Source organism: Cibotium barometz, chromosome 19 (assembly GCF_041138505.1).
Source record: "Cibotium barometz isolate CiBa-2024 chromosome 19, ASM4113850v1, whole genome shotgun sequence".
Classification (NCBI taxonomy): Eukaryota; Viridiplantae; Streptophyta; class Polypodiopsida; order Cyatheales; family Cibotiaceae; genus Cibotium; species Cibotium barometz.
The window spans coordinates 39,531,221-39,603,309 of NC_141064.1; the positions used below are offsets into that span (position 1 = coordinate 39,531,221).

The 72,089-nt window shown below is 38.1% G+C and overlaps 1 protein-coding gene across 2 annotated transcripts; it reads left to right on the forward strand.

Annotated features, from left to right (window-relative positions):
* Positions 1-34,320: 34,320 nt before the first annotated feature.
* Positions 34,321-37,444, forward strand: LOC147628573 (uncharacterized). 2 transcript variants are annotated; one of them, XM_086813771.1, is made up of 7 exons: positions 34,321-34,762; positions 34,901-35,047; positions 35,170-35,265; positions 35,401-35,695; positions 35,903-36,135; positions 36,262-36,405; positions 36,531-37,444. In XM_086813771.1, the coding sequence occupies exons 1-7, from the start codon at positions 34,526-34,528 to the stop codon at positions 36,675-36,677; spliced, it is 1,299 nt and encodes a 432-aa protein (XP_086669897.1). In that variant the 5' UTR covers positions 34,321-34,525; the 3' UTR covers positions 36,678-37,444. The 2 variants fall into 2 exon arrangements, with proteins under 2 accessions (XP_086669897.1, XP_086669898.1); XM_086813772.1 differs by lacking the exon at positions 35,170-35,265.
* The last annotated feature ends 34,645 nt before the right edge of the window (positions 37,445-72,089 follow it).

Sequence of the window (72,089 nt, forward strand, 5' to 3'; positions counted from 1 at the left end):
TTTTGAATAAAAGAATTCATGGGATTTGTAGAAATCAATTCTATCCATATTTTCACTTTTGGTAAATAATCATAAATTCAATTATACTAAAATTTTCTCTTCTTCCCATTTAATTTCTTGGATCTCAAATACCATGGGAATTCCTCTTTTTGCATTTGATTATTTGCATTTCAATGTCATGGGAATTTCTCTTTTTTCGTCAATTATTTCTCATAAAATATCCATTATTTCAATATGCTAAGAATTTCTCTTTTCCCATCTAAATGATGGAATTCCAAATGTGATAGGAATTCCTCTTTTAACATTTAAATATTTCTCATAGATAAAATAAATTTATCTAAATTTCATCTTTGAATTTAATTAAAATACTTATTAATTCCAATATGCTAGGAATTTCTCTTTTCCCATCTCAATGAGATGGAATTTCTAAATGTCATAGGAATTTCTCTTTTAACATTTAAATATTTCTTATAGATAAAATAAATTTATATAAATTTTATCCTTGAATTTAATTAAAATACTCATTAATTTCAATATACTAGGAATTTCTCCTTTCCCATCTCAATGATGGAATTTCCAAATGTCATAGGAATTCCTCTTTTAACATTTAAATATTTCTTATAGATAAAATAAATTTATCTAAATTTTATATTTAAATTTAATTAAAATAATTATTAATTCCAATATGCTAGGAATTTCTCTTTTCCCATCTCAATGATGGAATTTCCAAATGTCATAAGAATTCCTCTTTTAATATTTAAATATGAATTACTAGAAATTCATCTTTTGCTACTTACTATTTATGCATAAACATAAAAATCAAAATTTTCTATGATTATAATGAGAATCATTCAATTAATCTAGGATAATTAATCTTGGAATATGGTAGAAAGTCCTCTTTTCATAATATAAATGAAAATGATTTATGTGTTTATTTTTCAAAAATTTTACCATAGCTCCGCTACTATTACTAATAATTCTCAATAAATTTGAAAGAATAAAGTTTAGTATTATTCATGTGACTAGAATAACCACTAATTGGATCATTATCCAATTATGGATTGATTCTTAATTTTACCATAAATTAAATAGCATAAAAGTCATTATTTTGGCCTCCAATTAGACAAGCATAGAAATTACTTTTAGATTAGAGAAATGCTTCATGAGAAGCTTCATTTGAATTGAGAATAGGTCATAGGAATGACCATTCTTTGGGGGGGGGAGAGAGAGAGAGAGAGAGAGAGAGAGAGAGAGAGAGAGAGAGAGAGAATGCTTAAAAACCATTATAAATTAAGCATAAATAGAAATTTATGTATTTCTTCATTACTATACATTAAAGAACTTCAATAGTATTCAAAAGCCATTCAAATTAATGCTTCTCAAGCTTGAGAGGGGTTGAGGAGAGAAACATTTGGAGATTTAAGAAAAAGAAGACAATAATCCACAATTTACCTCCTAAATTACTTGATTCTTTGATCACAGTAGAGGCCCCCAACCAATCAATTGGTTTGGTATGTTGTTGGAGTCACCAAGGCAGATTGAAGAGAGAGAGAAGCTCCAATCTCTTCAATTTGTAGAGGATTTTTAGAGGATAATAGAAAATATCATTATTTCAGTATAATACTAGCAAGGTATAGTTCTCATATTTTTTTACAAAGGGCTAAGGATCTATTTATAGGTGAGGGAGGCCTCTAACCAAGTCCAACTAGTTTCTAGAATTTTCTAGAAAATATCAAGTGCTAAGGATCTATTTATAGGTGAGGGAGGCCTCTAACCAAGTCCAACTAGGATCTATTTATAGGTGAGGGAGGCCTCTAACCAAGTCCAACTAGGATCTATTTATAGGTGAGGGAGGCCTCTAACCAAGTCCAACTAGGATCTACTTATAGGTGAGGGAGGCCTCTAACCAAGTCCAACTAGGATCTATTTATAGGTGAGGGAGGCCTCTTACCAAGTCCAACTAGAAAATATCATTATTTCAGTATAATACTAGCATGGTATAGTTCTCATATTTTTTTACAAAGGGCTAAGGATCTATTTATAGGTGAGGGAGGCCTCTAACCAAGTCCAACTAGTTTTTAGAATTTTCTAAGTTCAGTTTGGCTGAATTTGGACAAGATTTAGACCTAGTTTGGCTCCCTTTTGATTTGGTTTGATCTAGGAGAGAGGAGAGAGAAAAATATCACAATATTTTTGAGTTTAAAACTCCACCACACAAGTGAAATAGGCGCCTCCTTGAAGAGATCCCTTCTCCTTACCAGGGTGTCAAAATTGAATCATTATACCCAAAATATCTCTTTTTTTTAGTAATACTCATAGTTTTTTACTAATAAACCTTGTCCTTAGTTAACTCTTCATCTTATGTGAGCATTTACTCATTTTTGGGAGTTTTTCTTTTATAAATTGGATTTATCTCCTCCCCACACTTGGATTGATCCTATTGGTCCATTAGGAATCTTAATAATTGGACCATAATCCAAAAATTTCTAAAAATCTAGATCCTTAGGCTAAGGTCCTTTATACTTCTTTTCAATTAATTCCAAAGTTCTTTTTGAATTTCTGTTTCAGGGGAAACCATTTTAGACACTAGGAGGATTTTATATCCAAAAATATCTCAATTTTGGATTATCTCTCTCTAGATATTTTCTCTCTCTAGTCCAAAACAAGGTAAAACAGAATCTTTCTTTTATTTCAAAGAGGAAAATAATTACAAGATCAGAAGGGGAGGTTCTTACACCTGTACACCTCAAAAGCTGGAGGGAGGAATCTTACATACTAAAAACTAAGATATCATCAAAAAAGACAACCACAAAGTTTTGATGGCTAAGAAAGATCCTATTCATCATATGACTAAAAGTCGCCATGAGCATTAGTAAGACCGAATGGCATTATTAAAAACTCAAAGTGACTATTCTGAGTTCAAAAAGTAGTTTTATAGATATCTTGATTGGCCATTCTTGCTTGATGATATCCGGATTTTAAATTAATTTTGCTAAAAGCACTGGCTCCCCTTAATTTGTCGAGTAGATCATCAACTCTATGAATTGGAAAGCTATTCTTGATAGTGTTCTTATTGAGAGCCTTGTAGTCAACACACACATATGATAAGTACCATTTTTCTTCTTTACAAGAAGGATTGGTGCTCCATATGGTGAACTACTTAGTCTAATAAGTTCTCAAGAAAGAAAACCCTCGATTTGAGTGTGAATTTCTCTTTGCTCAAGAGGGATAACTCTATAAGGTGCTCTACAAGGCGGTGCACTTCCAGGAATAATATCTATTTGATGATCCTCTTGACATGCACTAGGTAGTCCAAGTGGTAACTCATTGAGTAAACAATAAAAAAAAATAGAAAGAAAAGAGTCATGTGAAGTATCCCCAAGAGATGGTTCTTCAGCACTACCAAAATTAAGAAAGTTTTCTCCCTCTTCCTCAAGGCCCTCTTGGCCTGAGTATGGCTCAAAAGAGGTTTATTCCTTGCCTTCAAAATTTCCTTGTAAACAAACATTCTTACCACAATGTATAAAATACATTGAGTGCTTTGCATAATCAATATGTGGTGTGTACTGATGTCTAAAAGACATTCCCAAAATCATGTCAATACCATGCAAAGGTGCTACTAAGAAAGTAAGTTCATCAAAAAATTGTACAATAGAAAAATCAAGATTCTTCACTTTCTTAGTGCAATTATACTTTTGATTTTGAAAAGCAACCTTTACTTTAAAATGAGAAGGAATCATATCAAGATGAAGAGCATATGCAAGACGTTCAGAAATAAAATCATGTGTACTACCATCGTCATGCAAGATTGTGACTTCTTTATCTTGAATTTTTCCTTTCATTTTAAGTAAAGTATGTAGTGAAAAAGAATGAGGATCAAGGTGAATTTGTTACCATCTAACTCTAGCATCTGACTCTAGCTTGTAGTCGTCATCATCATAAACATCATCCTCATCTCTAGTGCTAGTGTCTTCATCACCATCCACCATGTTAAGCCAAGCAATTGGCTTCTTGTTGTTGTTGCTTGGACACCTATCTACATAGTGCCCCTTTGATGGCAAATGTAACATCAGATATTCTTTGCCCTTTTATCTCGATTCGTCAAATCTAGAACATATGTCTTCTTTGGTTCTCCATTTGCTCAATTATTATTGTTGCCAATCTTTGCTATATTGTTGTTGAATTGCTGGCTTCTTTGATCTTGACCCTTGTGAAAAGGTCGTTTGAACAAAAAACACCTATCTAAACCACTAGAAGATGTCAAAACTTTGGAGAATTTAGAGGTACGATTCTCTTGTTGGAACTTGGGCACGCCATTTTTCTTTTCACAATACAAAGCAAGAGATTTAGCAGAGGCAAGAGTATGAGGATGAAACATGTTAACCTCCGCTCTAATCTTTGGATTCAACCCTAAAATAAACTTCCTTTTAAGCTTCCTTTCATGCACTTTTTCAGTGGATCGCATTTGAATGAGGGCATTCCAAATATTTTTAATGTAAGTTTAGACATCCTCCCCTTTTATGTTTTCGGGCTTTGGCTTTGTACTGAGGAGGTAGAAAGTGTCACTTAATTTCATGTTGAAAATCCTCCCAAGAACGAGGTTTATGTCGCCCATTCTTGGTAGCATTCCACCATAAAGTGGCATTCTGAATGATTTGCAACGCACTTGAACTTGTCTTTCTTGAAAAACTTCTCTCCCGAAAAATAGTCATCAAACCGGCTAAGCCAAGCTAAAATAGTGTGTACATCCTTCTTTCCATTAAAAAAATAAAAGAGAAAGCCTTTGAAAGATCCCTGTCCCCACCATGCAACGAATTCAGGGGTGCTGGCAGTAGAAGTAGCACTTCTTGCACGAGGCAGGGTCCCTCACTCGTGGCCTTGCCCACGAATATCTAGACAAGAGACTAATTCATCGGTTCTTCCAAAACCGAACCTAAAAAAACTTCCCTTGCCCAGAAAGCACGGGCGATTCCTCCAGGAGGCTTCTATTTATAGGAAAAAGTGAGCCTCTAACCAAGCAAAGTGATTGTAGAATTTTCCAGATCAATTTGGTCAATTTTTTTACAATTTTTAGGTTAGTTTAGCTTACTTTTTGGATCTAGTTGAAACAAGAGAGAGGAGAGATGAAAATATCTCATTATTTTTTAGTTTAAAACTCCTCCACACATGTAAAATAGGCACCTCCTTCATGAGGGGAGATCCCCACACTGAGGTGTCAAAAATACATCATTTCCTCTAAATATCTCTTAATTTTTATCTAATAAACCTTGTACTCAGTCAACTCTTCATCTTATGTGAGCATTTACTCATTTTTGGGGGTTTTTCTTTTATTCTTCAATTTATCTCCTCCCTACATTTAGATTAATCTTATTGGTCCATAGGAACCTTAATTGGACCATAATCTAAAAAATTTCTGAAAATTTGGACCCTTAGGCTAAGGTCCTTTTTACCTATTTTGAATTAATTCCAATTGTACATTGGAAAGTTCTTTTTGAATTTCTGTTTCAGGGGAAACCATTTTAGACACTAGGAGGATTTTTATATCCAAAAATATCTCAATTTTGAATTACCTCCCTCTAGACATTTTCTCTCTCCTCCAGGCCAAAACAGGGTAAAACAGGATCTTTATTTTATTTCAGAGAGGGGAATAATTATAAGATCAGAAGGGGAGGTTCTTATACCTGCACACCTCAAAAGTTGGAGGGAGGAATCTTACATCCTACCCCACTTAAAAAACACTCTTCTCGCAACTGGAAGACAACTCTTTCCCTTAAGATCCAACTGGAAGACAACTCTTTCCCTTAAGATCCAACTGATTCTGGGATTCCTCTTATAGTCTGGCGAACCCAATAGAATCCTGGGATAAAGATCCCTTATATAGAACTCACATCAAATAACAGTTCACTCAGATCATATCATTCAAATCCTTATCACAATAATGGTCCATTAGACCGAAATTTTCATATGAACAGTCTTTCACGGGAATTTTCAATTATACAGATTTTTAATTTGATATCACTTAACTTGATCCACTGGGTCAAGTGTTAACAACAGCAATCTATCAGCATAATCCGCTAATGTCATAGTGATTTGTTGAAGTCATTATCGTCATTCCAGTTATGAACATCATCACAGGAACTCGCCCCATTCATTCTCATTGTGGTTTTGCTCAACTTATTACATTTCAACCAAAATGCAAGAATCATCATTTTTCAATTAGAATCCAAATCAACTCATCAGTTCTCAACCAGAATTTAAAAATCATATCAACCACATTCGAATTCATCATCTAGATAGCATTTATGCTTATAATTTCAAGGTCTTAGATTTACTCGTATATATACTACCAGTAAAGAGCTGCAGTTATACCCTCGGTATATACGGGTAGTCACGGTCCTTGGAATTTTAAGGTAAATATCATCATGTCTAGGCCTCAAGCAAGTCAAGGATTCCATGCAATTGCGGTACTTCCATCTGAAGACCCAATTACTAATTTATGAATTTCAGTCTGAATATCAAGTTGTATGAATTTCATCACAAAATTACAACCTTTTACTTGAATTTTTTTTGACATTTTTGGCTTCACGGTTGATCCACATTAGCCAAATTCCCTCTGATACCAGCTGAAAGATGCATGTCCCCACCGCACAATGAATTTAGGGGTGCTAGCTACAGAAGTAGCACTTCTTGCACGGAGCAGAGGGTCCCTCACTCAGGGCCTCGCCCAACGGATATCCGGAAAAGAGACTAATCCATCGGTTCTTCCAAAACCGAACCCGGAAAAACTTCCCTATCATTTAATGAAATCATAGTGTCATTGATCATAATCCTCAAAATCTCCAGTTGAATCCTTATTTCCAATCATTCCTTCATCGATGTACCTATGGCATCATTAGTAACCAGAACGCTCACCACACCTATCCACTCAAGGGCCTTTTCAATGGTTCCTAGCTCATAGTACTCGGCAATATTTTCACATATCAAAATGGAATCTCTGTTGAAGATTAGCAAGATCAACCAACGGATCCATATAAAAGAGCCATGGACTCATCCGTTGAGGACCAACAAGGTCAATCAACCAGATCCATGCCCGAATTCAGAAAACAACTCTTACTACTCCTTGTTCCAATATCTTCCACGACGCACGTGTGGGTATCTTCGGCGACCTAGAACCCGAGCACCGTATGGTCAGCACCCTCTAGGATCCTTCGTAGGTGACCTAGTGCTTCACTCATAGGCCGCTTCCTTGGTCCCTCATCATCCACTGTACCGAAAGCTCACCATTTTAATCGAACCGAGGCTGGTCAAGACCTCGGTCGACCTTACTATGCGAGATGTCCTCCATTGACTCCCCGTCAACTGTTGCAACTTTATCAGATTAGGTCTCCACGACCTCATTCACAAGACAGTCAAAATGCTTCCCCAGCATTCTTGACATAAAACAGTATTTAAAAATAGGTCATAAATACAGTTTCTATAACGAACTCTCGTCTTTCCACATTGTTCCACATCAATTCACATTATTTAAATCACATCCATTTCATATGTATTCCCATTCTTATCCAATCACATCATTTTCATTTCATCACATCTTTCCTCATTTATCCTCATCAGATCTCATCCACTTGCATCTACCCATCTCCACATCTCATCACATCACATTCATTCACATCTCAATTCACATGACATCACATCTCATTTATTCACATCCCGATTCACATCGCATTCATTCATATCCATCACATTCATTCGTTCATATCCACCACATACATTCTCATAACCATCCCATCGCATACATTCTATCCACCACATACATTCTCATAACCATCCCATCGCATACATTCTATCCACATTATATCACATCACTTCTTTCCACATCATATCTCATTCATACACATCCATATCTCATTCATACACATCTCATCTCATTCATCCACATCCATCCAATCGTTCACATATACGACTTCTCACATCTATCCATACATTCATATCTATCTCTTCACATCCACATATATTCATGTCACATCACATCACATTCTTTCACATACATATCTATATCCATTCTTTCACATACATTCATATCCATTCTTTCACATACTCATTCACATCCATTCTTCACATACACATTCACATCCATTTTCATCACATACAGTCACATCCATTCTTTCACATACTCATTCACATCCATTCTTCATATATACATTCACATCCATTCTTCATATATACATTCACATCCATTCTTTTACATACATCCACTCACATCCCATATCATTCATTTACATCCTGATTCACATCACATCTCATCCATTCATTCACATCTATCTGATTCACATATCACATCTCATCCATCCATTCACATATCACATCTCATCCATTCATTCACATCTATCTGATTCACATCACATCTCATCACCTCTATTCACATCACATCTCATCACCTCTATTCACATCACATCCATCCATCCATTCATTCACATCCATCTGATTCACATCACATCTATTCACCTCACATCTCATCACCTCTATTCACATCACATCCATCCATCCATTCATTCACATCTACCTGATTCACATCACATCTATTCACCTCACATCTCATCATCTCTATTCACATCACATCTATTCACCTCACATCTCATCATCTCTATTCACATCACATCCATCCATCCATCCATCCATCCATCCATCCATCTCATCACCTCTATTCACATCACATCCATCCATCTATCCATCCATCCATCTCATCACCTCTATTCACATCACATCCATCCATCCATCCATCCATCCATTCATTCACATCTATCTAATTCATATCACATCTATTCACCTCACATCTCATCACCTCTATTCACATCACATCCATCCATCCATTCACACCTATCTGATTCTCATCACATCTCATTACATCTATTCATAGAATTTAAGAGAATTCTAATTTTGATATAAAGATTCTTTATGCATCTATTTATGCATAAAAATCAACTTCAGTGGGAATAATACTTTTAAAAAAATCCTTTTATGCATATATTTATGCATAAAAAATAACTTTAATGAGAATAACACTTTTGAAATAAAAATAAATCCTTTATGCATCTTCCTATGCATAAAATCAATTTTAATGGGAATAACACTTTTGAAATAAAAATAAATCCTTTATGCATCTTCCTATGCATAAAATCAATTTTTATGGGAATAACACTTTTGAAATAAAAATAAATCCTTTACGCATCTTCTTATGCATAAAATCAATTTTAAGGAGAATAACACTTTTGAAATAAAAATAAATCCTTTATGCAAGAAAATCAAGAAAAACCATAGATTTAAATTTAAAAAGTAAGAGAATTTAGCTTACATGGAGTTGTAAGCTTTCCTTTGGCTTGAGGGATTGAGGGTTCTACTCTTGTTTGAAGCAAGAGTGGCCACCAATTACTTTGGAGAGGATTAAGCCAAAAATAATTGAATTATCAAGAAAATTCAATGTAAATGGCTCTGGGTAGGAGTAGAGTAACAGTGCATAAACACCATTAAGCTTTTACAAAAGAGGGAGGCTTCTATTTATAGGAAAAAGTGAGCCTCTAACCAAGCAAACTGATTCTAGAATTTTTCAGATCAGTTTGGTCAATTTTTTTTACACTTTTTAGGTCAGTTTAGCTTACTTTTTGGATCTAGTTGAAACAAGAGAGAGGAGAGATGAAAATATCTCATTATTTTTTAGTTTAAAACTCCTCCATACATGTAAAATAGGTGCCTCCTTCATGAGGGGAGATCCCCACATTGAGGTGTCAAAAATGCATCATTTCCTCTAAATATCTCTTAATTTTTAACTAATAAACCTTGTACTCAGTCAACTCTTCATCATATGTGAGCATTTACTCATTTTTGGGGGTTTTTTTTATTCTTTAATTTATCTCCTCCCTACATTTGGATTAATCTTATTGGTCCATAGGAACCTTAATTGGACCATAATCTAAAAAATTTCTGAAAATCTGGACCCTTAGGCTAAGGTCCTTTTTACCTATTTTTAATTAATTCCAATTGTACATTGGAAAGTTCTTTTTAAATTTTTGTTTCAGGGGAAACCATTTTAGACACTAGGAGGATTTTTATATCTAAAAATATCTCAATTTTGAATTACCTCCCTCTTGACATTTTCTCTCTCCATGCTAAAACAGGGTAAAATAGGATCTTTATTTTATTTCAGAGAGGGAAATAATTATAAGATTAGAAGGGGAGGTTCTTATACCTGCACACCTCAAAAGTTGGAGGGAGGAATCGTACAGCCTTGCAAGTAATGCAAGATTCTTTTCGAGCCATTTAAGCATCTAAAGTTAATGGCTCGACGAATAGAATCCTTGTCACTATCACTTTCAATATCATACCTATGCCATTTTCAATGTTTCAATTGGTCTTTTAATGCAATTCTATGAGTGCGTTCATTGACCAATTGTACTTGCAAAGTAGTGAGTTGCTCTTGAATAGATGGGGATGAAGGAAAACTAGCCATAAATGATGAGAAGTAAAGAAAATAGTAAAAGTTCAAATACTTATAGTAGTTTCCCACTCTTGATAATAATTGTGAGGTTCGTGTAACCTGTGGAAAAATAGAAGAGTGATACAGTCATCCAATGCAATCTCCAAAATATCCGAAAGTAATGGTGAAGCATTGAAAGGTCGATTAATGGAAAAATATTGAGTATCGGAAGAGATTTGAGCTTCGAGAAAGAGTGAATGGTGACCAATTTTGAAAATCCTAAAAACTTTAATTTGCTATAATTTTACGTTTAGAACAAGCATGGAATGCTGAAAATTTCTTCAGTTTGAAGCTGGGCACTTGGGCAATTTTTTAAGGGTTTTTACTTAAAAGAGCTCCACACATGAATCTCTTCTTATCTTTAAAGTTTTTTATGAGTAAAAGAAGATGGAAATTTTGGAGACATGGATTTCTATAGGTTTACAATAACTATTGCAAATTCAACTTGCTTGATCCTTGATGAAAGCTTACAAGCAGGGTACATGTTTTGTGCAAGAGACCATTCCGAATGCATCCAACTGATCAAATCTTCATTCCAATGTAATTTTTGGATTTGCGGAGCTTATGAGCACCTAGCCTGCATGTTTTTTCGTTTTTCTCCTTTGCATGCTTTTTTGAGCTTGTAGAGGCTAGCTGGAAGAGCCTAGACTAGGCTTATAACTAAGCCTTTTGTTTAGGCTTTAGTTGGAGCCTTTGTGAAGGCTTTAGTTAGGCATTTAAGCCTTGTTTTGACACCTTTTGAAGGCCCATAAAACAAGTACTCCAATTAGTTGTAGAAAAAATATAAAAGCTCCAACTTTTGAAGAAGTATTTTTTGATGCTTTATGTACCCTTTGTTTTCCAGCTTTCTTTTGGTCACGATATAAAGAATTTGAAGCCTCTTTAAAGCCTTGAATTTTTCTAAAAAATTCTTTCTTCTTGTACTAAATATTTTTCACCTTCTCTCCCCCCAAAGCTCTAATTTAGATCTTGGGAACACAAATCACTTACTATTCATATACGGATTAAAATAAACACATGAGAGAGTATTGGGTGCAATCTATCCCTCCTTAAGAAGTGTCGACATCCTCCCACTTCTTGAGTATTTATGTTTTATTAATTAAAAAATAGCCCACATGCCAAAAATGGTTGCACGCTTATGCATGGGCTTGCCCTTTACAAAAATAGGAGTTGATTTTAACATAAGCTTAGATAAAGTCTTCCAATCTAAACCACTAAAGGAAAATTACATAAAAAACGCCAAGGGCTAATTCACGTGCAACAAAAATCAATAAGTCAATGCCGCCCAAGTATAACAAAAGTAGGCGGCTCAATAGGTCCATTCCCAAGTACATCAAAAGTGGGCGGCCAACAATGATACAAAATCTCGTAGTAGATACTACGGCCAAAATACCAAAAATGAGAACCTTCTTGGTAATAGCTCATGCCATATCACCGCCATCATATCCCAGCCATACCACCTTACAAGCATAAAGCTTGTCAATCTCACCAACCTACAAATTACAAATTAGCAACACATGCTAAAAGTACACTACAACACATAAGCATTAAATCTAACACTTAGTTCCAGCCATCCCTAATTTCATATGTCCTACACATGGAATATTTGGAATCACCCAAGTGCCATGCTACAAACATGGTGGTAATTAGGCGTCCCCAATTAACCACAGAAGGACAGAAGAACAAATCGTAACATGATTTTTTTCCACACCTAAAAAGAGTCATAGGGTGTGTATGTATGTGTGTCCTTGCGGTGGGGATCCTAATAAAAGCTCATAGATTTTGTTGAATTCCCTAAAAAGCTCACAGTATAAAGCTAATAAAAAGATTATCCCTCTCGTGGACAATGCATTTATTATCAAATTTAACATTAAGGCCCTCCCTTGCTAGAGTTGGCATAGAAAGCAGATTCTTTTGAATTCCTGGAACAAAAAGCACATTTTAAAGTTAAAGATTCTCATTATTAACAATAGTGAGAACTATCTCACTAGTACCTTTGACTGGGTAAGAGGCATTGTTAGCATATGTAATAGTGTGACCACACCTTGTGTAGTCTTTGTTTGTTTGACCAAACTTCTTTGAGAAGTTATGTGCTTAGAAGCACCACTGTCAGAGTTAATTGCACTGAGACATGCATCTTGTTCAAGATTGTAATTGAAAATAGTTGTTATTAGTAAGAAGTCTTGATGGACAATGATATCAACATAGTCCTCTTTCTTTGAGCTCTGATTGTCAGAGGCAAGACTGTTGGAATCCTTATTGGATTCCTTTTTCTTATTTTCCTTATTTTAAAGTTTGAAGCAACTATTAATTGCATGACCGGGCTTCTTGTTATATTCGCAAGTCCCTCGTTTGAATTGGTCTTTCACTGAAATTTCTTGCCCGCTAGAGCTTGATCACTGTTAGAACTCTCAGAGGCATTCTTTTTCTAGATTGTTCCTCTTGCAGTAAATAAGCTAACAAGCTTGATAAAAGCTCCTAATAGGTAAGAGGGATTGCATTACCTCTCAAAGAAAGCCAAAGGGAAGTATTGAAACCTAAATAAGATTTTGTTAACAGTCATCTCATGTCTGTATAGTGAGGGCCTTTGTTGTGGATTTGCCCGCCCAGAGCTTTTCTCATTTTCCCCATTTTTTCCATGTTTTTCCTATATTTTTTATGGTCGTAGGGGGCTGTCAATCCTAGCTGACTCACACTGTGCTGGCCGACTGAGTTCTTGTGCTGCCCGACTATACATGTGCTGGTCAACTAGCTTTTACCCAGTCGTGAACATGTGGGCAACCTGTCTCGGTTGTATTTGGGCTAGCCGACTAGTACCATAGGGTGGTATAAATACAACCCTTGCCTCCACCGCCTCATTTGATCGGATTCACGTGTATATAGCAAAGTTTATACAGCCTCTCTCTCTCTCTCTCTCTCTCTCTCTCTCTCTCTCTCTCTCTCTCTCTCTCTCTCTCTCTCTCTCTCTCTCTCTCTCTCTCTCTCTCTCTCTCTCTCTCTCTCTCTCTACACTTATGCGTTTTGTTCTCCACAACATTTGTCTCATTTTTTCGTTGTGCATTCTGACATGGTATCAGAGCCCCAGGTGGCTTGAAGCTTGGAGACAGTGGAAGATTGAGGGTTTGCTGATTTTTGGTGCTAATTGGAGATTTCTTGGGCTATTAAGGACTTGGAGATTGGGTAGAAGGCGGCCATCACCATTGGACTATTACATGTATATATTTTATCATATTTTTGATGAATTAACAATCGTAGAAAAATATGCTTACTTTTATTTGTGCAAGATTCAGCTTAATGGAATGTGCAAATGAGCATAAGATTATTATATGTGCAAATGTGCACAAAGTTATTTTATGTAACAAGGTCCACTAGGCAATTATATTTAGGCAAAGGTTTTTGATACGTACAAACCTTAGGAGACTTCATATGGTTAAAAATATGTAAAGCAATATCCCAAAAGTGGGACAAGCAAGCCCAATTTGTACGCACATCTATTATTAGTTTCTTGGGATATTTTTATGAATAAAAATTCTCTAAATACTCATGTCATGGGAGTGGAGCTACACAGCATGGGAGGGGAGATTGCACCTATCTTTTTTCTCTTACCTTATGTTATGCTATGTTATTTGATTTCAATTTAATTCAAGTCATTGTTTTAATTTTTGATATATTTTATGAGTTTTTAATTATTTCTTCAAGAAGTACAAAAGGGTCTCGTGACAGTGGTATCATAGCTTTGGTTTAATTTAATCTTCTTAAAGCCAGTCAAAGACTTGTGGACAAAGAGGTGAAAGAGACAAAGGCACATGTGATTTTGGTAAATTTTTAATTTAATTCATTCCTGAAGTTTTTATATAGCATAGTTGTAAGTTATTCTCTTGAATTGATGCATCTTTTCAACCCTCATCTTAGACTTGAAAGCTTTTACAAGTTTCAAATACCTACCCTCACTTTCACTCCTTGTTGCAAAAAGGTTATAACTCTAAAATAAAAATAAAAATAAAGCATTGGTCCAAGGAAAAAGGAAAAGAAAGCTTTGTTGAAAACCTCGAAAAGCTTTTAACCTTTGGGAGTAAGACCTTAGATCATAGAGACCAAAATCTTGCTCCAAGACTTTCCTTCAAGGCTTAGAAGAGACCCTAAATTCTTTACTCCAGTCTAATTATTTTTGTGATGCAGAGATTACAATATTTTCAGGATATCTACAACAATGTGCGAAACTTCAAGAGTTTTCATATTTTTATGATATTTGAACACCACTTTTATTGTTTTATTCTCAACTCATCATACCTTGAGATAAACTTTCTTATCCGCCGTGAATAATAGTTGCATCAGACATATTTACATTTGTTTATCTAACACTTTACCATGTAGATGTGCTTCCCCAGCATCATATGAGTACGTAAGTATTCAACCCATTCATTGATTGCATTGTGTGTTTAAAATTGACACTAATTAATTCAAGATATACGAATCCTGTTAACTACTTTTAAATTGTTTGGTACCATATAGCATGAGCAATAATATTTTTTTTTCATAATGATTCCAGCACTCCCAAGTAAGTTCCTCTATTTTCTATAATTGAAACATCACATATACTTACAATATTTGTGACCTTTTAATGATGTATTTTGTAGCAAAGCTATCTGACACTTGCAAGTAAGTTGCTATCCTCCATAACTTAGCGAATAATTCTTCTAATATTTCTATGTAAGTTTTATTTTTCAGACAATTATTCGAACACCTTCCAAGTAAGTTTCTCATTTCTATCTTTACAAAAATAGTTATGCTTAAATAATTATGCATAGAATTTCAATTCATACTACTCTAAGTTCTATTTCTTATAAAGTCGCAATTTAATATACTCCTAGTTACGTTTGGAAGAATAATTAAATTTCAATCCATTCGCATTGTTTCTCATTTTTCTCAATGTAGAACATCATTGCAATTGGATATATAAAAAGGTACGACTCTCTTACGGTTGAGTTTCATGTTTATTATTTAAGTTTATTTCAACTTAAAATGTAAATTAATCTTTCATCATCTAGACTTGTTTACATAATCAAGATTGTTAGAATTGTTACTAGTCATTCGTGTTTTATCAGATTTATCCATTTTTCATTTATAATCTTAGATAATCTCAAACAACTTTTCAACTCAAGGTTAGTATTCCCTATCCTTATATCCATAACCAATTTAACTTTCATTCTTATGATGTTAAGATTTTCATGAGATTTTGTTTAATAACTTAATACACCCTATCCATAAAAGTAATAACAACTCACATCTTTTGGAGTGTCAAAATTCTTTTGACATATTATTTCAATTACACCACAACAATGGAGGTATGTATATGTATATATTCACTTCATTTTATACAACTTTTCATAAGTATTTCTATAATATCTTTCCAACTTAAGAACCTAATTAATAAACCATAGATTCAACATTAAGATTAGTTCAAGTTCAATAACTTAAATAAAATTTCTAGATAGAGAAAATTTGTGTCAGAATTTAAGTTTCAGAGGGAACTGGCCACTTCACCTCAAAATTCTATTATAAAGGAAGTGATGTATGTAATTAATCTGGTGGTATGGGACATCAGATTGGTTTCATATACTTACTCCATACACATTTATGTCTTCTATCTTTTACCATCCTATGTGTGTATGTGCAACGTGCCTATGTGGTACAGGACACTTAGACTCGTCTTACATACATTCATTTTGATTGGTTCATTGCATATACATTATGTGTAGATCTAGTCTTCCACACCAATCATGAAGCCATCCTCTCATGTGTTTATGCAACTGTATATCGAGGATGCCCGTATATGGCATGCTTGTGGGCCTCCCCACTCTTGAGATTTTGGGAGACCCAAGCTCTCCATGGCAATGATGCTAATCCCACACTAATCACCTACTAATTACACGTGATTAAAATGACCTAAGGTGGATAGTGTCTAATTATACACATGATGATGTGTATGTGCAATAGACTCAAATCAATTAGGTTCCAAGATAGATTAGCTTGGACTCATAGAGAGACTTGAGATGTGCAAAGTGCATGAGATGATTCATTGCTTGAAAAATGACCCCTTTTATAGGGTGGAGGTACAAATCTCATGTGACTTTCCTTGCATATGGGATAAATGTCTACTTGCCATATGGCATTTCTCACTCCATACCTCTTGTCTAGTGCACTTTGGCACCACAATTCTCAACACCCCCCCTTGGTGCCAAATCTTTGGGCTACTTCAAGGCGAGTCATACAAATAAGCTTTCACTCTTCCTAACTCCCTCTATGTGCTAGGGTTGCTTTGACCCAAGATACAAATGTGCGACTTTGGCACTAACCCCCCCTTGATGCCGACATGGCAAATCCAGGCAGGGGTGACAGGCTACTTTGGTAATTTCTCAACATGAGTACATCATCGGTCTCAGAGGCTAGTTTACAAAATCTTAAGCACTTTTTGTAGAGAGAATGGGTAAAGCATACATGTTTTCCTTTTTCTTTAAAAGAGTGTTTCTGAAGCATCTATGGCTTGAGTGAAGTTGGCTTGATTCTTTTTCCCATAGCAGTTTTCTTCTAGGTGGCCAATTTTACTACAATGATCACATACAAGTTTAGGCTTGTCCCTATTATGACACTCATTGATAACATGACCAAGTTTTCCACAATGAAAACACCTTGGTAACTTTGTGCCTGAGGTAGTTGCTTTGTTGTTCTTGAATCTTCCTCCTTTGGTGAAGAGTGCAGTCTCTCATGAGTGTGAAGTGGGTGGCTTGTGTTTTGCTTCATACTCTAACAAAGAAGACTCTACTTCTGATAGAGTTTTATCCACATTTTGAAGTGTTGAAACAATGGTGTCATATGGCTTTTTATCCACACTATTAAGCAATATAGCAATAGCTTCATCTTCATCAATTTTCTTCTTAATTGCATGGAGTTGTTGTTTTATCGCCTTGAATTTGTCGATGTGTGAGGCCATGCTTTCATTGTTTGCTTTGTCGAGCTTGTAAAATTACATGAACAAGTTGATTTTGGGGTGCTTTGATTCGGTGCCAAAGATCTTGTTCAGCTCCTCCCATGCCGCCTTTGCTTTTTGATGCCTGCAATGTGATGAATCACTTAATCGCCAAGATTTTGAACGATTATATCCAAGGCCTTGTGATTGTTTTGAGGATTCGTTGATGTAGAGGTTGCTTCTTCTTCACTGTCAATGAGCTCCCAAAGACCCTTCCGCATAAGCATGTACGTGGTCTTCATTTGCCATGTATAAAACCCATCACCATTGTTTTTATTAATCTCTTGTTCCATGTTTGAGGGGTCTTGCTTAGTGCTACTCAGCAGTGTCTACCTCTTGATTACAAGTTGGGCATGTACAGCAATACAAGCAAGATTAATGCAAAGAGTTGGTGTAATACAAATAAGAAATTTTCACTTCCCACTTTTGATTTTTGATTCTGAAGCTCTCGAGAGAAGCCCTGATGGAATATGAGTGCTTTTGGTGTCAATTCAAGGTTAATGCAAGCTTTGCAAAAACTTGAAAATGTTGAAAACCTCAACAGAAAAAATGGGCAGTTTTGATATACCTACATTTCAGAGAATATCTAAGAAGATCCAACCGTTGGATCGACTTTATGTAAAAATGAAAGTTGTTTGTTACCTCATGATCTACACTTTCACCATTGGGATTTCCAAAACCACCTCGCAGATGCTACTGGGGTGCACTTTACTAAAGTCCAAATTTCAGGAAGTTTGTAGCAACTGCAGCCTCCTTGTTGGCATTTGGTTTTTTTTTTTTGCTTGCTCCAACTCCCCTAATGGACCAAATGGCATGAGATTTGGGTGTGGGTAACTCATAACATTGCTAAACTTAACCTAAGAGGAATTAGCCCAATTGTGAGTAGAGAGAAAGAATGAATCAAAAAACATGGATAACAGCCCCTCGATTTGCAACACAAAAATCGGGAGGTAGAGGATAAAATTGGCCAAACCCTTACATGTGTAGCTTAGCAATAGGTTGAAGAATGTGAGGCTAAGAGGGTTTAGGCAATGGTGCAAAGGATTGAGAGAATAGAGCACGTCAAATTTGGGCCATAAGCGGGAGAAATGGATAAGATGTGATTAGTGATATGATTAGTGCTAATTGAGTTGTGGGAAGACTAATGAGAAGAGGGAAGATAGGTAGGAGAGCTATGGGGAGGCTTTGATACCATGTTGAGTTTTTGGGAGAGCCAAGCTCTCCATGGCAATGATGCTAATCCCTCACTAATCACCTACTAATTACACATGATTAAAATGACCTAAGGTGGATGGTGTCTAATTATACACATGATGATGTGTGTGCAATAGACTCAAATCAATTAGGTTCCAAGATAGATTAGCTTGGACTCATAGACTTGAGATGTACAATTTGAGATGTACAAAGTGCATGAGATGATTCATTGCTTGAAAAATGACCCCTTTTATAGGGTGTAGGAATAAATATCATGGGACTTTCCTTGCATATGGGATAAATGTCTACTTTCCATATGGCATTTCTCACTCCATACCTCTTGTCTAGTGCACTTTGACAGTGTGCACTTTGACACCACAATTCTCAACATCCACTGTTTGTTTCAGTTGGATCATATGGAGGGGTGATTCCCGAGGTACTTACACCTAGCAAACATGTGTGGCTATTATTTGAATACTTATGGTTTGTCTATATCTCAAGACGATGTTGGGATTAATTGATGTGTTCAATTAATTGTTTAACTAACGTGGACAGTGTCTGAGTATAGCAACGAGAAGTGTGAGGGTACCGATTAAGGTGTTGCACTGCATGAAATGTGTGAGGGTACCGATTGAGGTGTCGCACTATACGAGGGTCCCGATTAAGGTGTCGTATGGCTGGTGGATTGAGCGGTGGTGTGAAGATGATGATCATTTTTCTTTTGTGAATCATGTATTAGACTTTTTATGCATATTATTTTTTATTTAATAATCAGTGTAACGATCACCAATTTTGGTGTCGCACAAGTTTTCTTGTTGGTATTCCATGTCCATAAGAACCTCTGAGCCATGCCTTTGTGCCTCTGAGCCATGTTTGGACCTCTAAGTTTACCTTGTAGGTTATGACGTCAATAATCTTGTTCTCTCGACATTTTTCTTACACAACTAAGGACAGTTGCTTCCTCAAATGGGAGAACTGTTACAAGTATATATTTTATCATATTTTTGATGAATTAATAATCGCTTAATTTTATTTGTGTAGGATTCAGCTTAATGGAATGTGCAAATGAACACAAGATTATTATATGTGCAAATGTGCATAAAGTTGTTTTATGTAACAAGGTCCATTAGCAATTATATTTGGGCAAAGTTTTTTGATATGTACAAACCTTAGGAGACTCATATGGTTAAAAATATATAAAACAATACCCCAAAAGTGGGACAAGTAAGCCTAATTTGTATGCACGTCTATTATTAGCTCCTTGGGCTATTTTTATGAATAAAAATTCTCTAAACACTCATGTCATGGGAGTGGAGCTACACGGAATGGGGGGGAGATCGCACCCAGTCTTGTCTTGTTATTCTATTTCTCTTGCCTTGTGTTATGATATGTTATTTAATTTATCTTTGTTTTAATTTTTGATACATTTTATGAGTTTTTAATTATTTCTCCAAGAAGTACAAAAGGGTCTCGTGACATGGACAGCCACCTTGCATATTATTTGTAGCCTCAACACCATCACATGGGAGGAGCTTGTGCCTATGGTCTTGGATAGGAAGAGTGTTTTACGAACCCTCCATAGGGCGGAGGTTTTGAGGCCTTAATTGACCAGCCGGTCGAAAGGCCATAACAACAACAACAATAAGGGCAAAGGGGAGTCTTCATCAGAGAAGTCTTATGAGAAAAAGCCTGATTCAAAGCATGATGCTTTGAAGGCCGAGCGGACCTGTAATAATTGTGGCGAGAAAGGCCACTACTGGAGGAAATGTCCTAAGTAGAGTATTGAGAAGAGTGCTGATTCTTCAGCTGCAACCAATACTCCAGCTTTTGTGCACTTGGAGATTATGGACATAGATGCTTCATCTTCTTCGAGAGCAGGGAGGCAGTTGGTTTCACCGCCAAGGATACTCGGAGTGGATTCTATATAGTGGTGCTTCCAGGCATATGACTCCTTCCCGAGAGTTACTATAGGATCTTAAATGGCAGTCAAGTCGCATTTTCATTGGTGACAATTCCATTATCCTGATTCACAGTGAGGGCAGGATGGAGATTATTCCCGATAGCAAAGGGGAGAAGTATTCCTCGTGTTCTTTACATCCCAACACTTGGTTTTCATCTTTTGTCAATGAATGAGGTTGCAAGACTGGCTTCCGGGTGGAGTTTGATGAGCATTTTGTTGCTCTATGGGACAAAGCAACAATGGTATCTACAAACTCTTAGCATTCTCTTCTGATTTGTGGCATTTTCGTTTTGGCCACTTGAATGTGGATGCGCTCTGGGTAGGCTTTCCAGGACCAGATGGTGGATGGCTTCCCAGATATTGGCAGCAGGCAGGGACACTATACTTCCTGCATTCGTGGGTAAGTAGCACAGGGAATCTTTTCCAAATCAGGCTACTAGGCGGGCTTCAAAACCTTTAGAGTTGGTACACACTGACTTGTGTGGACCAATGTAGAGCCCATCCTTAGGATGTTATTTGTACTTTATGTTGCTTGTTGATGATTGAAGCAGATTTACATGGGTTTATTTCCTTTCCCAGAAGGACCAAGCCTTTTCTCAGTTCAAGGAGTGGCATGTTATGGTGGAGAAGGAGTATGGATTGCAGGTGAGAAGACCCTTCGTGGGGCTCACAAAGGAGGAGAGTTCTCTTCTAAAGTTTTTGTGTGGAACATGGCATCAAGAGGGAGCTAGCCAATACAGGTTTGCCTATAAAGAATGGAGTAGTTGAGCGTAAGAATAGGATTGTGGTGGAGATGGCGAGGACAATGCTGGAGCACCGTGATCTTCCTTGTCCACTTTGGGGAGAGGCTCTGGCTATAACTATTCATATCCTCAACCGATCTTCGACGACTTCAGTACCAAAGATGACTCCATTTGAGGCTTATTTTGGCAGAAAACCAGATGTGTCCCATTTTCGTGTGTTTGGGAGTGATGCCTATGTTCACATTCCAAAGAAGCAGAGGGGGGAGCTTGACTCAAAGTCCCAGAAGCTTGTATTTGTGGGATATAACTCTCTTTCCAAAGGCTATAGGTTATATGACCCATAGTGGAACGAGGTGGTTGTGTAGAGATGTCTTTGATGAGCATGTTCCAGCTTTCACTGTTGATGAGCTGCCACTTCTTGGAGAACCAGATGAGTGTTAGGATGATTCCTAGTCTATTGTTCTAGCTAGAGAGCCTCGGTTAGTTATAGAGGTTGAGCCCAAGGCTAGAGATGAGCCCTAGTAAGCAGGAGGCTCCGCGTTTTGTTTGAGTACCAAAGTGGTTATTAGACACCATTCGGACGTCAGGTGTTATGGAGATTCCCTTCGAGTGGACCATAGAGGATGGACCTCGTAGATCGCACAGAGTTTGTGACAAAAGTCATTCAGAGGAGCTGTTATTTTATAGGTAAACTATGCTTTGATGTCTGTATCATTTGAGACAAAGAGCCCACTTCCGTTAAGGAAGCTCTTTCTCAGGAGACTTGGAGGAAAGCCATGCAAGTGGAACTAGATGCCATAGAGAATAATAAAACTTGGGAGTTAGTTCCGAGGCCGTCATAACAATTAGTCATTGGTGTCAAGTGGGTCTTTAAGACCAAGTATACGTCAGACGGGTCGGTGGACAAGCATAAGGCTAGACTTGTGGCTAAGGGCTATGTTTAGCAGCCTGGCATCGACTATGAGGATACATTTTCACCGACAGCGAGGATGACCACGATTTGGAAAGTTCTTGCCCTTGCTTCTTCTCAATGGTGGCCCGTATATCAGATGGATGTAAAATCTACTTTCCTTAATGGTGAGTTGTAGGAGGAGGTGTATGTTGAGCAGCCTGCAGGCTTTGAGGTTCCGGGATCAAAGGGGATGGTTTACAGGTTGTGGAAGGCCTTGTATGGTCTCAAGTAAGCTCCCAGGGCTTGGAATCAGAATATTGATTCCTTCTTTCTATGAACAGGATTTTAGAGATCAATTGCAGATCCTAACTTGTATCTCTTTCGGGAACGTGGTTTGGTCACGTTGATTATCCTTTATGTGGATGATCTGATTCTCACTCTGGCGGTCATGTGGAGCACATAGCAGTGAGACGAAGGCTACCTTATCATCATAGGAGTTGGAGATGATTGACTTAGGCTTACTTCATTTCTTCTTGGGATTGGAGATTTGGCAAACCCAAAGCAGCGATATATTTATGAGTTGCTGGAGACCTTTGGGATGAACTACAAGCCTATTACTTCACCGATGGACCCGAACACCAAACTTACAGTGAATGATCCTTGTGAGCAGGTTGATGCCTCTCTATATTGGAAGCTTGTTGGTTCATTTATTTGGTTGTTGAACACCAGATTGGACTTGAGCTTTCCCGTGGGGCTATTGAGCTCATACATGCAGATGGCTTTGAAGACTCATTGGGATGCAGGATCTTGTGGTATCTGAAGGGTACGAAGGATCTTGGACTCTTCTATGACACTAGAGGGGGAACAACGAATGGAGTCAGACTCCAAGGTTGGAGTAACTCGGATTGGGGAGGAGATCTAGACATGAGGAGGTCTCCATCAGGCTATGGATTTACCCTTGGCTTAGGAGCTATTTCATGGAGCAGCCAGAGCCAGCCAACCATTGCCTTGTCTTCTATAGAGGTAGAGTACCGGGTTGCTTATGGTGCTGCTTGCGATCAGGCTACGGATTTACCCTTGGCTTAGGAGCTATTTCATGGAGCAGCAAGAGCCAGCCAACCATTGCCTTGTCTTCTATAGAGGCAGAGTACCGGGTTGCTTATGGTGCTACTTGCGGTTGTGTGGCTGTGGAGGTTGCTTGGTGAGATTGGGTTTCCATAGAATGAACCCACAATCATCTAGTACAATAACCACAGTTGTATAGCTTTTGCTCGGAACATGGTGCTCCATGCTCGGACCAAGCACATAGAGATACAATATCACTTTGTTCATGAGAAGATTTTGGCTGACATCTTGCTCATTTATTGTTCGATGGAGGACAATGTGGCGGACCTCTTCACAAAGTCTCTACCTTAGGCTATGCTCCGGCAGCACTCCAGTAGCTCACTAGGGTTGGTTCCACATCCAAGAGTTGAGAGGGGGTGTTAGCAATCATCTCCTATTTGTGCAGCGAGGGCCTTTGTTGTGGGTGTGCCCACCTGGAGCTTTTCTCATTTTTCCCCATTTTTTCCATGTTTTCCCTATATTTTTTCTAGTCGTTGGGGGCTGTTTGTCCTGGCCGACTCACACTATGCTGAGTTCTTGTACTGCCCGACTATACATGTGCTAGCCAACTGACTTTTAACCAGCCATGGACATGTGGGTAGCCTGTCGGCTGTATTTGGGCTGTCCGACTGGTACCATAGGGTGGTATAAATACCACCCTTGCCCCCACCTCCTCATTTGTATTAGATTCACATGTATATAGCAGAGTTTATACACCTTCTCTCTCTCCACAACATTTGTCTCATTTTTTCGTTGTGCATTCCGATAGATTCATGCAAAGAGTTAAGGGTGATGTAAACTATCTCCTTGTCAGGAATGATCACTTGGTTAAGTGTGCATTCATGGAACCCTTCTCTTATAGTTCTTCATTATCAAGTTACCTTTTGAGAAAAGCAACTCGTACACCTTTTTTAGCCTAATATATAGTTTCGAGAGTGTTCCAAGGAAGCATACATGTTTATAAGAGCGAATGTACAAGATAACAGACCTTTTAACTAACAAGGTAATCAATGCCAAAGCTTGAGCATCATCATGTGAATCCCATTTTCTTTGGTCAGTAATAGTTTGAGGGACTTGAGGCTAGGTCTATTGGCCTTGAATCCTTTGAGGAGTAACAAGAACAATTGTGATAGGGCGAGGCTTGTCACCACCACCACTGACAAGACCCCATAATCCCTTTGCAAACAAGAACATTTATGACCATAAAACTCCCTAGGGAGTAATTATGCCTCTCTAATTTATTCTCTTTAGAAAGAATACCAAATAAATCATTTGCAAAGTTGTTGGCCATACTTGACTACTACTGGGGGTGAAGAGAAGGTAAGATGTGAAAAGAAAGCTTGAACATAAATTAGCAGGTGTTATTACAAACTGTTGAACATTGCCAATTAGAGAAAATGGAATCAGTGGATTAAAAAAAGTGGAATCGGTCATGAGACGATCAAAAAAGTGGAAGCAATAGATCACAAAAAGTGGAATTGATCAATCACAAAAAGTGGAATCGCCAAAGTAGGATCAGTGAAGTCATATTAAGCGATTGATCAATTGGATCATCGATCGAAGAAACCCATGATTTGCCAATTGAATCGGTCAATTGTAAACCTGAGAGCAATTTCACTTGAAAACGATTGTAGAATCAATCGAATGCACATTAAATGATTGCACATTAAAAATTTATTATAGATTCGAGCAATTGTAGAATCAAGTGATCTTATCCTGCCATGTGTCAAATGCTGGTGAAGTGGTGGAGAATTAAGTCGAATTGAATCGACTGCACTGTTGGATCGCTTAAAGAATTGGCTGTAGCATTGTTAGTTATTGTGAGCCAAAGTTGGAAACCGCCTCCCCTCTACTATTCGGAGGGAAGCTACTATATGAAGCTTTGAAAGCTTCAATGGAAAATTGAACTAGAAAGCTTTAAGCACCAAGAAGAGAACACAGCTAGGAGAAACCACCACCACATAGACGAAAACCTCCAAAGCTTAATGCCTGCTATGAGGAGCTACAAACTGATGGAAACTAAAAAGCCAAGCTATGGAAGTTTGGATGCTTGAACACAATAAATTTTGAACCAGGAAGTTAAGCTATAGAAAGCTTAGCTCTAATACCACTGTTAGCTCATATAATGGGGCTAGACTCACACACACACACAGACAATAAAACATAGGTGTAAAGTGTGAGAGAGATTGGAAAGCTCAAAGAAGAGAGATGAATCTCTCTACAAGTACAAAGAAGAAAGTACAAATGAGCAGCATCCCTAAACTATGGATGAGGTTGCTTATATATTAGCTAACCCTAAGGTGCTCATTCACACATGAATGGCCATGGGAAAAAACCCAATGGGACAAAAGTGCCCATGGCATAAGTACATGGCCTCATAGTAAAACACTACCATATATCTAATATAAATAACCATAAGTGAGAAGTCTTCAAGGATAACATTCGCATAGTCCTCTTTCTTGGCACTCTCGTTGTTTGGGGTAGAACTGATAGAACCTTTGTTAGATTTATTTTTCTTCTTTTCTTTAGCCTACAATTTATAGCACTGCTTAAGTGCATGGTTAGGCTTCTTGTAATACCAATAAGTAACCTTCTTTGCCTTATTGGAATCATCCTCAGCTTGAGAAGATTAATTGTTCTTCCCATAGAACTTCTTGCCTTTATCCTTAGTGACAAGAGCCTGATCACTACTAGAACTGATAGATGCATTCATTATGGACTGTTTCTCCTACAACAATAAGCTAACAAGATCTTGGTAGGTAAGAGAGGCAACATTGCCTCTCAGAGAAAGCTGGAGGGAAGTATTGAAAGCCATATAAGATTCATGCATTCATTCTAGACTACTTCTCCTATAACAATAAGCTAACAAGCTCTTGGTAGGTAAGAGGGGTTGCATTGCCTCTCAAAGGGAAGCATTAAAACCTATATAAGATTCATACAAAGAGTTAAGGGTGATGCTAACCATTTCCATCACGAATAATCTCATCAATATTGAGAAGTTATTCTCGTAAGTCCTACAACTCAATTAGGTGTTCATTCATGGACCCCTTTTTCTACATTTTCTCATTATCAAGTTGCCCTTTGAGAAAATCAACTCATGCATCATTTTTTTGCCTTATACAGTCTCTAAAGTGTCCCAAGTAAGTTTAAAAGTTTTGTAAGAATGGATATACATAATAATAGACCTTTAAACACACAAAGCAATTAATGCTAAGGCTTGTGTATCATTAGAATCCCCTCTTCTTTGATCAACAATAACCAGAGGTGCATGTGTCTAGGTATGTTGGTCGTGGTCTCTATGAGGAGTGGGAGGAGCAATTGCGCTAGTAGGGTAAGGCTCATCACCATTCACAAGACCCCATAAACCCTTAGTAATAAGAATGTTTCTGACCACAAAACTTTAGAAGGAGTAATTTGACCCATCTAACTTGCCTTCTTTTAAAAGAATACCAAATAAATCATTGGATGAGTTGATGCCCATACCTAACTGTTGTTGAATTTGAGAAAGGGAGATGCTAAAAATAGTTTGAAATGAAGTCACTAGATGTTGATGATTGATCTATCAGCCTGTAATATTCTACAATTGAATCGGTCAATTGAAGTCTACACTTGAATCAGATAATTGAAGTCCTAGATTGAACGATTGAAGTCTATAGTTGAATCGAATGATTGAAGTCCACATCAACAATTGAATCAGACGATTGAAATAGTCAAATCGCTTGATTGAAGAAGTTAAATTGAAGTCTGTAGTTGAATCAGATGATTGAAATAGTCAAATTACTTGATTGAAGAAGTTAAATTGAAGTTTGTAAGTTGAATTGGATGATTGAAGTCCACAAAAACAGTTGAATCAGATGATTGAAATAGTCAAACCGCTTGATTGAAAAAGTTATATTGATTGATCGAAGAAGTTGAATCACCAATCAAAATATTGAATCCAATGATAAAGCGAGTGTTCACGACAACTTTTAGCTTCTCTAGGTAACCCTCCCACACCGCCCAGTATGCTCTTCTGATGCATGTTCGTCCCAATCATCCATTTTTCTTGCATCCAAGTGGTAAATTCTTGGAGTTCCAATCGCCTCATACACATCAAGCTTGGCATTTGTTTTCACTAGTTCAATCTTTATCTGCTTGCCCTTGAACACTAGTTCAATCTTTTTCAGCTTCCCCTTGAACACTAGTTCAATCTTTTTCCGCTTGCCCTTGAACACTAGTTCAATCTTTATCCGCTTGCCCTTGAACACTTTGGATTACATCTTGATGCACTTTTAAAAGATCCTTTGACCTTTGTTTTTGCCTTCTGGAGCTTTGAGGTTGGCTGCCTTCGGTTCCTTTAGCCTTCTTGCTCTTGCTTGGCCATGACCGTCAATGGCTTTTTCTTCAGCTCTTTTTTTTTTGGTTTTCTACGTGCAAGACTCTTTCTTCTTTGACTACTACACTGAGCACAACTTGCTTAAATGTAAAGGTATCAAGGTTTATTTATGCCACCAATGTTTTAGAGTGTTGAGCATAGTCCCCAATGACAAACCATTGACTCAAAGTAGCTCATGGTGGTGGTCTATTTGCTAGATCTAACTGCATCAAGAGTGCTTTAAATTTAGCTACATAATCCTCTATAGGAAACCACTTTTGAGTCAACCTCTATAGCTTGTCCTACGTAGTGGTCTTGGTCTTTTTGGAATCTCTTCAAAACATCTAAAACTGGTCTAGACCATACTATGCATACTAGCTAGTTGCTTTACTACCTAGAGTTGTTGCAAAGAATTTAATCTTTAGAGCTAATGCGGCTCTAGTTATTGCTAAGAATATTATTTCAAATGAAAACACATGTGCATCTGGATCGTCAGCATTCTTCCTCTTGAACTTTGGGTACTTTACACCCATTATGAGACTGATACACATTGTTCTTCCTCTTGATCCAAGTTGTCTCTCTGGTTTTTTGGATCTCCTTGCTTTCTATATTGATGCTCTAGTTCCTCTTCTTCATTGCCTAACACTCCTTGAGGTTCTTGATCATCTTGAAACTTTCCTTGCTTATAGAGGTTATAAAAGTGACAAGTGGGATTTGAACCCTTGTCTATCTCGTAATGGATGTGAGCTCTACCACTAAACTATACATATACGTGTATTGTCTTTGTTTTTGCTTTTGTTTGGTGCCTTGAAGAGCATAAGCTTTTACAGACTAAACACCTTTTTACCTTGGGTAGCCTAAGATGCTTGCATGAAAGCAAGCATCAAGAGTAACCCATGTGGCACGCTAAAAACAACCTCCCGAAAGCCCACAACAACAATTAAATAAAAGCCAACCCTTTGCATGCTACACCCATCGGCGAGACTGAGACAACATCGATAATCAAGAGCTACACCCACCTTATTCACCCTAACATCATGCTATGGCACCCTCATATCGTGCTATGGGACCTCCAAGGGTTTGGCACTATGCTCCAACCCAAGTTCTCTTACTTTGAAGACAACATGCTCTATGCTTTTGACTGCATCTTAGTGCTCTCCTCGAACCGTTTCACGAAGATAGACTACGAGATTGCAAATAAAGCTATGCAGTACAAAAGGCCATGTGCTTTCGTATGCACCAAGGCAAACCATTCGCTCAAATCGATAGCAAAAAGGAAGGGGATTTGATGAGAGCTTTCAGTTCTCTCCTCAAATTGTTTCATGAAGATAGACTACGAGATCGCAAAGAAAGCCATGCATACAAAAGGCCCTCTACTTTCGTTGTTGGCGCGATTGAGACAACATCGATAATCAAGAGCTAAGCCCACCCTCACATCGTGCTATGGGACCTCCCGGGGTCTAGCACTGTGCTGTAACTCGAGTCCTCTTACTTCGAAGGCAACATGCTCTATGCTTTTGACTGCATCTTGGTGCTCTCCTCGAACAGTTTCATGAAGATAGACTACAAGATCACAAAGAAAGCCATGTAGTACAAAAGGCCCTGTGCTTTCATGTGCACCAAGGCAGACCAGTCACTCAAATCAATAGCAAAAAGGAAGGGGAGTTGATGAGAGCTTTTAGTGCTCTCCTCAAACCATTTCATGAAGATAGACTACGAGATCGCAAAGAAAGCCGTGCAGTACAAAAGGCCCTATGCTTTCGTGCGCACTAAGGTAGACCAGTCGCTCAAATCGATAACAAAAAGGAAGGGAAGATGATGCGAGAATCTGAGGGTGCTGGTTGATGAGAGCTTTTAAAAGGGTTTGAAGGATGCACCGACTAGAGCATTTTTAGATGTTTATTGTGAGCGCATGGGCGTTCACAAGGGGGGATGCATACATACTTCATGATGTTGAGACAGGCGAGCAACATGGACGAGGATCAACTTGTTATCTTGGGTAGCCTAAAATGCTTGCAGGGAAGAAAGCATCGAGAGCAACCCACGTGCCATGCTAAAAGCAACCTCCCGAAAAGCCCACAACAAAAAAAGGAAACCTTAATAAAGCTAAGCACACAATGCTCATGTGGTAAAATAACGCTTGTGGTAAAAAAAGCGTGGTGAGGCAGGCAACAAGCTGAATAAAGCTAAAATTGGTTATCACAACATCTATGGAGGTGAAAATGTTGCTGTATCATCTGTGGAGGGGAAAACGTTGGTGTATCGTATGTGCAGGAAAGCAAGGATACGAGGTTGCTGGTCGATGAGAGCTTTCAAAAGGATTTGAAGGATGCAGGGTTCTCCCCACTAGAGCATTTTCAACTATTTATCATGAGTGCATGGGCGTTCACAAGAGGCGATGCGTACATACTTTATGATGCTGAGATAGGCGAGCCTGACATGAGCTTGGAGAACATGGACGAGGATTAACTTTTTACCTTGGGTAGCCTAAGATGCTTGTAGGAAAGTAAGCATCGAGAGCAACCCGCATCGAGAGCAACCCACGTGGGCACGCTAAAAATAACCTCCCAAAAGCCCACAACAACAAAAGCCAACCTTAATAAAGCTAAGCACACAACGCTCGTTATATCAAAGGAAGATCATACTTTGTGGAATGTCAACTACGTCGTCTTGTATTATCAGAGGAAGATCTTAAAATGTACGTAGCAGAGTACACACAACGGAACATGCTACTTTCTGACCAAATGGGCCACATGCTCAATTTGAGTCAATAGAAAGTGATGTTGAATCGTGAAAACCCTCTAACAATAGAGAATGTTGAGCCCATGACCAACGAGGAAACGCAATCAGAGTAAAATGTTGCTCATGCTCCATGAGTTATGTGAAGTTCAAAATGCAGCACTCACATTAGAGCAAGCAACAATTTACAGGCACTAGCGACCGCACGCAATGGGCCACACATCATCACAGGAACATCGGGCAATGGAAAGACTTTCCTCATAAAATATCTGACATGTCAACTCATAAAAGAGAACAAAAGTGTCATATTAACAGCATCTACTGGACCTGCAACTACACATCTTAGCAGTATTGCTCTACAATTGTCCATTACCAATTCAAAATCCCAACAAGATATCAGCAATACCCACTGTCTATACACCCAACAGATGAAAGGTTCATAGCGATCAAAGAAGCCGACGTAATCATCATTGACAAGATATCAATGCTAACTAAATGACATTTGACATGGTTGTCCATCAAATTGTTAATGTCACAGATGATACACTTATGAGCCCTTTCAAGGACAAGTTACTTCTCCTCTTTGGGGATTTGGCACAACTCCCACCAGTATGCAAGCATTTAACAGACCTATGCATGGCATGCCAAATTACCCATCGGTACACATTGCATATGCAACGGTGCACAACATGACATTCTTTGTGCGCCATGCCAAGGATTTCCCCTTGCTTGAATTCCTACAAGCAATACACCATGAGTACGCCATAAGCAACCAACATAATTGGAGATTCAAAGAACTCATTCTGAGTGCATAGTGCAAGAGGACGGTATAGAACATTGCATTGACAACCAGACCACTATCATTTGCACTCATTGACAACCAGACCACTATCATTTGCACTCATAAGGAAGACGTTCATCGATACAATGACATAATGCTCACAAAGTTGTACTCAGAAAAAGATATAGTCACCGTCGGCTTGAAAACCAATGGCCTCGATGAACCTTGCCTACAGCATTGGATTGGCAATACCAACTTCAATGGAATACATAAAGTTGTAGTAGGTGCCAAGTGTACAATAACCAAGAACATTGACTTGACACACTCGAAGCCGCAAACAGGGAATCATGCAACGTGGAGGAAATACTTGAAGGTCCTAACGGAATAGTTGTAGCAATACATGTCAAAATTGACGCAACCAAAAACACAATAACACTATATCGTACTATGAAGCATGCCAGAAGGGCCGTGAATAGTATATGGTACCACAAGTCCACATTTCGATTAACATTAACATATGCCATAACAGGACACAAGGCACAGGGAGCAACGCTCTCAACAAAAGTGCTCCTCGTGATAGAAGAAGCGTTCGCACCTAGACTAGCATACATGATGTTCTCACATATCACATAACGTCGACATTTGAAGATCCTACAGCTGCCCACACCTGAAATGTTCAACCCCATGCCAGACCCTCTCTTCAAGGCTCGAACAACTCTAAATTCAAGTACAATGCAGGTCCTGTATATCCTTTTTCTTTATTTGAAATTGAAAACATGCAAAATAAAGAATACAAACACAACATTCACAATACCACGTGCACAATCTTGCACTGTCATAATGAGTTGCACCCCATTATTTTTCATTCATTTATTGTTAGTTAACTTATGTTCCTACACATCTACCAGGTCCACACATTGAAGTCATCAATAACAACTATGGACGGCAACAAGGTATGTTTCAAACACATTCATTTATGCAATCAGTAAAATAACAATGTCCTATGTTTTGAACACATTCATTTATGCAATCAGTAATATAACAATGTCCTATGTTTCGAACAATAACATCTAAACTTTTTTAACATGTAGCTATTTGAATTATTTAAGAAAAATGCAACAACCACTCGACAACCTGAACCAACGTCAGGGCCATCACACTACTTAGCAACAAACCAGATGTGATTAGCAAAGACTGGAGATCAACCAATAACATATATCAACAGGTTTTTGAACTACACCGATCTACGCCTATACATGAACTATTACAGCAAACAACTAAGTGATGACAAGCAGAAAAATTTGAAGGCGACAAAACAGGTGAGCCGCTATGTATATAAACAGAAAATTTCTCCCTCCCCTTACCTAATTACTCTCGATCTAACCAAGAGAATTTTAATATTACCAATGTTCTATAGGACTACAAAAGGAGATACTTGCAGAGATCGACATTGAAATAAAAAAAATGATGAGACAATTGGATGACTACTGGAAGTAGAAGCCCAAAAACTTATAGATGACAAAAGCAAAGGGATAACCACTTACACAATGGAAATGCTCCGTTATGGATACAACGTTGACGTCAACCAACTCTTGGATGTTGACAAAAAAATCGCAAGCCAGATATTGTCCCAGATAATGAAAGAATACGACCACACGATTGACAATACTCAACCGTCAATAAATGATGAGAAAAAAACATGGCACTTTGACAGAAAACTCTACAACCAATGGTTCGGGCAAAACATAGATATATATATAGGAAGATTGAGAATACATTAGGTAACTAAATGATCAATAACATAAAATGCAATACAAAAAAAATACATATAAAATATACTAATAAAAAAATAATTCCAGTGCAGGTAATCTTGGTCGAGCAAACGAAGACATGAGAGGAGCAACCGAAAAAGACAATGACAGACAAAGAGGATGAATACGTAGTCTACTCTAAGAACGGGAGAAAATACTTGAGTTACTTAAGACTACAAAAAAAGAAAAGTAGCGCATTAAAGAAAACCACTAAATAGAATGAAGATGTTGAAGCCTACAAACCCTTCAACGAGAATTTTACATTCAACTACAATAGCTAGAGTATTAGAGCAACAACAGATAGCATTAGAAGAAACAACAATTGATAAAGGGTATAACAACTTAAAAGAACATCCGACACATTACACCAAATACTAATATTTGAAGCATCATAGAAAAATATAGAATTTAAATTTTTGAATGTAATCAGATCTTGCTTTCTTCAACACTTAATGCATAAGTCTATCTTTGCAACATCATTAATCAACAACAAATGCAAGGTCTGTTTACATCTTTTGCTTTACATGATATCTTGACATCTAAGAATTTGACAAAAGATTTATTGATTTTGTATAACAATTTATCTTTGTATGTTCTGTGCTAGTATGAATTCAACTACATACACTCGTGGCGTGTACTTGATATCTTGGCATCTAAGAATTTGACAAAAAAGATTTATTGATTTTGTACAACAATTTATCTTTGTATGTTCTGTGTTAGTATGAATTCAACTGCATACACTCGCGCACTTGTATAGGCCGATAAGGCTACAACAATTTATCTTTGTATGTTCTGTGTTAGTATGAATTCAACTGCATACACTCGTGCACTTGTATAGTCCGATAAGGCTATCCAAGCCTTACCATAGCTAGGGTTCTCAGAATCTTTATTTTTTCTTGAAGAGAAGATTCAATTAATTATCATACCACACATGATGGCAAGCATTGATCAAGATAAGTATTAAGCACCTTAATTTACTCCTAGTTCACACTGGCCGTGTTTCTATGGTATCTTCAATTAAAGAAAGATTGCAACCTAGAAGACAAATAAATTAAAACAAAACAAAAACATCCGCAAATCAACATGGGACGTACTAGAGTCTAAAAGTGGGCGTCCGGACATATCTGTATTAATGTGAAACGCCGCTATTCACACTAAAACCCTAGCCTTCATGTTTATTACGCGACGTTTGCCTAGAAATTTCTCTGAAGCAAGCTCTAAGCCCTAGATCGTCTGCGTTGCTGATCTTTCATAGACAGGGGGGAGTCATGCTTTAAGCGACTTTGCTGCTTGCATAGAAGCTCTAAGCCCTAGATCGTCTGCGTTGCTGATCTTTCATAGACAGGGGGGAGTCATGCTTTAAGCGACTCTGCTGCTTGCATAGCTGCAATGGAGAAAGGGCAGGGCATGGCGCCGAGGAGGCATTACCTGTGCAGAGCGTGTGGAGCCACACGGTCGAAGCGCTCTCTTATGGAAGTTCACATGCAGCGGCACCACCCACAAGACTCCGCAGATTTCTGTATCGTTGGGAAAGATGAAAGAAGATATGAGTGCACCGTCTGTGGCACCTCTCGTTCAAAGCTGTCTCTGCTCCGCAGGCACATGCATGTCCATTCTTCCTCGCAGGTGTGTTTACCGTATGTGATAAGCTACAAGTATATACGTGCTATTTTTATTGTTAACTGTTCATCTACAGTTCTTTGCATTGTGATGTGATTTTCATGTCTGATCACTTGTGCGACTGCACTTTGTTGCGTCTTGCAGTCCAAAGACACATCTGACAGCTCACAACATGTGCCAGCTCCACGCACGGAAACAAAGAAGCGCAAGCGCTTTGATTGTACAGACTGTGGTCTTCAAGTGAAGAAAGCTTCACATTTACAGCAGCATCTGCTCTCTCACTCGGATAAGGTGTGTGGTTCGTATGTGTCTTGATGTGTATCGTACCATGGGATTCCTCTATAATTTGAGAATGATGTCATTGTAAATGCTGCTATGATGCCTACCATGATGCGTTTTTGCTTTTTGAGCAGCTACTTGTTATGCACCAGAGTAGTACCGAGAAGGGTGACCTCTCTGGAAGTCCTGGTTGCACCTGGCTTGTTTGGATTAATAATAAAAGGTCAGATGTGAGTGTTGCAGCACATTAATAAGAGCTAATATGTTGGCCTTGACTGTTAATTCTAGAACCTTTGACTGTATTTTTCTGACCTTACATCTTGGATGTGTGAAAAGGAGTAATTACTGTGCATCTTTGCTTGCAGAGGCCCTTCATTTGCCCTATAGATGGTTGTGTGAAGTGCTACAAGAGGCAGGATCATCTCAATCGCCATCTTCTGCAACATGAGAAAAATGCACATCTTTGCCCAAGGCCAGGTTGCGTAATGCTATGCTCAAATCAATCCAACCTTCGGCGTCACCTGAGAAAGCATGATTTGAAGGGTGATCTACAACGGGGTACGTTGGAGTCAGAGAAGAAGTTGAAATGTCCTGAACCTGACTGTCAAAAGACTTTCAAATATCCCTGCAGGGTACAAAGTCATCATGCAATAGCACACGGTGAGATGATGTCATATCAGTGTTTGCAGTGGCTTTACGGTTGGCATCTTTTAGGGATTGTGATTGGGGTCTTCTCAGGGATTGTGATTTGTGTTTGTCTCTGGCATTCTTGTATGCTTTCTTGGGGGTGTATTTGTTTTCAGCTCCTGCTTAGACAAAGTATGTGTTCTGAATGGGGTTTAACCATTTTCACTTTCATGATACCAGGTTTTCACTTTGCAGAGATTATATGTGGTGAACCTGGTTGTGGTGAAAGGTTCCAAGAAGCGTCCACTCTTCTGGAGCATATTCGGAGCTTTCATAACATTATTAATTGCGAGTTGTGTGGTGTGTCCATATTAAGAAAAAGTTTCAAACGGCATCTTATGGTGCATCAAGCAAGTCGAGCCAAGCTAAGGCTTCTCTGCCCCTTTGAGGGTTGTGTATGCAGCTTTTCAAATGTGAGTTACAAACATTACTTTGAAAGATTGTAGTAGAGTGGGGTGTTGTGTGTGAAGTATATCTTGCAGGGTTTTATTGTCTGTGCTTGTAATTTTGAAGACTCAAGATGGAAGTTATTTTGTCAGAGCTCGAACCTGTCGGTACATGTTAGAGTTCACCACATGGGCAGAAGAGATTACCAGTGCTCATTCAAAGACTGCAGTAGAACATTTGGCTACAGACATACCAGAGATAACCACGAAAATACCAGTTCACACAGCCGTACTGAGGTATTGACATACTGACATGGTGTTTTTACCTGTATATTAATTGCTATACTTTGGCATGAAACATTAGGAATGCAACCCAGGGAAGGGCTTAGCAGTGCTTGCTTCTTATTCTTTTCGAATTCCAGGGTGATTTTGTGGAGGAAGATCTCAAGTTCGAGTCTCGACCCCGAGGTGGTCGGGAACCTGAAACGCTCAAAAAAGTGGAGGACCTGTTTAGGAAAAGGGTGGTTGGTCCTAAACAAGCTGAGAAGTGCTGCTGCAGAGGTCTATGATATGGGGGTGGTTGTGATGGAACAACTTTTTTGTGACTAACGAAGTTCGGTTTCATGTTGAAAATCATGTCAGAGCAGTGGGGTTTTAGATGTACTGGGAAGGTTTCTCATGCCAGCAAAGGGTGTGGGTGGAACAGAGAATCAAATATGTACTCCAGCCATTCAGGCTAATGGTTTGGAAGCAACCTTCCGCGGGCATTGCAGAGACTTGGAGCATGGTGTGAATGAATGGTTGGTTTTGCATTATGTGCATGCACCATGTAATGAATGGCACCTCCAAATTATTGGACACTACAGCTTGCCAAGGCAAGAACATCGACCAAAACCTTGAACATGGTGTACAGGTGTACAGAATGGCCCTGATTCAGGGCTGTCAGATTGGGAGGCAGACAACTCAGCAAGGAGAATCATTCCAGGACAGTTCAAGAGCTGGTGCAGACATGTCAACACCAAGAAAATCAGCTCGACGGTTTGATGGTCACATTCTGCGTGGTATAGTTTGGAAATTACGGACTGGTCTGTGCTGGATTTGGCTGACTTGACCTGTGGCGTTTGCCTTCTTCACTATCAGCGAGAGGACTGAGGTCCAAATGCCAGCTGAAGCATGTTAGATTGCCCTAGCCTCAAATGGGGTTGTAGTTCAAGCATGGTCTTAATGTAGGGCTACTAACATGTGCATGTCCATTGGCGGCGTCAATTTGTCTTCTATATATGGGATTGGAATTTAATGTTCTCACAAAGAAGACCAAATTTTATCAGTCAAGCAAGTGAGTGCCTTACTGTCTTTCCATTCATTCTCTTTCTATTTGCCTTCTGATGGGCTGAGCTGGCTGCTTTATTGATTGCCACTTTAACTAACTCCAAAGTCAAGCCAGATTAGAGAAGAAGCTGTAGGTTGCTTCAGCTTCTTTCCCAACCTGCAATACATGCTCAAGGCAAGGATCTTCATCTCCTAAATACATGGATCTCATCAATTGCTTGCTTGTATAGGTCTTTGAAAGCCAATAGGCAAAATGAAGAGAGGACCCTTCAATTTTATTTGAGATGGAATTGCTGAACCGGAAGAGAAGAAGTAACTTGCAACTTCCATGATTGAAAGTTACCACCATCCAACTTGTCTGCCTCATCTAGGAAGTAACAAGAAAGTGGTACGGGAGCCAAATCTGAAGTTGTCATCATTGATCCAACCAATAGGTTCAAACCTCATAAGATAAAAACTGTCCAAATCCGAAAATGCTGATGTAGGTCCCTTCTTCCCACCTAAACGCAGCCCCAAGAGGCTGGATAGCACTCGAAAGTCTTCCTGTAGCAAAACGCAGAAGCTTCTGTCGACTGCACCTCCAACCTTGAGGCCACCAGGAGAGGGAAGCCAGAAATGCAGATTTGATATAGAGAGGAAAGGCAGCCACAGGGCTTGGGATTATTTTGTAAGAGGGTGCAAGAGGGAAAGGCATCAACTAGGACTGTAGCTTGGGCTCTCCTTAAAAAAAAACGCTATCTCAGAAGTAGTGTCCTCCTAAGGTACCAAGGGTGCCACCAAAGCCCGAACCACCATAATCCCCCTCTGCACAAGGGAATGTCAACCGGAGAGGAAATCACAACCAAAGAGGGACTGTTGTCCTGAAAAAACCAAGATCCTAACTCCAAGTAGGAATGAAACGTTGATGAAAAAGTTTCTTCTGGTTGCAAGTGATGAAGCCAAATTGAAGGGAAAATAATCAACAGAAGTTGTCTAGAAAACGCAGCAACCAGAGGGCTGCAAATATGGGAAAAACGTAGAGGATAAGGGGTTGTAAATAGGGCTAAATCTGGGGTAGCAGATGGAATCACTGAACCGGGAGTGATGATACCATGAAAGAGTGCACAGAGCGATAGCAAAAGGGCAGGCTGCAAATCTGAGAAAAACGCAGAGGATAAGGGGTTGTAAAGAGGGCTAAATTTGGGGCAGCGGATGGAATCAGTGAACCGGGAGCGATGATACCATGAAAGAGTGCACAGAGCGGAAGTAAGAGAGCGAAGAGAGTGCAAGAGAGAGAGATGGAGCAACTGTGTTGAGTATACTGAAGCAAAACAGTCCCAAGCAAGAGACAAGTAGTCTCATAAGTGAGGGAGCAAAAGATACAAGACAAGATACAAAAGCGAGAGGCTGGCCCACCTATTTACTGGCCGATTGGAAAAAAGGCATCCAGGTTGGGGAAAAATCCCAAAAAAATATATAAAATAAGGGTGGCCAGCCCACAATGAAGGGCCATGCATAAGGGACCAAAAGGACACAGAAACTGGGGATGAATGTGCTAACAATAGGGACTAGGATGGCTTGAAACAAGGAAGTGTAATGGTGAGAATTATTTCATTTAGTTCTTTTTTTTTCACGTCTTGCTGAACTAGTTATATAATAATGGTGACAAATATTTAGATTATTTGCCTTTTTGCTGAGTCAGGTTCTTCCAGTGTCTACTAGATATTTGGCATGAACAATTATACTTAATCGTAAGGTAGATCTGTAAGTAGTCTTTGTGCACATCACTTTAATCAACAGTGAACTGAAACGTATGAATCATGGGTTATGTTTGTGTCTTTTCTCGTGTGATGTGTAATATAGTTGTAAGTTGCATTCAGGAGTGTAGTGTGCTTTCGCTCTAAGGGTAATGAAATTTCAAGAGCAATGTTTTTCCTGAGTTGTGTACCTCTGTTGTCTTATATAATCTGCTTGGGATGTTCCAAAACATTGTTCATGGCCATTTCATTAGGGCCTACACACCATTGTTGATGTGCTCCCCTGCTCTCAGGCTACACAATGTTGCTGCCGCTTATGAAAGGTGTGCACTGCTGCCTGAATTTAGTTTACCTTTTCCTTCAGGGAGGTAGTTTACTTATTCCTAGAGGTAGCTAGTTGTCTTCTAGCATATGAACGAAACATTTTCTCAACTTATGATGTACCAAGGTGCTTGCTCCCAATGCAGTTGTGGCATATCTTAATTGGATTTGGTAGTCATTTGCAGATTCGTTGCACTTCTTTGAGCAGTACTCTCAACCTAAGACTTAAAAGGAGGATGCATGTTGTCCCAACATTACGTTTCCTCCAGTTGTTATTAGCCCTTGGCATAAATTTCAGATATGTATTCTTCTTGCTCAACCTCATCAGTTCGAACAAGATTGCCTTGTTCGCACAAGGCCCTCTTCCAACATTCATGGACTAGCAAGTTTTCCAATCAGTCTCCCCCCTAACCTTCATCAAGTAGAATCGAAATAACCAAGGTAAACGTACGTTGAATTTATTCGCAAAACGGATGCAACATGATCATTATTTCCATGCAAGGGTGGTGGCATCCCCATCTTTATACTTTCCGAGTGCATAATTGATCTTTATCTTATTTATATTTGCCAAGTGCATAATTGATCTTGAATCGCTAACATGTCGTCCAATACTTCCATGTTGTCTAGAGCTTTGAAAACATCAACAAATAGAACAATAATAGGGAATTCTGAACTCCTCAAAAATCTTGCACATTTGATGTTTAGTGTAAAGCTAGTAACGTTTGCATAAAAGCTTTGTTTGATTTCAAAGTTATAGAGCACATTGTGTTCCATTTATTGAGAAATGGAACACAATGTAATCTATGACTTTGCAAAAGAAACTTTTGCAAATTTCTTCACCACTTGGTTTGTTGCAAGCTAGTCACCTATTTTATGATACCGAAATTTGATGCTTGTTTCTAAATTCTTCAAATTTAAGTTACTGAGCACATTGTGTTACATCTATTGAGAAATGGAACACAATGTAATCTATAACTTTGCAAAAGAAACTTTTGCAAATTTCTTTACCACTTGGTTTTTGGCAAACACATCAAAGAGAAGCTAATCTCAGGCATAAGTGGTGAGATTAGGGAAACTAACAACCAAGAAGGGCTACTTTAATAGCATAAAGAAGTGGACGAGTGTAGTATTGAGTAAAGAATAAGCTTTTCAACCAAATAGGAAGATGATGGCTTAGCGGGCAGGACCATACTTCTTACCATATCTAAGCTCCTCAAATAGCTCTTGAAAATCACATGCATAAGTGGTGAGATTAGGGAAACTAACAACCAAGAAGGGCTACTTTAATAGCACAAAGAAGTGGACGAGTGTAGTATTGAGTAAAGAATAAGCTTTTCAACCAAATAGGAAGATGATGACTTAGCGGGCAGGACCATACTTCTTACCATCAAAGAGAAGCTAATCTCAGGCATAAGTGGTGAGATTAGGGAAACTGGGCTACTTTAATAGCATAAAGAAGTGGACGAGTGTAGTATTGAGTAAAGAATAAGCTTTTCAACCAAATAGGAAGATGATGACTTAGCGGGTAGGACCATACTTCGTACCATATCTAAGCTCCTCAAATAGCTCTTGAAAATCACATGTGATGCTTACAAACCTTTACTACACTTTTTAGAGCAAATTGTCTCAAACCTTCAACTTTCTAAGCCTCATGAAGCACTCCTACATACAACTAAATAATCCACTCCTTTAGCTTGAATTACATGAGTATTAAAGGTTATTGAACCTTTAATACTAAATAGGATTAGATTTTAATGGGAGGGGATTGGTTTAAAGCTTGGTGAGCTCCTCGCCAAGCTTTTCGGGTTCTCACAAACCCAGTGTCCCTTGCACCTTGCTAATCCCACCCAACTTGTCCTCCCATTGATCCTCCCATCCTACAGCATCATCATGAACATGAGAAGGGACCAAAAAAATGTGGAAAGAGGGAGATTGACTGTGCAAAATTAGAAAAGCCTTAGCATCATCTCGTCTCAAGAGAGAGAGACCCTGGTTGGACAAACATCCAAGGACAGAGATGGAAGGCATCATAAAATGCACATTCTATAAAGAGATCGCTACAAAGAGATGCTAAAGAGAGAAAGAGACAACCTTAGCCTTGCCACATCAATTGTGTGTGTGTGTGTGTGTGAGAGAGAGAGAGAGAGAGAGAGAGAGAGAGGAGTGTTAACCACTCCGTAGGTTAGCATGGTTTTACTTGCATGATGGTAGCATAAGACGCTTTTCTACCTTCTTCGCTTGAATGTGCACTTCTCTTTTGTGAGACGGCGTTGGAACATATAGAAAGCGGCCTTGCTTTGTACTTAATGTCAAATAGGAAAAGTTTAAGGACTTTATGCATATACTTGCTTAAGATTACTAATAGAGGTCGTTCCATTTTAAGTTTGGTCAACCTAGTGTGAAAACTAGTCACTTGTATATAAGTCATTTTTGACAATAAGCAATGAACAATCATTCCGTTGAAATAGAATACTTGTGAGCTCTTTGCTTTCCTCTTCTTGCTCGTATGTATGCTATTGAATCTTGCTTGTTTTTGATGGATGCATGCTAGATAGGATCGTTTATAGGCTTTTCTCTTGCATTAGCTTCCTCTTCTTCCCCTGCCATTATGAGAGAGAACCATTACGAGAAGAACCATCTCTATTTGCCTCCATCTAGGCGAAGAGACCTCTCCCTTCATCCCATCGACAAGGAGTTCTAGTGTTACAACGCATTGAGGATGCAATGGAGTCGCTAGTGCACCCACATTGGGAAGTCGAATTTGTCGCTCGAAGGTAAGGTACAATGATACATGCTTTGGTTAGGCTAACATAAGCTCTTGAATTTTGAACATATTAAGCACCGCTGATGGTAGGGCTTAGCTCCGTTCATCCATCCATTCCAAGCTATAGAGATTACCCAATATTACACCTTGTTGGCTGGGAGGCACAATCTAAAAAATACATGGTTTTAGAGTCTTGGATGTGTTAGTTTCGTTGCTTTTGATTTTGATTTGAAGTTTTAGGGCATTCTATTTCCATAGTTCATTGGTCTTTTGCATGTTTTTCGAGCCCAAAGGTAAAAAAAATGAAAAATAATTAAGTACTTGTCTAAAAACTATTAACTAAGATTAGGACTCTTAATTATCCCCCATCAGGTTGCTACACACAAATAATCCTATGAAAAACTCAAATAGTTAGACCAAAAAATACAAGTTAGTACCAATCATGCATATACTTTCCATGCAGAATATGTGGAAATTACCCACATGTGGAGTCACCCATGTCTCGTAGATTTACAATGGTGTCACAAGCATAGAGGTATGCAGCTAACATCCCTCTTGCTTAGATTGGCAATTGTCGTTAGTTACGTATTTGGTTGTATGAACTGATAAGATTTAGGTAATTGCAAAAGAATCGCTCAGGCATCCATTTGGAATCTTCTCTGAGATGGTTCTTAAAGATAAAAAGATACTTCGTGTAAGTGTTGCTAGTGTGTGTAGTGGTGACCCAATATTGTATTAGGTACTAGATGTTCTTCACTATCAACAAGTTACGGTACCTCTTCATAAATAGGATGAGTAGGGATTGGTCCTCTAAATGGTGTAACAAGCTAATATGAAAAGAATTGTGAATTCTCCAATGAGAAGGTAAGTCTAGCTTATATACAAGATCATTAATCTTTTCAATGATTTTAAATGGTCTATAAAATCTAGGAGCTAATTTCACAGCAAGGTTCCTTTCAACACTTTTCAGTCTCCTTTTCTCAATTCTCAACAAAACAAAATCACCAACATGAAACGTCATCTTTTTACGCTTTTTGTTTGCTTGTTTTGTGTATTTTTCTTATGCCTTTCGTATAGCTTTCTTAACTTGTTCATGGATTCTTTGAAAGTCTAATCTGTAGCCTCTATAGCATGGGAAAGATACGTGATAGGAGTGGGAAGAGTTAAACAAAGAATAGGTGAAGTACTTACTTAAGATAATCATCCAATAGCTTATGAAAGTAGAAAGAAGCTCTTACACATGCACCAATTTTACAACTACGAGATTTTACTTGACCATTCTTTGTAGTTGTTGTTACTGGTGCTAGTGGTGGACAAGGAATAGGTGCGGTACTTACTTAAGATAATCATCTGATAGCTTATGAAACTAAAAAACTCAAAGGCAACCTTTATTCAGAGTTTCCAACCCATAATTCAATACCAACCTAGTAAAGAGAATGTGATAGCAGATGTTGTTAGTAGAAGGCCCAACATAAATAATATTTCAATTATGGAAAGTTTATCTTTTAAGACTCTGAGAGATACTTATGACCAAGATTTAGATTTCTCTTCTATTTGGAGGAGAATGAGAGATAGTGGTTGGATTCCGATGGTTACCTTTTCTTTCAGAAGAGGTTATGTATCACAAAGCCTAATTGGCAATTTGTGATGGAAGAATTACACCAGCCCCCTTATGTAGGACATCGAAGAGTATCCTCTACATTTGAGACTATTGTCCAAGATTTTTATTGGCCTACAATGAAAAGAAATATAGCGAAATTGGTCTCTGAATGCATGACATGTCAAAGGATAAAAAGCTATAAGGGTAAAACCCAAGACTTACTTGTGCCTTTACGTGTCTCTCATGAACGATGGGAACAAATTTATATTGATTTCATCACTGGTTTTCCCAACACAACTAATCAAAATGACATCGTTTGGACCATAGTTGACCGCTTTAGCAAGCAAGCATACTTCATCCCTTGCAAGACTTTGACTACTCATCAAGGTGCTCATTTGTTTTTGAGAAATATTTTTGTACATCATGCTTTTGTTGGAGGTGGCAATTCTCGTTATCGCATGACTAGAAGTTGTGGTGGATTATCCCATATGCAAGAGCATGGGAAGTCGAAGAGCCATATATAGGGTATGGTGGAACCTTGTCATAGATATCTCCTGCGCTGGGTTTTTGGGGGGGAGCAACGATTGGAGATGAGAACCCAGCCCATCAACATTGCTCAGTGCCCTAGGGTGGTGTTCGTGTTGCTGCTGTTGTGTGTGACTTTGTCATGGTATTAGAGCTCAGCCTGTGTGGTCTTGGTTGGTCCTAACCTTTGTTTGATCGAGGTGCTCGAATTGAAGGAGGGTGTTGGAGGTGACAATTCTTGTAACTATTCTCGCGTTATCGCATGACTAGAATTTGTGGTGGATTATCCCATATACAAGAGCATGGGAAGTCGAAGAGCCATATATAGAGTGTGGTTGCACCTTGTCATAGATATCTCCTCCAGTCGGGTTTTTGTGGGGGGAGCAACAGTTGGGAGATGGGAGCCCATCCACCAACGTTGCTCAGTGCCCTAGGGTGGTGTGCGTGCTGTTGTTGCGTGTCTTTGTAGCTTTACCAAAATTCATCATCTCTAATAGAGATTCAAAATTTTGTAGTGATTTTTGGACTACACTTTTTAGTAACCTAGGCACTAAGTTGGATTTCACAACTACCTTTCATCCCTAATGGTCAAATAGAAGTCACAAATAGCACCATTCTAGACTTACTTATAGTCTATGTTTCTTCTCATCCAAAACAATGCGATAAGAACATTTATATATTATAATTTGTATATAACAACCACTCATTCTGCCACAAAGGAATCCTCTTTTGAAATCATTTAGCATCAATAACAACTACAAAGAATGGTCGAGTAAAATATGTGGTGCATGTGTAAGAGCTTCTTTTAAACATTGAAAAGATTTTTCTTGTTTTTCAGTCCATTGAAAGTTTTTAGCTTTCTTTAGGAGTTTTGTGAGGTAATATGCTTTATAAGCAAAATTCCTTACAAATCTTCTATAGTATCTACAGAATCCTAGAAATGACCATAAGTCATGAATGTCTTTAGGTCTTGGCTAGCGGATTATGCTTTCTATGTCGTTTAGGTCAACATGGATTTCTTTAGTTTGAAACTATGAGGTACTTAGCCTTTGATTGGAAAAAACTACTCTTCTTAGGATTGAGATAGAGTTCATTCTTCTTTAAAATATTGAATACTGTCTCAAGGTGTTTCTTATATCTTCACTAAAAACTAAAATGTCTCGATGTGTTTCTTATGTTCTTCTATGTCTTTACTCGAAACTAAAATGTCATAAAAGAAAACAACCACAAAGTTTTGATGTTTGAGGAAGACACGGTTCATCACATGACTAAATGTTGTAAGAGAATTAGTGAGTCCGAAGGGCATCACTTAAAACTCATAATAACCTGTTTGTGTATGGAAAGAAGTTTTGTATACATCCTCTTCCACCATTCTCACTTGGTGGTAGCCAAATTTGAGGTCAATCTTACTAAAAACCTTGGCACCTCTTAGCCCATCTAACAAGTCATCAACTTGAGGAATTGGATATCTATTTTTCATTGTTGTGATCTTGTTAAGGGGCTTGGTAGTCTACACACATACGATAGGTGTCATTTTTCTTTTTAACTAAGAGTACACGCACTCCGTATGGTGAGCTACTGGCTGTAATGAGTTTTCTAGCTAAAAGATTCTCTATTTGAGTCTCTATTTGAGTTTGAATCTCTCTTTTCTCAATTTGATTTACTCTATAAGGAGCTATGCAGCAACAGGGCATACTATACCACCAACAATAAGATTAATTTTATGATCCTCGGGTCTAAAATTAGGTAGTCCAAGAGGAAGATCATTTAAGAAACAATATGAGAATTGTGAAAGAAAAGATTGATGAGCGGGAGTAGGTTTTGAAGCTATAAGCTTATTAACCAAGACTAAATAAGTCTTTTCCCTCTTCCTCTCTCCTTTGATCAATCCCTTAAGACATAGTTGTTTTCCTTCATGATGAGTGAAAATTATACGATGTAGGGATTAGATTAGTGTCTCCACCAGGGTAACATCAACTCCTTGCAATTGTGCTACTAAAAAGTTTCTCTTTTCTTCATAAGATGCAATAGACAAGTAAAGACCTTGTACTTGCTTAGTGCAGTTATACTTTGTGTTAGTAAAAGAAGCTTTGACTTTATATTGTGATGGTGTGACATTCAAATTAAGCACTCTTATTAACTTTTCATAAATGAAATCATGTGTACTATCATCATCATGAAGTACAAGCACTTCCTTTTCTTTTTCTTTACCATGCATCTCTGAAAGAGTATAAAATTTTGATTTACCTTCTAATTCAAAAAGATTATCTCCAAAATTACCCTCTTGCTCAAGAAGATAATCATCATTGTTGAATTCTTCATCTTCGATCATGTTTACCATGGTGAATGGAAGGCTTGTTCTTCCCTGGGAAATTGGGAGAAATATGCCCTCTTTGGTTGCACTTATAGCAATGAATAGGTTGAGCTCTAGCATCATCTTTATTAGTCGGAGTTGAGACTTGATTCTAATTATTACCATCCTAATTATTATTGGTGCTGTTAGGAACTTTATTAAAGTGATTGTGTCCTTGAGGCCTATTAAATATTTTAGAAAAAGAACCATTCCTTTGATAGTTAGAAGTACGAGCATCATAAGACCTAGCCTGCTTAAAAATTCCATTCTTCTTCTCACAACTCAAAGCTAAGGAAATAGTAGAAGTCAGATAGTGGGGATGGAACATGTTCACTTCGGCTCGAAGGGTAGTCTTGGGTCTTGCTGTAAACTTTCTCTTTTGGTTCTTGTCAGAAACCTTTTGGATGGCTTGCAATAGGATAAGGGTTTGCCTCCTTGGGCTATTTTTGCCGATACATGATTAAAATGCTCTCATAAGGAAGGAGGTGCCACTTACGTGGAGGGGGAGATTTAACCCAACAATTGTCGATGGTGATGTTTATCTTTAATGATCCCTTTGAGGATTTTGTGCTTCTTTTCTTGGACGACCTAATGGTCTCTTGAAGAAGTAAAGTATAGAGATGTCAAGAAGACTTGACTAGTGTCGGGTCTATCAAACAAGATGGGCCACTTTTCACGAGATTTCCCTAGGGCTAGGGGTCATAGGAGGCAGTGTAGACGTGATCCCTAAGCGACATAACTTATTGCTCCGTATTGGCGGCTAGCCTTTCGCTCAGAGTGGTGGGTCAGTTTGATAGTTTGTTACCAGTGCTAGTGCCTATTAATACTCAGTAAAATTTGCCTATTAATTATGTAAATTCTAAGGATGATCAAATTTGAAGAACCATAGAGTGGCTACCCTTAAAGCTCAAACTTCTAGAAAGAAATACCGTATTAGCCGAAAATCTTTTCAATTTTAAAATTTTGATGGGAAAAAGGATACACACTATACAAACTTTGTTGAGTCAATTTGATAATTATTTCTCGGAAGATAGATTCTCTTAGAAAGACAAAATAAAATGTATATGCAATAATATGGAATGCTACTAAGAAAGGCTACCAAGACCCAAAACTTGGATGTCATTTCAAGAGCTCATTAAAAAGAATTTCTTACCACCATAGTATAAGGCTAGGGCTAGGTAGCAGTGGGATAATTTTTGACAATTGGAGAAGGAGACAATTCAGATGTATAATTTTTGGCAAACCCTTATCCAATTATAAACCATAGAAAAGGTGTCTGAAAAGAACTAGAAGAGGGAGTTTAGATTGTTTGAAAACATCAATAAAAAGCTAATAGAAAAGTTGAATTAGCAAAATGAGGTGAGCAAAAGATTAGCAGGGTAGCAAAGCTGGAGAAGGAATAGGAGCATATTAGAACCTTGCAAAAAACAAAGAGAAATAACTAACTGATGCGTTCAAAGCAAGAGTATACCAAAAGAAGATTTGAACGCAGCAGAGCCAATAGTGATGCAACTCAGAGCAAAAGTAGAGATCAACAGAAATTAATGAAGTCTACCCAGACCATGCAAAAGATGGCGAATCAGTTCCAATGGTACAATGTGCCACCCACCAATCAATCAGGTTGATATAATGAAGTTCATCCAAGAAATTTGAGAATATTCAAGAATGAACTAATCCAATCAAGTTGTCCACCAACACACGGATGTGTGACACTGTATCTATGTAATCGAAAGCAGCTTCACAAGGATGACGATGTAAACTTAGGAACACTCACCCCCAAGAGTTGCTAAATTGGGGATAGATTTTAGAGGACCTAGGGATGGTAGTGTGACAAAGCAAACCTGGGCACACTCCTATACATGTAGAAGCAACCAATCTCTATTACATTTAGAGCACCATAGGAGCCATGATGAGGATGAAGGAAAACCACACTTGTGGAGCTGACTACTATCGTTAGCCTTTCATTTCTCTAGGTTATAGCACATACTAAACTTGCACTTTATTAGTCCCACTAGGCATACCAACAAAAGAAGGAGGCATCAACAGATTAGGGGAAGAGAAAGAGCCGGAGCTCTTGCAAGCACACACACTCACACAACATTGGATATAACATACACAAGGAAGGAAGACATAAATCTTCTTCTTCTTCTTCTTCTTGCTCTCAAAAGAAGGCTATAAAAAATAAGTGAAAACCTAACATAAGTACTTAAGTAATATGTACAAGCGGTCCATAATGTGAACACACGAAATAGGTAAGCTAGCAAGATAAGTATGCCATAACTCGGTTGGACTAGGTAGGTGTAGTCCAGCTATAGAATCATTCGTGAAGATCCGTCATGTCAACTACCAAACACACCAATGGAGTAAATGCGAACAGTCACCAAGGTGCATCACGAGTGTGAGCTCATGTTGAACTTGACATCTCAACACTCCCACTCAAGCTCACTCTCCATCAAAACTCCAAGCATAGTGTGAAATCTACGAAGCTTCTCTACTGCTCCTAAGGCCTTGGTGAAAATATTAACCACCTTCTCCACTGTGCTAGCATACACGAGATCAATATCTCCTGGCAAGATCCTCTCTTTGATGAAGTGATAATGGACCTCTATGTGTTTGGTCTGTGCATGAAACACTGGGTTCATGGTGGCCAACTGCATTATGCTACTAAGGTTGTCACAATAGATGACAACCTGCCAGTCACAATAGATGACAACCTACCTATCCACATGTAATCCCAAATCTCTAAGCTTACATAACCAAGTTATACCTTACATGCTGCCATTATAGCACCCCTATATTCTACCTCTGCACTCGTGAGATAGGCCGCTTCTTGTTGCTCCACGTAACAGCACCACTCCCAAAGAAAAACATAAACCCGCTAGCAAATCTTCTATCCAAGATGCTACCATCCCAATATGCATCAGTGTATCCATACACTTGCAATTGTATACTGACCTTATAGAAGAGGTCATAATCCACTAAGGACCTCAAGTAGCGTAGTGTGCGCCTCACACTATCCAAATGTAGCTTTCAAGGAACCTACATAAACTGGCTCTCCAACCCAACTGTGTAGTTATAGTTTGGCCTAGTGATATGTAGATCAAACTACCCACTATCTTCCTGTACATAGTGGGATTCTCCAACATCTCACCTGTATTTACACTTAGCTTGCCATTCTGATCCAATGGTACCAAAATGGGGTTACAGCCAACCATACCATATTTGGATAATATGTCCAGAACATGCTATATGTGATAGCCATATGCCCTCAGATGTCTAATTCACTTCTCATTTACATGACCAATATATTTATGCCAAATATCTATATTAGCCACAACACCTGCACCTTGTGCAAACATAGCAGCTTTGACCTCAGGCATGTTTACATCCAAAGTAAACATTCTGCCCACTCTCTTTCCCTTTCCAACCAACCGAATTTTTTTAAAAAGTCCTCTACATAACAGCCATTAGGGTTGAAGCATAACTACAAACCATGATCAATCATATTTGCCCAACAGAATCTAGGTTCTTTATGATGTTGAGCACATGAAGTACATCAGACAAGTACTTCATCTTACCATCCTGCATAGCCAAAGGCACATTCCTAATATGAGCAATAGGATGAGCCGTATCATCGACGTCTCTACATAACTTGGCTTTTCCACATTCTTCACATCTGTAAACCACTCCCCACCCATGACAGGTCATGTGGTTAGAGGCTCTCGAGTCCTTATCAGAATTTGTGGTTAGAGGCTCTCGAGTCCTTATCAGAATTTGTGGTGGACACATCTACAATCATTGTAATTGTTTTATAGAGAGTTTATTTAGGATCAAACTTCATGGAAACTTGAATGTGAGAGTGGGTTTTGAAAAGTTAAAGGTTATAAACTCATAAATCACCTGCATTTGTAATTAGAACCTCTTGCTGCCTTACGAATGCATGAACCATGTAATTGTTTTATAGAGAGTTTATTTAGGATCAAACTTCATGGAAACTTGAATGTGAGAGTGGGTTTTGAAAAGTTAAAGGTTATAAACTCATAAATCACCTGCATTTGTAATTAGAACCTCTTGCTGCCTTACGAATGCATGAACCATGTCTAGCCACCCAAGTCTCATGTGGGAACATTAAGGAAATAGTGCTAAATATAACAAATAAATGCTCTTATCTATCTTCAGCCCACTTGCTTGTTTTGAAGATGCGTAATTGTTTTGCTGCAATTTCCCATTCTTCATGTCACTCTACTTCTTGCAACATTTTGCATAAAAATGACCCGGTTTACCACAATAATAGTAATCTCTAGAACATGTTCTTGATTGTTGTGTGTTCCAATTACCACAGCCTCTTTGGCTCCCCCTACCTTGAGACTGACCTCTTCCACCTATGTATGATTGCTACTTTGTTGTGAATCATTGAACTATTGTTGTTCGTAAATATGGTTTCCATGTCGGCCACCACCTTGGCCTCGAGCACAACCTCTACTTGAATTAGAGTAGAAGATTTGTTTTAATGTGTTCTTGATTTGTGAAGAAGAGTCCTCACCCAGAGACTTTCTTCTATGATCAGTATAGACACTAAGTCCCGAAAGTTGGGAACAGTCTCCTTGGCTATAATGGAGTTCTTGAATGGCGTGTACTCTTTGCCAAGCCCATTCAGAGACAAACACTCACTAAATCATCATCTTTCACTGATACATTGATAGACCCAAGAGATTCAACAATGCCCTTGATATTTAAATTATACTCATTGATAGATATGCTTTTCTTCTCCATAGTATGTAGCTCTTGTCTTAGCTATAGTTTCCTTGCCTTTGTGTTGGTCTGGAACATCTCCACGAGGTTCTACCATGTAACTAGCATTCTGTATGTGATCTATCATTGTGTCTATGACTTTCCTTGCACCTTGGTTCCATTCCTTGAATGCCTTTACATCTTCTTGAGTGGCATTCTCTTCAGGAAACTCTAGAGACTCCTCGTTGTCTCCTTTGAGACATAGTCCCAAAATCCTTTACCCACCATCAGGAAATTGGTCATTTTGAACTTCCAAGCATAAAAGTTGTTCTTGTGAACCAAATGTTCAAAATGACTAGTGAACCAAACGTTCTTGATAGTAGATAGATGTATAACGTCCAAGAAGTTGGGTATGTATATTCTATGTATTAATGCTTGAATCCTAATCATCTAAGTGCATTATGTTACTCTCTTGGCCCAATGGAGTTCGACGGCAACCTTTGTGGATTGAGAGATTTGGCATTAGCAAGCACTAGGGATAGAGGCAATGTGGATCAATGGGTGGTGTGTGGGGGGCCAAAGAAGAGGCCACAAAAGATTCATGTTGATTTTAGGAAGGTCCATGCGATCGGTCGTACCATGGGCTAGGATTATGCCTACTGGGATCCCCCCCATCGAGAAATGTACCTGGGTGGTTGTCAACCATGAGGCTTAATGCCAATTCTTGAGATATCTATGCCTATTGATTTGTCTACTAGATGTATAGCCCATGTGTATAATTTCAAGTGTCATGCATAGGCATTGGGAAAAAGCTGGGCATGTATAGAAGCTTCTTCTAGTGAAAACTCTGACACACTGCTTTTTTTCTCTAACACTAATTTGTCTACTTTTTTTAACTCTTACACATGGTTTGAGATATAAAATTGAGTGTTGATGTGTAACGATGCTGGTTGATAAGGTAGTTTGAATGAGGTTGGGTTTTCCAAGAGAGTGGAAGAATTTAGAACCTCCATGAGAATGGAAGAATTTAGAACACCAAGTATGGCATGTATATTACTAACCTATGAGCTCAGACATGGTCGAATGGATTCAGATGCTTCTTGAGCCTCTTTTTGAAGTGTTTTTGAACTTTCAATTTGCTTGTTACTTGAAGCATGGAAAAAGAAGTGAAGCATTTACAGAGCTTACAAGGCTTTAAGGTGAAATGTCAGATTGTTGGGACAAGCTTGGCATATGACTTTGCATTGACCTCATGGGGGCATCTCTACCTCACTTGATTTTAGCATGATTATAGGCATGTTTTGTGCCTTGGAGGGAGATGTGAAGCCATTTGATTCTTAGACTTTTGTTGACTTCAGTTGCATTGCCAGCTCCTCATGATTCTCTTATCAGGGGAGGTTTTTATATGCCCTCTCTCTCTCTCTCTCTCTCTCTCTCTCTCTCTCTCTCTCTCTCTCTCTCTCTCTCTCTCTCTTTCTGTTACTCTTTCTTGCTTCTTTTCTTTTCTTTCTCTCTCTCTCTCTCTCTCTCTCTCTCTCTCTCTCTCTCTCTCTCTCTCTCTCTCTCTCTCTCTCTCTCTCTCTGTTACTCTTTCTTGCTTCTTTTCTTCTCTCTCTCTCTCTCTCTCTCTCTCTCTCTCTCTATATATATATATATATATATATATCCTCTTTCTCTTTGTTTTTTTATAAATAAATAGTGAATAAAAATTACATTTTTTTATTTTTTAAGTTTTTCTTTGTGACACATGGCACACATGAACCTACATTACCGCGTGGCACATGTGAGCCTACATCACCACATGGTACATGTGAGCCTACATCGCTATTTGGCTTAACTTTAAGATTTTTTAATGTGATCATGTGGCACCCATGAGCCTATGTTGCCATGTGGAACATGTGAGCCTATGTTGCAACATGGCACTTTAAGATTTTTTAATGTGATCATGTGGCACCCATGAGCCTATGTTGCGGTGTGGAACATGTGAGCCTATGTCGCAACATGGCACTTTTCTTCTTCATATTTCTAGAGATTTTCTTTTCCTCTCTCAAGTTTTGACTGTGATTGTGTGTGTGTGTGAAAATATTTTCCAAGGGGGAGGGGGTCTTTAAAAAATTTAGGGGTAAGAAATTAAAAGGGCCCACGAGGGAGGCAGTTTTTCAAAGGAGGCTTGTGTGTACATGTGTATATGTTACCATGTGTCGAGAGTGTGCACATGTGAGAATGGGTGTGTATATGTGATGTGTGCATGTGCATGTTTTTAATTTTTGGTCATTTCTAGTTTTATTTTTGGTTTCAAGTTTTTTTTTAAAATCATTCCTAGCTATATCTGTGTATATACAATTAATAGGGGGATAATAAATTTGTGAGCTTCTAATTTAAAGATTTTTTTTTAAAATTTGGGGCTTAAATTTACATTTCTTACCTATACGATGTGTTTATCCCCCACATAAACAACCATTAAATTTTTTTAAATAGATATTATTGAGAGATAACTTACTTACCATGCCTTTTGAAGCTACATCCAAGGCAAATTTTTGAAGGGAAGAATAAACAACCATTTGTATGGAGCTTTGTATGTGACCACATAGAGGTTGAGCATTTCCACATTGGTTTGGGGCTCAATATTACATTTCTTACCTATATGATGCGTTTATCCCCCACATAAACAACCATTAAGTTTTTGTAAATGGATATTATTGAGAGATAACTTACTTACCATGCCTTTGGAAGCTACATTCAAGTTAAATTTTTGAAGGGCATAATACACAACCATTCGTATAGAGCTTTGTATGTGTGACGACATAGAGGTTGAGCATTTCCACATTGACTACTATGAGACAGAGTGCCTTGCAAGACATCTTAGGATACTTTATCCCATAAAATCTTTCATTTTGTACTATGGAGGTTGAGTTAAAAATAAACATTTACTTTGGAAACCATAGATATCTCAAAACGATCAATATTTTACTCCACAAAACAAGGAGCCCAAAATACATGTCTCTAGTTGCAAAATAGTTTTTTTCAAAAACAACGCATAGAAACATAGAGATAAAGGCAAGAGTGCGCACAATTAAAATGCCTTCACGACTACTTATCATTTTCATTAGGAGATGGCCCACAAACATGAGACATAGTGCCTTGCAAGACATCCTAGGATACTTTATCCCATAAAAAGTTTCATTTTGTACTATGGAGGTTGATCCAAAAAAACATTTTCTTTGGAAACCATAGATATCTTAAAACAATCAATATCTTACTCCACAAAATAAGGAGCCCAAAATACATGTCTCTAATTGCAATAGTTTTTTTTCAAAAATAACACATAAAAACATAGAGATAAAGGTAAGAGCGGTGCGCAATCAAAATGCCCGCACGACTACTCATCATTGTCATAGGAGATGGCCCACAAACCTTGTTTTGAAGGCACTCACTAAAAGCATAGAAATCAATCTCTAACAACAAACAATGGCACATCTCCATAGTGCACAAGCTGCTCCCAATCCACCACATCCAGCCAAAACATCAATAACATTATCATCCTCGTGTGTGAATGTCGCCAGAGCAACCAACTATAGCTAACAAAAAAAGGAATCAATGAAACCACACATTTTTGTAGTTTGTGTAAACTCACTACTAATAGACTATAAAAAAAATAGAAAATACTCACACACACATTTTTGTAGTTGGTGTAATTACGAGAAAAAAGAATTGGAGCGCTCAGCCCCTCCTTCGACTAGTACCCCATTCACTCGGGTGAAATCACTATCGTCGCATGCATGAGCCTCTGTGATACAACTCCTAGTAGCTACTGGGAAGATGAGATACCTCCTCACCTGCCTCTCTGTCATAGTGGGGCACATGCATGTTATGATAGAACAAGCCAATCGTGAGATCGGTGACATGCGCTAACAAATCTATTATCAAAATATTACAAGGCACAAAACTAATAATAAAATATCATTGTTCTATTGGACACACCTGCTCTCTGCTCTCCTGTGTGTCAGATGTAAGTAACCACCATCGCACACAAGCATCCATGAATGATGAAGCTATAGTCTAGATTTCCCTGTATACTTCAATATATTGCCCAGGTCTCCTGGGCAAGATAAAGAGTAACAAGGAATCCCTCATCTGCAAGGTGTGTGTCTACAATCTCCATGACTCCCCTCACCAATGGTGTGGTCAATACATTCTTCTTAGGAATGTCAAGAAGCAATCCCTCTAATTTCCAGCAGGAAAATTATAAGTGTAATATGAAATGAAATTAAAATATACAATATGTGCTCTAGCAATTTGTCTACCTGGTGAGACAATGTGCACTGCATGCACTGGCATGGATGTAGAAAATTGGCAAAAACAAATCGAGTCACTGTATTAGAGGATACAGTGGCGAAACAGGGTAAAGTGTGAGGTCTAAAACCACTCCTTAATACTACATGAATGTAAAGACATATTACCTAAGCTAACTTTAGATGCAAGCTTGGCTTCAAATCCACTATATATAAGATGTTTAATGCAACTAATCTACCTATCCTGTGCAAAGTCATCAATGGCTGCCACATCCACCAAAAGGGCATCCACAAAAGTTGCGAATCGGTCCCCTTTCCATTGCCATACACATTAACATAGAGTTACTTAGAACACAAATAGAAGTCTTTTAAAGTAACATGTTCATTTCAAATTCACGAAATAGCACATCATTAAAGTATTGTACGTGTAATATGCATTGATGTGGGCACATCTCTCTGAAGCCGGACGATGATCCATGATGGACTTAGGGACTATAGACCTACTCACGAAATAGCACATCATTAAAGTATTGTACGTGTAATATGCATTGATGTGGGCACATCTCTCTGAAGCCGGACGATGATCCATGATGGACTTAGGGACTATAGACCTACTCATAATGGTAGGTACAAAATTTTCCCCCTCTTGTGAATCAAAGGGGATGGCTCACTCTCATCCCCATCCTCATACTCTATAACCACCCTATTTATTTGGCTAGATGGCTCCTCACCATGGATCTTCTCTTTCCCTTTGTTGGTTTTCTTTGAAGTCTTTTTCCCCTTAACGCTTGCAACTATCTTAATTTTAAGAGTGCCAAGTAGGTTTGAGTTTACTTATGTGCATGCAGCCTGCTGCTCTTGCTTAGGGATAACTCCAAGGGGGTACTCAATCCACCAAGGATAATGGGTGCACTCCCATGCAGTAACACCCCTCTCCACCAAGGTAGTTGAGAACATAGTGCTCTCATCATGTGGATCTAGCCACTCTGCAATACCTTTCATAGGTTCTTTCACATTTACACATCCTCTTTTACAGCCTCTAACCAAGGGCTTGTTCCCGCACACACCCTATTCACTTGTATATTTCAACAATTCTTAGGTATATATGTGTATGTACAATCAATAGGAAGTGCTACATTACATATGTACAATGGGGTTTTAAGGTTTTGGCTTACCGTGTGGCCTCATGTGTGGCCTCATGGGTGAGCGTGAATGTGAAGAGTTGCTTGCTCATCCATGAAGAGTTGCTTGCTCGTCCATGACAAAAGCCTTTATCTCACTGGCATTGGCTTTGCTAGCACACTTGATTGATATTCATCTTTACAGTTCTAGATGGTGAGTTTGTGTTGTAGTAGTGTGGGTGCACACGAGTGTTGTGGGGTCATGGTGATCATTTTGAGCCTTGGGGTTTCTCGGTGGTGCCATGAAAGTGTGTGCATGACACTCTTTGAGGTTTGACCATTGGAGTCTCTTATTTGTTGATGATAATGGAGGATAAGGCCATTGCAAATGGCCAAGGTATTGCCTCTTCTTGCTAGGCATGCACGTACTCCTCCAACTTCTCTCAAGGTGGTGTGAGCATATGAGTTAGGGTGGAATTCACCACTCTCCATTCCTACTTAAGCTTTGGGTTTGCCATTGTTGAAATATACAAGTGAATAGTGTGTGTGCGCGAACAAGACCTTAGCAAGAGGCTATAAAAGAGAAACTCTAAATGAGTGAGAAGTTGTAAAAAGGTGAGAGGTATCTACTGGGAGAGAATAAAGGGTAGCATGAGAAGATTTAGGATGTGTGGAGATATTCTGGGAAAAGTGAAGAGGTGGAGAGAATCAAGCAAAAGACGTGGAGTGAATCAAGGAGAGATCAGTGGGATTAGATGATTGGATGTAAACTTTATAAAGTGAGGCATTGGCCTAATGATAATTTGTTGGTTTTTGATTATCCATGCCTACATTAAGCTATCAATTAATTGCTCACTAATTGCATCTTAATCATCGTCTAATCTCTTTGTTAATGATGTTGATTCTTGCATTCGATCCACCATAGCTCATCACATTGCTGCAAATTTAACATGGTATCAGAGCCTAGCTTAGAATCCATCAAATTTATGAGCTCATTATCTTACTAATCACCTAGTTAATTAGGATTAGAAAAAATATCAAAATTTTTGCTCTTTTTCAATTAGCCTATGTACCCCCAGCTGGTGGAGGGGCTTGATCTCCCTCTTACCATAACATTAGCCCAAACCCTTCTAGCCACATCTAGCCATACTCCTCATGCACCAGCCTATCTACTTAAATTGTCAAACCGTCGGCTGCCTGTTGCTGAAAATCGTGAGTTTTCAAGCACTTGTTTCTGGAAGCAAAATTGAGATCTTCTCTTCCACAGATACAATTGGTCTAATTCCTCTTGGCCCCGGGGGTTTTCAAGGGTGCTCTACATGTTGGTGATGTCAGATTTGTGAAATTCATTAAGGAGAAGTGGAATCAAGCTCTGCATCAAATTTGCAGGTGACTTTGGTAAAACAGAGATTAAGCATTCAATATTTGGTCAAATCTTGTGTTTCTTGGCTTAATCCTCTACTAGACTAATTGCTATTGATGGCTTTGAAAGAAGTTGAGCTCATTTGAACTCTAAGGCCCCAAATCTAGCCTCCCTGCATACTCTATTTTTTGCACACAAAATAGAGGATTATTTTGCTAATCAGTGATGATTAATAAACACTAATCACTATATTTTGGTGCAATTGAGGGTTTAAATTAACCATTGGGTATCTGATACAGATCCCTATAAATTCAGATTGCAATTCAGAGATAGTTTGATACTCCAACCATTCAGTACAGATTTGTTACCCTTGGCTTTATGTAATTTCTGGTGAATTTATGCTGATAAATCTGTTGTAATCATCACCTAAATACCAAATTGAGTTGTAAAAGGGTAGACACTGCTCTTGAATCTTGAAATTGGATCAAGAGGTAAGACCCCCTTCACATCATCATGAGCACAGCACAAGAGATAGCCAAGTTTAATGGGGAGCAGTTTTATACATGATATATTTGCTCATGAGGAAAAATCTGTGGGGGGCTAGTTGAGGGAAGAGATGAATGCCCAGAGGTGAGTGGGGAAAATCAGTGGAAGAGCAGGAATGAGAAAACATTAGGACTCATTGCACTCAGTTTAAATGATGAAATCATTCATCACATCACAAGGATACAATGGGCAAAAGATGCATGGGATGAACTCAATAAATTATTTGGCACTCAAGCAAAAAAATTCAAAGATAAATCTGTTAATGCAATTCTACAAGCTTGATATGAAGGAAAGTGAATCTTTAATCACACACTTGAACAAATACAAAAGCATTAAGCAACAACTAGCAGCCATTGGCAAGAAGGTAGAAGATGATGAGGCACTAGTAGTGCTTCTGAAGAGTGTGGACAAAGGTGAATATGAAAACATTGTAGCAACATTAAAGAATGTACCTGAATTGAAGCTACATGAAATAGAAGGAGATCTACTAGAGCATGAGACCAAGGTCAAAGAGAAGAAATGGCTGGACTCAACAGCTAGAGAGGAAAAAGCATTCTTCACCCGAGGAGGATTCTCATGAGAGGATGAGGACAACGAAGAGGTAGAGTAGGAAGGACCTTCACTTGCCACAACTATGGGAAGCTATAGGACACATGGCAAGAGACTGCTACAACAAACCCAATGGAGAAGGAACGACATTGACAAACTTCATGGAGGAAGTGGAGTCAGATCATCTTTTCTGAGAGAGAGAGAGAGAGAGAGAGAGAGAGAGAGAGAGAGAGAGAGAGAGAGAGAGAGAGAGAGAGAGAGAGAGAGAGAGAGAACCCCACAACCCAATGTAACCTGCCCCAACAGAGTAAAACCACCTCTGAGCCACTGATGATGTAGGCCATGTGGTAGATGTATGTGTGAGCACTTTAGTTAAGGTCACGGGCACTTGTAGTAGCCTTGGACATATATATAGAGAGAGAGTGTTAAGGACTATGAGTTTAGGGACTTGAGGCACTGGTCGCGAGCTACCAAGTAAGAGGGAAACTTGGTATAGGGTCCAGGTGTGCTAGGATTATTCACTTGAGGGGAGGTGTTGAAACATACAAGTGAATAGGGTGTGTGCAAGGAACAAGACCTTAGCAAGAGGCTGTAAAAGAGAAACTGTAAATGGGTAAAAAACTATTAAAGTGAGAGATATCTCTATTGGGAGAGAATAAAGGGTAGCATGAGAAGATCTAGGATATGTGGAGATATTTTTGGGAAATTGAAGAGGTGGAGAGAATCAAGCAAAAGAGGTGGAGTGAATCAAGGAGAGATCATTGAGATTAGATGCTTGGATGTCAACTCTATAAATTGAGGCATTGGCCTAATGAGAATTTGCTAGTTTTTGATTATCCATGCCTACATTAAGCTATCAATTGCTCATTGCATCATTTAATCTCTTTGTTAATGATGTTGATTCTTGCCTTTGATCCACCATAGCTCATCACATTGCTGCAAATTTAATAGCCATCAGAGTCATGGTTTTTAATCTCTACTCCACCATATTTGGTCTCGCGTTTGATTCTGGTGTTTCACAGAGTGAGGTTGTAGTAAAGGCTTATGATGTGAGTTTTTTTGATTTTGAATCCCAAATGTAGGGGTTCCCTTCATAGAAGCCTTGCACTTTTTAACAGCTTGGTTGGGACCCAATAGAATGCCAGCTTTACTGAGGGCTTAAATTGGTATTCAAGGCTGCCATGCTAGCTCAAGGCAGTGTAGGTAGGTGGTCTTTTTTATATGAAACTCTAGCTCAAGGTGAGGAGTTCCACCACTGGTTCCATTTTTCAAATGCATCAAGCATGAACATGGATTTGATTTCGATAGTGTCCAATCATGCAAACCTTATCCCAAGCTTGTTTGTGGAAGAGTGGTTGGTTCTAGAACATTAAATAGAATACGTGGGAGAGGGAGAGCTTGAGTTCCTTGCAAGCAAACACACACACACACACACACACACACACACACACACACACACACACAAGAGAGTGCAAGACACAAGAAAGAGATGGATGGCTGAATTTTCTTCTATTTTCTTCTCTTCTCTATAACCATGTAACTAAAAGATAAGAGTATATACATAAAGGGAAAGTACTCTCTTATAATAATATACAATGGTCGGTCCATAGTGTGAACCCGACTATATGAGGTGGTGCTATAACTATGACATAACTCTAGTGCTCCAAAGTGGCTGTCACATAGCCTATCATCCACTAGCAGTATATTAATCATAATCACATAATCTCACCAACCATGCTAGTGGCATAAGTGCAGAATCTATCACCTAGGTGGGTCATCTCAATGTCCACTCCATACTAGGTGAAGAGTTCCTAGGCCCCCTAGCCGGATATTCATGCAAACTTAAAACTAGTCACACCACTTACACACCCAATATGAAATTACCTTTTTTCACAGATTCAGCTATCTTTAAAACAATCATTTAATGAAATCATAGTGTCACTGATCATAATCCTACAAAATCTCATGTTGAATCCTAATTTCCAATCATTCCTTCATCGGTATACCTATGGCATCATTGGCAACCAAAATGCTCACCACCTGTCCACTGAGGGGCCTTTTCGATGGTTCCTAGCTCATAGTACTCGGCAATATATTCACATAACAAAATGGAATCTCCGTTGAAGATCAGCAAGATCAACCAATAGATCCATATAAAAAGAGCCATGGACTCATCCGTTGGGTGAGGACCAGCAAGGTCAATTAACCAGATCAGCCATGGACTCATCTGTTGGGTGAGAACCAGCAAGGTCAATCAACCAGATCCAACGGATCCATATAAAAGAGCCATGGACTCATCCGTTGAGGACCAGCAAGGTCAATCAACCAGATCCATGCCTGAATTTAGAAAACAACTCTTACTCCTTGTTCCAATATCTTTCACAATGCACGTGTGGGTATCTTCGGCTATCCAGAGCACTGTATGGTCATCACCCTCTAGGATCGCAGGTCACCTAGCGCTTCACTCATGGGCCGCTTTCTTGGTCCCTCATCCATCGTACCGGAAGCTCACCATTTAAATTGAACTCAGGCTGGTCAAAACCTCGGTCGACCTTGCTACGCGAGACGTCCATTGACTCTTCGTCAGCTTTTGCACCTTTATCAGATTAAGTCTCCACGACCTCATTCACAAGATGGTCAAAATGCTTCCCCAGCATTCTTGACATAAAACAGTCATTTAAAAACAGGACAAATATACAGTTTCTATAACGAACTCTCGTCTTTCCATATTGTTCCACATCAATTCTCATTTATTTCATATATATTCCCATTCTCATCACATCATTTTCCATCTCATCACATCTTTTCTCATTTATCCGCATCAGATCTCATCCACTCGCATCTACCCGTATCCACATCTCATCACATCGTATTCGTTCACATCACATATCACATCTATCTCCATTTACATCTCATCACATTCATTCATATCCATCACATTCATTCATATCTCATCACATTCATTCATTCATAGCCACCACATACGTTCTCATAACCATCCCATCACATACATTCTATCCACATTATATCACATCACTTCTATCCACATCATATCTCATTCATACACATCTCATCTCATTCATCCACATCCATCCAATCGTTCATATGTATGACTTCTCATATCTATCCATACATTCATATCTATCACTTCACATTCACATATATTCATGTCACGTCACATCTCTTTACATCACATCACATCACATCACATCACATCACATCTCTTTACATCACATCACATCACATCTCTTTACATCACATCACATTCTTTCACATACACATCTATATCCATTCTTTCACATACATCCACATCCATTCTTTCACATACTCATTCACATCCATTCTTCACATACACATTCACATCCATTCTTTCACATACATCCACTCGCATCCCATATCATTCATTTACAGCCTGATTCACATGACATCACATCTCATCCATTCATTCACATCTATTTGATTCACATCACATCTCATCACATCTATTCACCTCACATCTCATCACCTTTATTCACATCACATCCATCCATCCATTCATAAAACTACATTTCGAGTTGAAGCAAATGGTTAACGAATAGTAGGAAGGGAAGCTAACTTGTCGGGAGTGTGCTTGAAGCTATCTTAGAATTAAAGCGGAAGTGCCATTTCAAGTTCTTCCATGGGAGCCGATTTCCTCTCCAAGCGCAATCCAAGTCACAACTGTTGAAATTTGAGCATAATGATGAGCTATGGTGGATCATACACTAGAATCAACATGATTAACAAAGTGATTAAGAAATGATTAAGACGTAATTAGTGAATAATTAACACATAGATTAATGTAGGCATGGATACTCAAAAACCAGCAAATTCTCATTAGGGCTATGCCTCAATTTATAGAGTTTACATCAAGCATCAAATCCCATTGATTTCTCCATGATTCACTCCCTGAATATCTCCACCTTTTGCCTGATTCTCTCCACCTCTTCTCTTTTCCCTGAATATCTCCCAGAATATCTCCACACTCCTAAATTCCCTCATGCTACCCATTATTCTCTCCCAGTAGATTCTTCTAACCTTTTTCACAGGTTCTTTCACAATTACATCTCCTCTTTTACAGCCTCTATCCAAGAGCTTGTTCCCACACACACCCTATTCACTTGTATATTTCAACACCTCCCCTCAAGTGAATACTCCTAGTACACCTAGACCCTATACCAAGTTTGCCTCCCCTTACTTGGTAGTCCGCGACGAGTGTCTACTCCTCCCCTCAAGTTATCTCAGCACACCTGGACCCTGTATCAAGTTTCTTTCTTACTTGATAGTCCGCGACCAGTGCCTCAAGTCCCTAAACTCCATAGTCCTTGACACTCTCTCTCTCTATGTGTCCAAGGCTACTATAAGTGCCCGCGACCTTGACTAAAGTGCTCACACATACATCTACCACGTGGCCTACATCATCGGTGGCTCAGAGGTGGTTTTACTTTATTGGGGCAAGTTACATTGGGTTGTGGGGTCTCTCTCTCTCTCTCTCAGAGATTTTCACATGGCTCCTCATTCTTTGGAGCCTCACATCTTCTCTTTTCTTCAGTCTTCTTGTCGTGGCAGCTTCTCTCCACGCGTCCGTCTCTTCTTTCAGTCTTCTCGGGTCAGCTTCTCTTCTTGTGGCAGCTTCTCTTCTCGTGTCCATGTCTTCCTTCAGATCTTCTTCTTGGTGTGGATCCTCTTCTTGGGAAGAGATATTCTTCTTCTTTCATGGCTGGGACCATGAGCTCGTCCGTCAGGTCATTTTGCTCCATGTGAGCAACATGTTTCAATGTTTTGCTGACAGTTCCTTTGGGCTTTTTATGTTTATTTTGTATCATTATGCAATGCAAACCCAAATTTATGTGGGAGGTCTTACCTCTTGCCTTAATATGGACAAGGGCAGTGTCTGTTCCCATTTTTACACTGATAAAATGTGCCCAATACATAATGCGTATAGCATTCATTCTCATGCACATTCCAAATGCAACTCTGGCTGTGAATAATCTTGAATTTGAGTGAGATTTACAGGCATTAACCAAGGGTTAAATGCAAAATGATGATTTTCATAATTTTTATCAGCACAATTTTCCAGAAATTACACTAAATTAAGGGTAACCAATTTGTACGGGATGGTTGGAGTATCAAACCAACTCCGATTTGAAATCTGAAGTTATAGGGATCTGTATCAGATACCTAATGGTTAAGTTTAACCCTCAATTGCACCAAAATACAGTGATTAGCACTGATTAATCACTGATTAGCAAATTAATGCTCTGGTTTGTGTGCAAAAAACAGAGTATGCGGGGAGCTCAGATCTGGTGCCTTCCACTTCAAATGAGCTCAAATGCTTTCAAAGGCATCAATAGCAATGAGTCTAGTAGAGGATTAAGCCAAGAAACACAAGATTTGACCAAATAATGACAGCTTAATCTCTGTTTTACCAAAGTCACCTGCAGATTTGATGAAGAGCTTGGATCTCAATGTAGACTTGATGAAACTCAATTCTGTCTTCACCAGCTTGTAGAGCATGCTTGATTACCCCTTGGGCTAAGAGGAATTAGAGAGCTTTGATCTGTGGAAGTTGCAATGTCAAAAACATCTCAGAAAAACGTAGCCTGCAAATCGAGCTCCCGCCGGCGTTCTGCGTTGAATTAGCCCACAAGATTTGAGATGTGTGTAGCCCTATGAGTCTACTATGAGTACCTAAGAGGGCTTAGCCTAATGTTATGTGTGCAAGGAGAATGGAATCCTCCACTGGCTGGGGGTGAAGGGGAGAAGTGAAAGCTTACTAAAAAATTGATTTTTTTGCTAATTATCTACTAATCCTCATTAATTAACTAATGGGCTCATAAATATGATTGATTCTAGGCATGGCTCTGATACCATGTTGAAATTTGAGCATAATGATGAGCTATGGTGGATCATACACTAGAATCAACATGATTAACAAAGTGATTAAGAAATGATTAAGATGTAATTAGTGAATAATTAGCAGATAGATTAATGTAGGCATGGATACTCAAAAACCAGCAAATTCTCATTAGGGCTATGCCTCAATTTATAGAGTTTACATCAAGCATCAAATCCCATTGATTTCTCCATGTTTCACTCCCTGAATATCTCCACCTTTTGCCTGATTCTCTCCACCTCTTCTCTTTTCCCTGAATATCTCCCAGAATATCTCCACACTCCTAAATTCCCTCATGCTACCCATTATTCTCTCCCAGTAGATTCTTCTAACCTTTTCACAGGTTCTTTCACAATTACATCTCCTCTTTTACAGCCTCTATCCAAGAGCTTGTTCCCACACACACCCTATTCACTTGTATATTTCAACAACAACGTAGCTACATTTGTAAAATGTAGCCACCACAGGGCCCAGTTCAGGAGTTGATATCGTTTAACACATGGACGCTCATAAGAATGGAGACCTCAAGGATACATGGGTGTGTTTTGATCACGTTCATCGAATAGGTGGATGGCATATGATGGTTGGACATGTGTTTGAACTGCAGTAAGTATCCATCACCTTCCCTTGTGTGTGATTAGCTCTCTAACTTGTCTGCCCACTAAAATTGTTGTGTTCTTTGTGCGGGCAGTTTGCAACAGTTACTGATAATAGCATGGGAAAAATTTTAGTAGGAGGATGAGGTTTCCCAACAAGTAATATTTTGGGATAATATAAATGCTGCAATGGTTGAGCACACAGGTAACCGAGCTAATTTTTATGGTTTTGAGGTAGCTGCCAATTGGAATGCCATACGGTGGGTGTTCAACAATGGAGAGGCAATGCCAAATAGGGAGAGGTTGTGCCTTTTTCATTAGCAAGATAGCTGCAATAGTCACACCACGGAGAAGTATATTTTCTCACATCATCACATGAAAGCCACATTAAAATGTGTGAAGAATGGAGAACATGTGCTACTGTTGAAGATGCATTAGTTCAATTTAGAAAAATCTGTGCTTCGTGTGCCACTGGTAAGGTGGATATCATAGCCTTCCAAAGCTTGATAGTTGGCTAAGCTGGTGGCACTATGGTGTAGGGCACTAGGGACACTTTATCGTTTGGGGTGGGGACCCGAAGGAAAATGCGATGGTGACACGGACAAACTTGGTTGAATCCAAACATGGGAGTTGGCTTGCTGGAGAGGGATATAAGCACAAGATATCCTTATATCATGTATGCATTACTGACCTGATAAATGCAATCCTAGAAAGTGCTTGACAACTTGCATTCATGGAGGGCAGGTACATTGGAAGCGACCCCAATCCTAGTACTAAGGAGCTCAAATAGCTCAGATCTGACAATTCATATAGTGCTGTGAGTGTCAACTCACACTACACTCAATGCACAGGTGGCTTCTACTGACTATCTTGTTCACTTTAGTTCACCTCTTTTCACTCATAGCAGCTCCATACAAAACAAGCTTTTATAATCATCCAAGATGAACATCTCATTATCGATAGTGGACGCGTCATTAAGGCTTCATCTCCGCGATGTAATCAGTTACCAAAAATTCTACAACTTCCTATCAGCTAAATCATGAGAGCTAGGTCAGCTTTGTAGAATTATCTCCTGAGATGATGGTGACCTGCAATTCCTCCATTGATGTAGGAATTCTATTTACCAATCACACAGTGCATTTCTCCAAGGCTTTGTAACCTTAGATGGTGTGAATCTTGTATCTTTTAACACCTTCCCTCAAGATGATCAACATCTCTGAACCTTTGTTTAGATAGGTGACTACATACTGATTACATACTGACTGGCTACATACTGACTGGCTACATATACTGACTGACTACATACTGACTACATACATACTGACTATATACATACTGACTACATACATACTGACCACATACTGACCACACATACTGATTACATATACTGATTACATACTGACTACATACTGACTGCATTCTGACTACATTCTGACTACACATACTGACTACATACATACTGACTACATACTGACTGACTACATACAGACTGACTGACTACATACATACTGACTGACTACATACATACTGATTGATACTGACTGACTGATACTGACTGACTACATACTGACTGACTACATACTGACTGACTACATACATACTGACTACATACATATTGACTACATACTGATTACATACTGATACATACTGATTACATACTGATTACATACTGATTACATACTAATTACATAAAAAATACTGATTACATAATACTGACTACATACTGACTACATACTGATTACATACTGACTACATACTGACTACATACTGATTACATACTGACTACATACTGACTACATACTGATTACATATACTGACTACATACTGATTACATACTGATTACATACTGACTACATATTGATCACATACTGACTACATACTGACTACATACTGACTACATATTGACTACATAAATACTGATTACATACTGACTACATAAATACTGATTACATACTGACTACATACTGATTACATACTGACTACATACTGATTACATACTGACTACATACTGATTACATACTGATTACATACTGATTACATATTGATTACATACTGATTACATAAATATCGATTACAAACTGATTACATACTGATTACATAAAATACCGATGATTACATATTGATTACATACTGATTACATAAATACCGATTACAAACTGATTACATAACTGATTACATACTGACTACATACTGACTACATACTAACTACATACTGATTACATACTGACTACATATTGACTACATATTGACTACATACTGATTACATACTGACTACATACTGACTACATACTGACTACATACTGATTACATACTGATTACATACTGATTACATACTGAGTACATAATACTGATTACATAGTGATTACATACTGATTACATACTGACTACATACTGATTACATACTGATTACATATACTGATTACATATACTGATTACATACTGATTATATACTGACTACATATTGATTACATACTGATTACATACTGACTACATACTGACTACATACTTACATACTGATTACATACTGACTACATACTGACTACATACTGATTACATACTGATTACATACTGATTACATACTGATTACATACTGACTACATAATACTGATTACATACTGACTACATACTGACTACATACTGACTACATACTGACTACTGACTACATACTGACTACATACTGATTACATACTGATTACATACTGACTACATACTGATTACATACTGACTACATACTGACTACATACTGATTACATACTGACTACATACTGACTACGTACTGACTACGTACTGACTACATACTGATTACATATACATACTGACTACATACTGACTACATACTGATTACATACTGATTACATAGTGACTACATAGTGACTACATACTGACTACATAATACTGACTACATACTGACTATATACTGACTACATACTGATTACATACTGACTACATACTGACTACATACTGACTACATACTGACTACATACTGATTACATACTAATTACATACTGACTACATACTGATTACATACTAATTACATACTGACTACATACTGACTACATACTGATTACATATTGATTACATATTGATTACATACTGATTACATAAATATCGATTACAAAGTGATTACATACTGATTACATAAATAGCGATTACAAACTGATTACATTTACATATTGATTACATAAATACCGATTACAAAAAACTGATTACATACTGATTACATACTGACTACATAAACTACATATTGACTACATATTGACTACATACTGATTACATACTGACTACATACTGATTACATACTGACTACATACTGACTACATATTAACTACATACTGATTACATACTGATTACATATTGATTACATACTAATTACATATTGATTACATACTGATTACATACTGACTACATACTGAGTACATAATATTGATTACATACTGATTACATATTGACTACATATACTGATTACATACTGATTACATATACTGATTACATATTGATTACATATACTGATTACATACTGACTACATACTGATTACATACTGATTACATACTGACTACATATACTGATTACATACTGATTACATACTGATTACATACTGACTACATATACTGACTACATACTGACTACATACTGTGATTACATACTGACTACATACTGATTACATACTGATTACATACTGATTACATACTGACTACATACTGATTACATACTGATTACATACTGACTACATACTAACTACATACTGACTACATACTGACTACATACTGACTACATAAAAAAATACTGATTACATACTGACTACATACTGATTACATACTGATTACATACTGACTACATACTAACTACATACTGATTACATATACTGATTACATACTGATTACATATTGACTACATACTGATTACATATTGATTACATACTGACTACATACTGATTACATAAAATACTGACTACATACTACTGACTACATACTGACTACATACTGACTACATATACTGATTACATACTGACTACATACTGATTACATACTGATTACATACTGACTACATACTGACTACATACTGATTACATACTGACTACATACTGATTACATACTGATTACATACTGATTATATCATCTGATTACATACTGATTACATACTGACTACATACTGATTATATCTGATTACATACTGATTACATATTGACTACATACTGACTACATACTGATTACATACTGACTACATACTGATTACATACTGACTACATACTGACTACTTACTGACTTACTGACTACATACTGACTATATACTGATTACATACTGATTACATACTGACTACATACTGATTACATACTGATTACATACTAATTACATACTGATTACATACTGAGTACATAAATATCGATTACAAACTGATTACTGATTACATAAATACCAATTACAAACTGATTACATAATACTGATTACATATTGATTACATAAATACCGATTACAAACTGATTACATACTGACTACATACTGACTACATACTAACTACATATTGACTACATACTAATTATATACTGATTACATATTGACTACATAATACTGACTACATACTGACTACATACTGACTACATACTGACTACATACTGATTACATACTGACTACATACTGACTACATACTGACTACATACTAACTACATATTGACTACATACTGACTACATAATACTGACTACATACTGACTACATACTGATTACATACTGATTACATACTGATTACATACTGACTACATACTGAGTACATAATACTGATTACATACTGACTACATATACTGATTACATACTGATTACATATACTGATTACATACTAATTATATACTGACTACATACTGATTACATACTAATTACATACTGACTACATACTGACTACATACTGATTACATACTGATTACATACTGACTACATAATACTGATTACATACTGATTACATACTGACTACATAATACTGATTACATACTGATTACATACTGACTACATACTGACTACAGACTGACTACATACTGACTACATCTGACTACATACTGATTACATATTGATTACATACTGATTACATACTGATTACATACTGACTACATACTGATTACATACTGATTACATACTGACTACATACCGATTACATAATGATTACATACTGATTACATACTGACTACATACTGATTACATATAGTGACTACATATAGTGACTACATACTGACTACAGACTACATACTGATTACAGACTACATACTGATTACATACTGACTACAGACTACATAGTGACTACATACTGATTACATACTGATTACATATACTGATTACATACTGATTACATACTGACTACATACTGACTACATACTGATTACATACTGACTACATACTGATTATATACTGATTACATATTGATTACATATTGATTACATATTGACTACATTCTGACTACATACTGATTACATACTGACTACATACTGACTACATACTGACTACATACTGATTATATACTGATTATATATTGATTACATATTGACTACATTCTGACTACATACTGATTACATACTGACTACATACTGACTACATTCTGACTACATATTGATTACATACTGACTACATACTGACTACATATACTGACTACATTCTGACTACATACTGACTACATATACTGACTACATTCTGACTACATACTGATTACATTCTGACTACATTCTGACTACATACTGATTACATACTGACTACATACTGACTACATTCTGACTACATACTGATTACATACTGACTACATACTGACTACATACTGACTACATACTGACTACATACTGACTACATTCTGACTACATATACTGATTACATATTGATTACATATTGACTACATATTGACTACATTCTGACTACATACTGATTACATACATTACTGACTACATACTGATTACCAGTATGCATACTGATTACATACTGACTACATATTGATTACATAATACTGGTAATCAGTATGTAATTAGTTATGTAGTCAGTATGTAATCAGTATGTAATCAGTATGTAGTCAGTATGTAATCAGTATGTAGTCAGAATGTAGTCAGAATGTAATCAGTATATGTAATCAGTATGTAATCAGTATGTAGTCAGTATGTAATCAGTATATGTAGTCAGTATATGTAATCAGTATATGTAATTCGTATGTAATCCATATGTAATCAGTATGTAATCAGTATGTAGTTAGTATGTAGTCAGTATGTAGTCAGTATGTA

Excerpts from the sequence above, each read along its gene's own strand:
- LOC147628573 (XM_086813771.1), top strand. The coding sequence starts at position 34,526 with ATGGAGAAAGGGCAGGGCATGGCGCCGAGGAGGCATTACCTGTGCAGA. Across the intron at positions 35,266-35,400 it reads TTAATAATAAAAGGTCAGAT|AGGCCCTTCATTTGCCCTAT; the intron begins GTGAGTGTTGCA and ends CTTTGCTTGCAG. Across the intron at positions 35,696-35,902 it reads TCATCATGCAATAGCACACG|GTTTTCACTTTGCAGAGATT; the intron begins GTGAGATGATGT and ends TCATGATACCAG.